Raw genomic sequence first — 72,089 nt, 5'->3', positions numbered from 1 at the left:
ACTCATTATCTGAACTTACAGAATGCAAGAATTTGTTGGATGTTTTATGAATTCATGCCTGGGGAGTAAAAATGTTCATGAAGTTTTTACATTTCTAGTCCTTCTATGTTATTCTCCTTTCTACCTAGGCGTATCTTTTCTGTCCTACCTCATTTTATCTTTACGATTTTAGTTTTTGCTATTGATCCTTAACAATTTAAATTTTATAGAATAATAAATTATATAAATATGTAATTCCTCCTTATGAAATTTTTAATTGTAGAAATTGATCCAAATATATTTAGCCTCTTTTCTTTAAATCATAGTTTAAATAGTTGATGCTTTAGTATTTTGACTTAAAAATGACTTAACCAGCTGGGCACAGTGGTGCACACCTGTAAACTCAGTGGCTTGGGGGTTGAGGCAGGAGGATCACAAGTTCAAAGCCAGCCTCAGCAAAAGTGAGGTGCTTAGCTACTCGGTGAGAACCTTTCTCTAAAAAATACTAAATAGGTTTTGGGATGTGGCTCAGTGGTTGAGTGCCCCTGAGTTCAATCCCCAGTACCACACCACCCACCAAAAAATGAGTTAACCATCTGTTGAATATACCTATACAATTCATAATATAACCTGTTCCAGTCAGTTTTTCAACTGATGTGACTAAAAGGATTCCACCAGAACAATTTTAGAGGAGGAAATATTTATTTGAGGACTCTTAATTTCAGGAGTCTCAGTCCTCAGACAACAGGTTCCATTACTGGGGGTTGTAGGTGAGGAAGAACATCATGGAGAAAGAGTGTGGCAAAGGGAAGCAGCTCACATGACTATCAGAAGCAGGGAGAAAGTCTCCTCTCACCAGATACAAATATATACCTCAAAGCCATGTCCCAATTCCCACCCCCTTCAGTCACACTCTACTACTTTAATTACCACTCGGTTAATCCCTATGAGGGGATTAATTCAAAAACTGAATTAAGACTCTTTATAACCCATTATTTCTCCTTCAAACCTTCTTGCATTATCTCACAAATGAGATTTGGGGGGATATCCAAGCCATAGCATTTTAAGTTATAAAATTTTTTTTGAAAACTACAGAGAATTCATTTATAAATATTTATTCCATTTACATTTGCCTAATTTGCTTGTTCTTAACTATTATATCTGAATTGCTCTTCAAAATTTTGAGGCATTAAGCACTGTTAGGAAGCTATCATTTAAAGTATTTTCCCCTATTAACCATTTTAACAGTATGTGGATGTTAGAAAAGTACAATAAAGTTAAATATACGGGTGTTTTCTTGATGAGAAGACGCATCAGCTTTTTAAAGAAATACTAGGTTTTATTTACTTATGATTATACCAAGTTATGTAAAATTTGAAAAGTATTTGGGTTTATGTTATTGGATTATGAGTACTCATTTATTTCTAAGGCAATTTGATACCACATACACAATACACAAACACATCTACAGAAAATCAACACACATGTAGTTATAATATAATCAAAATACAAACAGACAATAAAGTCTTCTTATAACATTTATATTTAGGTTCTTCATTTCCTTTTCCAAGTAGTTTTCCTCTCTCTTAAGGCTATCATTCTTCTCCATTACCCTAAGTAATCAATAACCCTAAATTGGCACTTCTGAAGTATCATTCTAAGGGAAACAAGGAGAAAATTTTCAACTTAAAGATATCAAACTTGGATAAAAAAAAATTTCTGATAAAGACCCAGTTAAGGAAAAAAAAAAGGTAAAAAATGAGTTTTTTCATGCAGACTTAAGTAGCTATCTTTCCTGTTATAGAAGTTAGTTCACAAATAGGGAAGTGCCCTTATAAATGGAGATTTCTTTATAGATGTAAGTTTTGTTTTAAAAAGTTTCAAAATATCAAAAACAAACAAACAAACAAACAAACAAATACCAGCCAAAACCTCAGAAAGTCATACTATGGAGAACTTTTTTCTTGGAAAGTCTTTCTAATCTACTTTATTTCCTAATTAAGATCACTGAATTTAGGGTGTTTAATGAATAGGTCAAAGATAATTTTACATGTCCATCCAACTTGATGAGTTGGTCTGCCTATGTCTTTCTAAATCATTCACTTTTTGCTCTACTTTATTATACGTTTTCATTATTTTAAAAAGATGAGCTACAGCTCATCATAGAAATCTAAATCTGGATGTTCTGGTGGTTGTAGTTGTTCTAATTGTTCTGCTTTCAAACTATTTTCTCTTTTAAGAAAAGGAAAGTTGTGCTGGACATGGGGGCACGTGTCTGTAATCCCACTGGCTTGAGAAAATAAGGCAGGAGGATCACAATTTCAAAGCCACCCTCAGCAAGTAAGTGAGGCCCTAAGCAACTTAGCAAAAGTGGAAAAAGTGGAAAAATGTTTCCAGGCTCCACATTACCAACCTGTAAATTAGACTGTCCTAATTATTTTTCTAAAAACACATTTAAATTTCCACCCCTATGTAATGAATAACATAATATTCATATATAATTTATTGATAACAGGTTATTTTTATCCAGTTACAAAAATTAACTGACAAAATTAAATCCTCATCTAAATTTCCTATATTTCTATAAGTATGAAAAAAGTTATCATTACTAAAAACTTTAGTTAAGGGGACATCACCTTCATAAAGTGCTCTCCTTAGCTTTATATTTATAAGGCTTTCACACTTGGAGAACATGAATAGTTTTGACACACAAGAAAGTCACTAACAATTAGCAGCAGAGTTACACAGATGTCTTCATGTTAGCTTAATTAAACCCTTGAAGCAAAACTCAGGATAACCAGAACTAGAGGTCTACATAGGTTAACAGTATTGATAAAAATAAACATATAGCTTTAGTATTGATAAAAATAAAAATATACAAGTTTAGGAAACAGTAATAATGACACACAAATGGACTTATTACACAATGTATAAGTGCATTTCTGATATACAATAAGCAAATGCTTATTCAGAAAGCAAACAAATGCAGACACATTAATTTATAGATGTCATCCATAAGTTTTATGGGGTATTTTATATGTTTAAGGTTCAGATACAATACATGCTGTATTAAAGGGAGCACTTATTATTTATCTTGTTGACATTAAACCTACATTGTATTAATTGTAAAAACTGCTGCATAACATTTAGATGAAGTTCAAACATACTAAATCCTTAGTTGTGTATGTACTTTGATTCATATATATGTTGTCAACCAAAATACATTAAATAACTTAAAATAACAGTTTTTTATTTAACCAGAGCTATGAAATTATAATTTAAAAGACTTTAAAACAGAAAGGCACACAAACAAATCCTAATTATTTTACGACTTGTTTCTAAGTTATAGCTGCTTTTTAAAATTGGAACTGGAAGAGGGATTAAATTCTAGTTTATGCCCTTCCTAGAGAGGGGGGAAGAACACTGAGATTGCACCCCTGTTCTGGTTGCCACCATTGTCAGTCATCATATTGAGTTTACTTCCCTCTAAAGTTTGGATAAATTCAGATCAGAGCTGCAAGTATGCTACCCTCTAGTGTCACAGGAAAGCAATTCATGAAAGATGGATCTCTCCAGCAGCATGCAGTCTTTACATAAATCTTTTTGAACTTTTCATTTAAAGTTTGATTGACTGAAAATAAAAAAGGGACAACTTCTCTAAGTGATAAAATGCTAACATAAATGAGATTATCTTAATAAATAAGTGTTTTAAGAAAATCTTGTCTTAAAGAATTAGATTTTGGTTTTATACAAGTACGCTACATTTTGACCTGAAAATTTACACCTAAAAATTTTACTTTCCCCCATCTCCAACTTACTTAGACAATCTACATCTTGTTTACATTCTTAGATTTTTCTCTCTTTTTCATCTAGGACGTTAGGGGGAAAAAATCACTCTATCATATAAAATACTTTCTCATCCCAAACCATTTTCTTTTTAAATTTTCCTTAAAAAATATATAACAAATTTCAAAAACTTTCTTATATCTCCTTCTCTTATTTGCTGACTCATTTCTCCGTAACTGTACATTTTAAAACAATTCTTAAAAATTTTCAATTTAGGTAAATTATTCCTTTTACCCCAATAATATGAAATAATTTATGATTTCAACAGTATTTAAATCAAAACACAGCTGAAACTCTTCATATATTTGCATATAGAATTACATCTATTAATTAGAATTTAAACTCTTGGTGATCTTGCTTTGTAGAGACCCAGAAATAAAGTGATCTTAAACAATTTTTGTCATATATCAAAAATTTATAAAAACTTTTTAAGAAGATTTACATTTACTAGAATAAAATATATATTTTTTTCTTATAGAACTTAGTGTTGAACTTGTGATGCAAAGAAAAGACCACCAACTCCAATTTTAAACCAAATTAAAGCAAGTTATACTGTGGACACAAGAGAGCTGGCCAGCAAATACCTCACTGTAAAACCTGGGACAGAGGACAACAACAGCTCTCAGGAAAGAAAGGTTTTTATAGCACAAAAAGTTACAAAGGGGCTTGGGTTGGGAACTTATAGCTAACAGGGTTCTAGCATTCATGATACAAAGGCAGATAGCAGTTTAATGATCTACATGGCTTGACATTTCAAGATAGGGAGTAAATTAAGATCCCAACATCAGAATTTATGAAGTGCTGCTGAGGTTTTAGGGAGGGTTTTTATCTGGTAAGGGAGAACCAGAATTTATGAGGAGGCACTAAAATTTTAGTGATGGTTGTCACCTGATCAAGGAGAGCCAGGCATGGGTGAGTTCAGAGCATGGGTATGAATTTCAAACAAGTTTTTAAAACATTAAATTATGGTCAAGACCAAATAGAAATCTTAACATTTTATAGTAAAACAGAAATGAACTTTTCATAATATTGAGGGATTCCAAGAGGGATTCCAATCTTAAAATTGAATTAAGCTGGGTTCATCACTTAGAAGACCAAGAGTAATTGTGTTTATATTTAGTAATTTCATTTTTAGCATTTTAACTTATAAATGACTCAGATGTTTTCTCTAATTGATACATTTATACATATTTAACCCATTATGTCAGAACTAATTTTTCAGTTTTAGGTTACTCATGAAAATCAAACTTTCAGACAAGTATAGTTAATTTTTTAAACTGTTTATTAAGGTTTTAAGGAAAACTTTAAAAGCAAGGGAGAATATACTTTCAACACCTTAACAGAGACAATGCAATTCCAGTTGGCTGGTAACTTAGGCAAAAAAAAAAAAAAAAAAAAAAAAAACAGTGTTAGCAATTTTAGAGATATCTTTACTGTTATCTTACCAACAAATTTAAATTAACTCACTTCACATGGGCTAAACATTTGGGTGTATGTTCTTTTGAAATATGTGATCAATCATTTATTTATAAGTCAATTTGATACATTGTAGATAGAACACATAATATATGCCTGTCCACAAACATACTAAAAATAGAAAAAAATATTTTATAGCTTTTATTTAGGTTCATCTTTTACCAGTCCTTTCAATAGATTATTAGTCTTAAGCAATTCATAATCTTAAATCTGCTCTTCCAAAGGTATAAATTCCTCAAAAACAAAGCAGAAATTTCATATCTCTATGACAGAATGGAGTCTAAACACCACTGAGAAGGACAAAGGCAAAGGACCAGACAAGCAGAGAGTTTAATGTTGAGGTTTGTTTTAGAGGCTTAAGTTAATAATTTATTTTTTAAGAGCTAATCAATAAAGAAATGAAAATATCTTGTTGAATAGATTAGAAAAATAATATTTTGGAGAATTTCTTAGTTAATAAGTCCTTCTGATTTACCTTATTTTCTAGTCATATGTAATTATTCAATGGGTAGGCCAAGGGTTCTCTTTATGCCCAACCAACCTGGAAACCCTAGTTTGAACTTCCAAAACCTTTTTTTTCTCTTTAATTTATCACAGGTTTCAGTAATCTTAAAAAAAGCTTGCCTTAAATTTTAAAATATTTCCTATTGTATCAGAATATAGAATGGCCAGTCAGAAATTTATAAATATTTTAAAATTTTTAACTTATTACCCAAGAACTCTAGAGCAGTGTGGTGGAAATTCAACTTAGGAATATTAAGTGCCCCACATTTCTTGAATACTTGCAAGTTGAGGCATCATGATCATCAAACATAAAACCAGGTAGAGTGCTATGTGAAGTTTTCTCCAGATAGTTTCTCCTCCCTTAAATTTGTTCCCGATTTTGGTAGAATTGCCCCTTCTTCCAAAATTGTTACCTTCTGAACTACCGGGGTACATGTGTTTTAAATTACAAGGTTCAAAGCTGCAATGATCAGGAGAAAAAAGAGACGAAGACAAAGATGCAAAGAGGCATATTTACATAATCAGGTGGCAGGAGAAAAAGATCAAATGCTAGCAAATAATGTTCTGCCAAAAGTTGTAAAGCAAAAGCTATCCAAATTCACTAGCTCAGAAGCAAAGAACTATCAAACAAGCAATAAATTTTCAGTAGGGACCATTGATACCACCAGTTACTGGTGAGAAGTTCTGTTCCCTCACATGTTGAACTATAACATTAGAGAAGCATGAGGAAGCAAGATACAAAGCAGGGTTTATCTAAAAAGGGGTAAAATAGAGTTCTCCCAGGAGGGAGAAGGGGGCCATAGCTGGTATCTCAAGAAGCACCATATTCTGCCTTTTTTATGTCTTGGGCTTCTTTTGTTTTCCTGATCCCTTTCCCTTATCTTTCTCCTTTCTGCATATGCTATTAGGCCCAGGAAATGCTCAGTGAGATGGCCAAAAGATGGGAAACAGGTGGGTTGAAGGGGAAGAGGAGGTTGGATCAGCCCAGGACTCACTAAATAACATCTTTATAGCTCCCTGTAGGAAGGGGTAATCCCTATGACAGGTTACATTAGCAACAAGTTGGAGCAGAGACAGGTTCTTTTTTTTTTTCTTTATTTTTTTTTATTGGTTGTTCACAACATTACAAAGCTCTTTACATATCATATTTTATACATTACATTGACGAGGGTTATGAACTCCCAATTTTACCCCAAATGCAGATTGCAGAGACAGGTTCTTGATAAAGGTGCAGGAAGATTTCTGAAGGAATTAACATTTCAGTCCCTCAGGGGGCAGTCTCCAAGTTCCCAGACTCACTCAAATTGGCATGTTTGATCTGACCTGACTCTATTTACCTATCTATATTGACTGACTGTCCAATTCTGGCTTCACCATCACCATCAGCCATTATTTACTTATTGATTTTTTGCCTTTACTGAGTCACTCATCACAAACACAGATTAACAGACAAAAGAGTGCATAAAACAATTACTTTAAATCAGTGTGTCCTTTCAGTTACATAAACCATGCTGTACTTTAATAATGAAATCTTTTCCTTAGTCATAGGTTTATTGCTATAAATAAATCAGACAGCCAAAATTCTCCCTCAGAGACACTGGCACAAAATCAGGACTTTCTGTTCTAATGCAAATAGGAATAGAGGTGTACCCCCAAAACAACATTACTTTTATTTTGTCCTTAAGTCCCTTCCCTGCTCACTGCACTACAAAGTTATGGAATGCAAACTTTCCTGTTAGGCAAATGGCAAAAGTCCAAACCGGTTCAAAAGAACACAAATTGGCTCAAAACAGTCTTGAATGACAAGGAAAAGGAAGGGTGAGGGCCAACATATACTGTCATGAAGTGTAATCCTTCCCTGTTGGAGGTTGTGTATGAATTATGGGTTTATTTGAGCCATCACAAGGTGGGAGGGTTGCTTTTTTAGGAATAATCCAGTGAAGAATGCCCAGATTATACTGACCCCCTGCCTTAACTCAGCCCTAGATTCAAATGCAGCTGTCTAGGGGTGGGCAGAACCTTTTCATCCCCAAACAACTTGTTTTCCCTATTTTCATCCTGTTTTCCTGAAGAAGCTTCTCACTGTATTCCATAGGGCTTCCTGAAGACTTGAGACTCTATTTTGGGGAGTTAGACACAATCTCCATCACAGCTAGTCCCCAATGGATCCTGCTTTTCACTTATTTTTATGTCTGGTCTTCCTTCTTCAATTTCTCATATCTTTAATATTTCTAATCAGACTAACCACCCTAGCTCAGGAAAACTGAGTAAATGTTATGTGGGTTCTGACACTTCCCATCATCTGGAGATGTTAGCAACCAGTTGATGGGAGTACAATCTACCCTTTTCCTTTTCTCTGATAACAAGCTGCCTGTCCTTTTCCCTGGTCCTATTGTCCCTCAAGGGAAACTTTAGTGCTATAAGGGGAAATGGGCAATGACTGATCTGGCTGCTTAGGCTGAGAGGAGTGACATGGGGCAAGCAGTTTGGGTTCCCATTTTAGGAATGTTTTGGGTTAGTTAAGGGGTCAGGGGCAAAAATCTGGTTTAGAAAGAACAGTTTGTAAGTCATTTGAGAGAGGGTGGGATCTCTGAGAGACACAGGAAAACATAAGTACTGGAATGAGATTAATGAAAAAATCAGTGAATACAATGATGAATGTAGAGGCCAGCAATTCTTTTTTTTTTTTTTTTTTTTCACCAGGAGATGCAAGAGCTAAGAAGTTGCTCCCATGACAATGGCAGTGAGGACATGACTTCTGGTTTGGAATGTAAATGTTTAATAATAATGTAGATGTTTAATTAATGACATTGTCAGAGTTATCAGGAACATAAACACACACTAAGTTTTATAAGGTCACAGATGCCTCCATAAGATATAAAGATATCTAAAATCATCTGATTTTTGTAAATTGGCATAAATATCTCTGTGTTTATCAGAGATATCTTTATTTCTGTCACTTAGGGCTAGATAATTGTACTAGCAAACAGATCAAGTCTGACCATGTAGGAGTTTAGGAAGATTTTAGGTCTTAAAACAAACAAACAAACAAACAAACAAACAAACAAACAAAAACCAGCTTTTGACTCTGATAGTCTCTTTTAATAGTTATTAGGCACTCCTAAGAATCTTTCTTTCATAGGCTTCAGCTTTACTTACTCTTTGTGGGGTTTTAACAAGTGTATGTCATAAGTCACATTAAAAGAACTATTATTTTTTCTTTTAAATGTGCTGTATTTATAACTTTCTTTGCTACGTGTTAAAGACCAAGCTGGTCAAATTGACCTTGTTCCTATCTATTACTAAGAGTCAACTGAGTTTCCACAGGGGGGTTCCTCCTGGGAAGTTTTGAAGACACTCTTGGCTTCTTTAGTGCATTATGCCAGGATGGGTCAGAGTCTTGTTGACCATGTGTGGCTTCCCTTGGAAGTATTAGGACATTTCCCTCTCCAGTGACCCTCCTATTTGCAGCATGTGCACTGTTTGGCTTTCTGGTCTCCATGTTCTCATTGATCCCCTGATAAAGAGGTCATGTGGCCCAGAGTTGCAAAGCCCTTGGAGAAGTTTCCTTATGCCCTGGGTTGAAGCTGACCTCAGAGGGCAACAGAATATTACTGGATATTTTCTTTTTGGCCCTTTTGTTTCCTTAGCTTTAGGCTCTAAGTTTTGGTCTTAAACATCTAGCAAGTCATTTTCACCAGTCTTGATATAGGAATATTGAATTTTATCTTTAATGTTTATTATTTTATAGTAATTTATTTTTCCATTTAATTGACGTCAGTATTAGTATTAGAAGTTAGCCTTACATCCTGTATGTGATATGGATGATGGCCTGTCATCTCAAATTAACTTTGGTTGTTGTATTAGAAGTTGTACTTTTGTAAGGCACTAACATAGGATAGTTATGAAGTTTACAAGAAAAGTACAAGAATGAAATTAACAAGAATAATTAGGTAACCTTTATAATGGAAAGCTATCTTATGAACTTAACTTTAAATGAACTTAAGTAGTTATCTTAACACAGACTAAGGTGAGAGGAAGAGTCCTAGCTCAGGTGAGGTGTCTCTTTGTACAATGTTTTATTTTTAAAGCTGATCTTTGTCACTTTTAGAATATCATTTTATAAAGCCTTTATGTATTGTTGCCTGAATTTATGAGAACATCAGTTAACATAATACACTATTGCATCAAAAACAAAATCAAAAAAGCTAAGAAAGCTTTTGTAAGGTCAGGCAGTGGTGACCAAAAGGAGGCAGATTTAAGTAGGCTACTGAATGAGGCTTTATTGTGATTTTATTGCTGGGTGGGACTCTCAGACCAACAGGGTAAGAAGAAAGTCTTAGGAAAAATGCATGGGGCACAACCAGAGTGGAAATTTATTGGGCTTAGGGCAGGAGGGAGGGCTTGGGACAGAAAAGGGGATTTTTAGAGTTTTTTGTCCTACTGGGCTTGGTCAGGGGAGCTGGCTAAGATTCAGAGTTGGTCAGGAGACCCCGCTGATTGACTAGCAGTTTCATCAGTGCCTAATTGGTGTTTTTTTTTGCACATGCAGGTTGCTTGGTGCTTTGTTCCTTAGCCACCTCAATCCACCAGTCTTTTTGATGAATTTCATTTGGCTACTTTCTGCTGGTTAGGGGTTTTGGGGGTAAAGGGGTGTATTGGGTGTCGGTTCAGCGAGGGAGGTGACTGTAGGGCTATAGGAGCATCTGGTTGTAGGTCACCCTGGCAATTACACCTACATGCTTTCAGGAATCAAGTTTCCTCAGTTTGGTCTGATATGAAGCATAAGATTACTGAACATAGGCAGGACTAGGTGGCCTGGTTGCATCCAGTAATATTAAGGGTGACCATCCCATTGCAGCCAGTGGAAAGGCAATTGCCTTGTTCCATAAACCGAGAGCACTTTGTGCCATCCTGCTTCCATGTTGCTTGGATGTAGAAGCATCATCTGTGGGTTGGGATAGAAGCTTGATAGAGATTAATGATTAGTAAAAGAAAAAGGTTGATAAAAATCTTGTGTTTGGTGGTCCCCAGCATGGTGGAAGTCCAGGACTGGACATTTGGACAGGCATTTTTTAAAGGTGGGAGTCATGGTACCAGAGGTAGTGGCCCAAAAGCTTGGTCGCTGTTGAGGTAGTAATTATGACTGTATGGGGTCCCATACAGTGAGGTTCCAATGATTGAGAATGTAGCTTTTGAAGTAAGACTGCCTCACCCAGTTGAAGAGGGCTGGATTCACTTCCTAGTTTGCTAAGATTAAGGCAATGAATGGTGGAGGAAGGCATTGGTCTGCATGTTCCCTTAGCAGTTTGTGTAGAAATGTGAGATAGGAAAGGTAGGACACAAGGGGAGGAGGAATAACTAGAAAGTCTTGGTTGATTAAGAAAGGGTGCCCATAGAGTAACTCAAATGAGCTAAGGCCTACTCTAGAAGCTGTCTGAATTTGGGTGATGGCCAAGGGCAGGAGATTGGGCCAGGACAGCCTGAGTTCTATAGCAAGTTTAGTAAGATGATCCTTGAGAATGCTGTTAGCTCTGTCAACCTTACCTAAGGATTGAGGTTGGTAGGAGATGTGGAGCCTCTAAGTGCTGTTAAGAACTTTGGAGACTAGTTGAACAACCTCAGAAGTGAAGGCTAGACCATTATCTGGTTGGATGGAAGTGGGAAGTCCAAACCTGGAAATGACTGCTCAATGAGAATTTAGGCAACAGTGTCAGCAGTTTCCCTGGAGGTAAGGAAGGTTTCTAACCAACTGTAGGAGAGTGCTATCCCCCAAGTCACAAGCAGTTAGATCCTGTGCCAAGACTTGCTCAAGGAGGTGGGAACTATTCCTGAAACCTTGGGGTAGGACTGTCCATATCAGCTGTTGAGACCTAAAGGATGGAGGGTCTTCCCATGTGACAGCAAAGAGGTAATGAGAGTCAGGATGGAGAGACACTGTAAAGAAGGCATCTTTAAGATTCAGGAAAGCTAAGTGAGTGGAAAAGGGGGATATGAGAAAGAAGAAAGTAAGGATTGGGAACCACCAGGAGGATGGGAATGATGGGAATGATATGGTGGAAGTCCTGGACCAAGTGATAGGCTCTTGAGAGTTTGCATACCAGCAATATGGGAGTATTGCATGGGAAGTCAGGAGGAATGAGGAGTCACTGGGCAAGTAAACAGTCAGTGATGAAATTAAGTCCCTCCCCATGGGATTTAGAGATGGGAAATTGGGGAGGAGAAGGAAATTTAGTTTGGGGTTTTATCCTGATACGGACTGGCTTGTGGTGGGAGACTATGTTGTACTTGGGGGTATCCTAGACCTGGGGATCAACTAGGTCAAGTGGCAATGGTACAGTAGTTACTGACAGGTTGCTAGAGTAAGAATTAGAGGCAGAAGAAGATGTGTAGTACTATACTTGGGGTGTAGTTGGAGGGTGGCCTAGTAATTGGAGAACATCTCTGCCTAAGAGAGGAACTGGACAGGATGAGATGACGAGAAAAGAGTGTGTGAAAGGGTGTCTCTCCAGGGCTTAGGCCACCTTAGCAGTTCAGTTTGGGGAGGAGGGTTGCCATCAATCCCCATCACCACTGAGACCTGGGATGGAAACAGAGGCCCAGAGTTGGCAGGCAAGACAGAATTAGTATCCCCCTGTCGACAAGGAAGGTTATAGACTTACACACTCCCTGGAGCATTACCCTGGCTCATCGAGTGTGGTGGGCATCCTCGAGTCTGGGATTCTTCAGTATTCTATCAAGACAAGGGACTGCCTGGCTGGTCATACCCCCATATGGAAGCACTGAGGAAGGGCCAGCCATGGGGCATGTAGTGCCATAGGTTTGGTCATTGATGAGCCAGTGACCTACACATCCACATTTGAAGCATGGCCCTGGCGAAAAGGGATGCTGGTTTCTGCTAGGAGCCACAGCCAATTAATATGATGCATGGCTCTTTTGGTTGTAAGGTGACAAGGTGATGCCAGCTAGCCATTGAGATGATATGATTATGTTAAGATTTACATTCATTTGGATATTGGACTCCTGCTGTTCACCTTGGCCTGCTACAGGACTACTGGAGAGTTCCTATTGGTTGGGGAAGGAGAGTAGGAGGGAATTCCGGGGGAGGTCCTGGTCCCTGGTTCTGGTAGACATGACCGCTTGTGTGGACTGGCTTGCTTCCCGGATGCGTATGGGGTATTGGCGGCATTTTCAAAGATAAAGTTTTGTTTCTTGCTTGAGTGGCTCCTGATTCTGTGCCCAGCCAGACTGTGGCAGGTTTCCATGTGAAGATTTTGCTGGAGCAGTAGGCCTCAGGACCACTGCCAAGCCCTGGGATTGGAGTGTTACCTTTTTCTTCAATTGAGCCTGCTTTAAAGGCCATTTCCACCGGATCTGGGATAGGGGTCTGAGGTTCTCCTCAACTTGTTTGAGCTTTGAGTTAGCAGTAAGAAGGCCTGGTGCCATTGAGTGTGAGCACTGATAGGAAAAGAGATGAGGGAGTAGGTGGAGAAATCCATTGCAGGGGGTGAGGGAAGGATTTATCAGTAGAAGAGGTGGGGGGAGGGATCATGGCTGCAGAAGAGGAGGATGGAGATTTCTAGGAGGATCCTGGATTGGGGGAGGATGTGCTGTGACCTCCATATGTAAGGAAATTCTGCCCACTTCCCTGTCTGGCAACAGAGATTGCCCAATTCAGTGAAAGTTTAAAATCAAAATTTCCTCATGGGGCCATTGTGACCCATTGTCTAAGTCACAGTAGGGCCAGGCCACAGTGGAGTAAAAGACCAGGAAGTTATGACATTGGTCTGAGTCCTAATTTGACAAATATTGAATATAGACATTCAAAAGACTTTTGGGGTCTAAGGAGGATTCAATGTTTCCAATGACCTTCTGGCACACTCAGGTGTAGGTGGGATCAGAAAAAGGCATCCCAAGTTCTGACTGCACTCACCTGAGGAATGAATAAGGACCAGGCAGGGGTTGAGGCATCCCTGCAACACACTGGGGGCACAAATGGATTGGAGTGGCTAGCCAGAGTACTGGGACATTTCCAAAGTTCCTGGGGCCTTAAACACAATGGTTGGGCTTCTATGGCACACACATGACTTATGGATAGATCCCCTGTGAGCTGAGAGGGGCTGGAAAGTCAGGGGAAACCAAGGAACTTACCCCACTCCTGGCAGCCCAGATGAAGGGAGAGGGAAAGAAGGAGCAACTTAGGAATTTCCTGGTTTGTTTGAAGGGGGAGAGGGTGGACCTCATTTCCCAGATGTAAGGTATGGAAGAGGCCTGAAAAGCTCTCCTGGGTTTCAGCACCAGATGTAAGGTCAGGCAGCACCAACCAAAGGAGGCAGATTTAAAAGGGCTGCTGAAAGAAGCTATATTGAGATTTTTCTCCTGGTCAAGACCTTCAGACCAACAGGGTAAGAAGAGGATCTGAGGAGAAATACATGGAGCTCAACTAGACTGGATTTTTTATTGATCTTTGGGCAGGAAGAGAGGGCTTGGGACAGGAAAAGGGGTTTTTAGAGTCCCATGTCCTACTGGGGTTGATTGGGGGAACTGGCTAAGATTCAGGATTGGCCAGGAGACCCCTTGATTGACAGTTGGTTCCATCAGTGCCTGATTGGTGGTTTTTTTTTTTTTCTCACACAGGTTGCTTGGTGCTTTGTACCTGAGCCACCTCAGTTGACCTGACAGATTTTAGCTCCCTTTGGTGAGAAAGTGACAAAATGTTTTTATGTTCCATATGTTTAACTTGTAAATAAACCATGCCTTCCTATTGACTTATAAAATACATTTAAATTGCCAGTCCAGAGTAAAGAGTCACATGAAATATTACACATAACTTATTGATAGCAGGTTATTTTTCTCTAATTACAAATTAAATAATATAAATAAGTCTCCAACTAAATTTGTTATTTATTATTATTATTATTATTATTATTTATTTATTTTTGTGTGTAGTGCTGAAGATTAAACCTAGGTCTTGTTCATTAAAGGCAAGCACTCAACCAACTGAGCTATAAACCCATCCCACAATCCATTATTTTTATATAAATCTGAAAGTGACCATTGTTATAGAAAAAATTAGTTTGAAGAACATGAACTCAGTAAATTGTTTTTCTATACTTTATATTTTAAAGATTTTTATACTTGGAAGATATGAATTTATCAAGTATACAAAAAAGCAAGTAACAGTGTCACAATTACACTGATGTTCTTATATTAACAAAGTTTAGATTTTAAAGGAAAATTCAGAATTTGTAGTGTATTACTCTAAAATAACAGCTGTTGTTTACCCAGAGTTGTACAAACCCTAATTCCTTTAAGACTAGTTTCTCTATAAACAATAAAATTAACTAGACATGAGATATTATCTTGTTGGATAAGAGCAATTTAATTTTTTAAGAAATCCTTTTTACTTTAATACATAGAGGATTAAACTTTGGTTTACATAAGTACATTAATATTTAGCCTTAGGAAAAAAACCTTGAATAACTTTAACTAATAGTGTTAAGGATCCAACTTAGTTACACAAAAACTTTTTGAATTTCATCCTCCACAAACCTTATGTAATTTACTTAGACATTCTACAACTTTTTATATTGTCACACAATTCTTTCTCATCCAGAAACATTTCTCTTTCCTTCTACTTTTTATATTATAAGGCACTTCCTTACTTACAACTTTCTTATATCTCTTTTGTTGTTGTTCACCCCTTTTTAAAAAATTATATTCTGGGGCTTAGGATTGTGGCTCAGTGGTAGAGTGCTTGGCTCACCTGTGTGAGGTACTGGGTTTGATTCTCAGCACCACATATAAATAAATGCATAAAATAAAGGTCCATTAACAACTAAAAAATAAAATTAAAAAACTAACATTCTGAAACATCCTTAAGAAATTTCTGAATTTAAACAAATTACTCCACTTTATTAAGATGAAATACTTCATATTTTATAGTTCTTTAATTTAAACCCAATAGAAAACTTTTGTACTCTTTTTACATAAAATTATACCTGATTGAATTTTAACTCTTTGTAACCTTTTTTTTTAATAAAGATACAGAAACAAAGAAATCTTAAACTTTTTTATTTACCAGTTTATGAAAATACACTTTATGTTTGAATATATTACATTATGGAATCTAAGAAATCAAGAGTTCTTGATTTTTATATTAGCAGTTAATGTTTTAGCATTTTAACTTTGCACATTAACTTTGCACATTTTAACTTTGCACAGGTGTCTCCTCTAGCAAGCACATTTATGATTAATCCCATTGAGATTAAATCTAATTTATTTTTTTGCTGTAAAATCTAAGATATCAGACAATTGTTGTTAATAGTAATAGTTATTAATTTGTCATTGAAGAAAAATCCTAGAAACAATGGATATTACATTTTATATATTTTAGAGAAACCAACACTCTATTAATTATCTGACCACCTAGAAAAACTTGTGGAGTTAGTAATTTTAAAGACATCTTTATTCTCATTTGTTTAACTAATTCAAAATGAAACTTCTTCAAAAGTCATGTGAACTAAATGCTATTTGGCATCCATTTCTCATTTAAATTTTTATTTATGAGTGCTCATTTATCTATGCCAATTTTGATACCATGTACATAATACATGTAGCGCATATGTAGACAGAATAGTACAATACACAGGTGTGCACATATACATAAAACAGACAGGAAAGAAAGATCTTGCAGCTATTTGTAGGTAGAATTCCACAGGTATCAGACAACACAAAAAAGTTTTTGTTTGTTTGTTTGTTTTTTTAAGAGAGAGAGAGAGAGAGAGAGAGAGAATTTTTTTTTAATATTTATTTTTTTTTTAGTTTTCAGCGGACACAACATCTTTGTTTGTATGTAGTGCTAAGGATCGAGCCACATCCCCAGCCCTACAAAAGTTTTTTAAAAACTCTAATTAATTTAATTTGATAGAAATTAAAATAGAGCCTATCACAACTTTACAGTATGACATAAATATAGGCAGGCCTATATATTTGGAAATATTAGGTGTGAAGTCTGATCGCCAATCTGGATACTGAAATCAAAGATCCAGCTCGCCTTGTTTCCTTGAAGACTATGAGATTTATTCCCTACATCACCATGTCTATATCTTCCTTAGGACTCTCTAAAAGGGGATTTTTTCCCAATGTACTTGAGAGCTAATCTTTAAAAAATTGGTCTTTGAATAAAGATAGTGTAAAAACCTGTACTTAGATAAAATGAGATAATTCAGAAATATATTTATTTAGATATGCAGGATCCATGAGTTCAAGAATATAGAAAGTTTTAATTAAATAGAAGTTCAGGCCATAATTACTCTAGTACAGGAAAATGCAGAACTTTTATCAGGTCAGATTGAACTTCTGGATCAAATGAGAGTCAGTTCAGATTTTCAAGAATGTGAGAGTCCTGAAATCCTTGGGTAAAATTTTAAGGTAAAGAAGTTTTATATATATGAGATGATTTCATTTTCCTTCCCTGTGCTGTAGCATTTAGGAAGGAATTTGTTAAGAAAGTAGGTGGTAGTATGTAGATAATCCAGTTGGCCATTTAGGCCCCACAGGGGCTTGAATTTAAAAGTTTTATATACCCTTTTTTCTTTTGTCTCAGATCAGTTTTGGATAATCATTTCTGCAAGCCTCCTAAGTCTTGCAAGTTCTGAAAGCTCTGTAAGTTTCTGAAATATACATTTCAAATTCAGGCCTTGGAGAGAGAGATCTGGCAGAAGTTTTGTAAGGGAAGATGCTATTTTGAGTTTAAGAGGCAAAAACTCTTTTATAGGGCATTTTAACCACTTTTTCTTTTGTAAAATCAACTCTTAAGATGCAATGCTGTAGTTTATTTTCCTCTGATGAGCCTTTTTTATTCCCCTCAGTTGGTACTCAGGATAGGTTTGGATGCAGAATAGTATAAAACATTTTGTTCTTTGTGCTGTGCCTAAGTCAATTCCCAGGCCTGGTAAAAGAGGAAAATGAGTATCTGTGGGTCAAACTTATTCCAATATTTAAGTATACAGGCTAGCGGTAAAACTGGCATAACTTTTGAGAAAGAAGCTCCCATTTGAGTACAAGAAAACAGAACTCAGGTGCCCTTGCCTGAGAAAAATCTATTTTTTCTTTTTTAAATGGACATGTTTCTATGAGTTTCTGATGTCCAGAAAACCCATTTTTCATCATGATTCTGTGAAATTAATTTCTGGTGTCAGTGGCCAAATAAACAAGGTCTCTGTTTTAAGCATGAGGATGACACTAAACATTTAGTCTCAGAGGCATGACTGACCTCTATAAACTTTCAAATGTGATGACCCACAAAAACAAAACAAAACAAAACAAAAACAAAACTACAACAAAAACAAAAAACCAAAGTACATCCCTCTGCTCTGTGGCTAAGGGAATCTCCAGAGTGTAACGAGGACATCTAGTGGTTGTTAAGACACTTAACACCCTTGTTTTGAAAGAGATTATGGAAGGGGTGAATGAAAATGTCTCCCATTTGCAGACAAAGAGACTCACAGACCACAGAAAAAAAACAACAGGAAAAACCCCTGGAGGCTTATAGCAGCTTAATGTGTGAACAAAGGGAATCCAGGCATTTCCTTATGAACCACTCTCAATGGCTAGAGACTTATTGGTGAAAGGAGGGGAGTGCTCTGGAGGAGTGGGCACAGGAAAGTGTCCTATGGGCTCATCCTGAAGTGTGTGTGATTAGGGCTTTCATTCAGTGCCTTGTGATCCACCAGTTGCCACAGGATACCCCTTAAAGGCAGTTGGGAGAGGAGGTCATGGGGAGAACTTTTGAGATTCACTAGGAGGTGGCCCTAGATAGAATCTTGCAGTTGTTACAAGTCTTTATCAATCTCTAAGCATTCAAAGGCAAACTGGATGCCAAATACCCTCTGAGCTTGGGTAGGATAGTGAAAAATGGCTTTGGCAGAACCCAACATGGCTGACCCATAGGACAGGTGATTAGGAGCCACCTAGGCTGTGAGTAAATCCTGTCACCTGAGGATTGTAAAATGGCAGTTTGTACCAACTGCATTTAATTAGGCAACAGGTTACCATTATGTGCTCTGGAAAGAAGAAAGAGGCAGAAAGATATACTTCAGAAAGATGTTGGGTGCACAGCAGCTTACACCAGTTATTATCCCTGATGAGCCCATATCTGAAACCAGTCTTGAAAACCAGGTTTGGGTTCTTGTTCTCCTGGTGTTGAAGATTATACACCCAAGAAACACTTTGGCAAGAAAAGTTTTATTTAAAGGATAGAACAGAGAGAAAGAAAAAGAGAGTCCTCTGGAGAGGAGTCCTGACCTGATGCCACAGGGAATGGTGGTGTTCTTCTCCTGCTTTTCCCTCCTCTTATCTTACCTAAGTGGTGACCAAAATGTGGGAATGAGCAGAGGCAGGAAAGAAGTCACCCAGGGGGTACTCAAAAAAATCCTTTGGGCTGGGGATGTGGCTCAAGAGGTAGTGAGCTCCTCTGGCATGAGTGTGGCCTGGGTTCAATCCTCAGCACCACATACAAACAAAGATGTTGTGTCCGCCAATTACTAAAAAATAAATATTAAAATTCTCTCTCTCTCTCTCTCTCTCTCTCTCTCTCTCTCTCTCTCTCTCTCTCCCTCTCTCTCACTGTTTCTCACTCTCTCTTAAAAAAAAAAAAAAAAAAAAAAACCTTTGCTGGGAAAATCCAAACTATGGAGACTAGATACCCTTGATAACAAGTGGGGAGGAGGGGGACTTTCTAAGTGTTGAGGAGGGGGACCACTTGCATTCCTGGGATGTTTCCTATGTTCTTTGAATGTAAAATATTTTATATACTTTTGGATTTAGTTCTCTACTCTTTCCTTGAAATTCACGTGCGTATATTAATAAATCATTTTGGTCTTGATATTCCTGTGTTGCAATGTCTCTGAAAGGTTTAAATAACAGCATCTTACTGCATGTGATGGTGTTTCTCCCCCCTTCCCCTCTTGTTTGGTTTTAGGAGGATATTTTTGAAATACCTGTTAATCCTTCTTTAAGTGAATCAATAAGGCTCTCCAGGGATTTTCTTTCTATGTCATTATTTATTACAAATCTAACCTCTTTTTGTATAGGTTTGTTTGTTCTTAGTATATGTCACAGAATTTTTTTTTTTTAGAGATTTGCCCATTTATCTTATCTTCAACCTTGATGGCATAAAACATTCATAGTATTTTCTTTTATTTAATTTTAATTTCTGTATGTCTCCACACTCAAATGTGTCTTTATGAATGTGAGTCTTTCTTTTTGTGGTAATTCCCTCTAAAGATCTTTTAATTTTGCTTTTATTTGAAAGAATTCTTTTTTTTTTTCACAAGGGATTTAATGATTTACAAACAATTTGTTTCTATTTCAATTATGAAGTTTTTAATGAATGTGTTCTGGCCTCCTTCATCCTTCCCTCCCTCCCTCAGCCCACCTGTTTTCCACCTTTTGGCCCTCCCACCTAGCTTTTCCTGGGCCTAGTCACAGACATACCCTGGAAGGAGAAAGATAAGGGGAAGAGAGGAGGAGAACAAAGGAAGCCTAATCATTTCCTTCCTGCTAGATTTGAATTCATTATTAAATATATGAATATACCTTTTTGATTTCAAATCTTTCTTCATTACTTCAATTTTTCTACTTGGAAATGATATAACCTTTCTTTTGTTTTTCCATTTTTGTTTTGTTTGTGGTTGCTAATTATGTGATGCACCCTTCTTTTGTATTAGGTATTTTGGGAAAATTCAAAAGCACAAGAAGGATTTTCCCAAAACATTAACAAATATTGGAAAGAAATAAAAAGCTGTAAAAGGAAACACAACTTTAAATTTGATGTAAATAGGTAGTTTGAATTTGTTGTACCCATAACAAAATTTGGAGTGATTGATAGGAATGAGGTCAGTGGGTAGATAATGGTGCACAGGGTTAGAACTTTAGCATTTCTAGGCCTTTATTGAAGTACTACATATGACCACAAGACTTGGGACTGTGCATTGGGCTGAAACCTGGATTAGCTAGTGAAGCAACCTAAATTGTGGCAAGAAGGGACTTAAGTAACACATATCTAGCCTTTTAAAAATAGATCTGATGTCCAAGGCCACAAAATGGAGAGACTTGTCTAATTCCAAAGAAGGAGATTTTGACTTTTCTTCCTTTAAATGTATGAATTTTAAGGTATAAGTTTCCCTTGAGGAAGAGGAATACCTTTTAATATAATCATTTAAAAGTATAGACTTCCTTCCAAATCATGAAACCAGAATTGGTCAGGCAGTCAGTATAGATAGGTAAATTGAGTCAGTTCAAATAAGGAGGCCAATTTGAGTGTGTCTGGGAAGTCAGAGACTATCCCCTTAAAAGTTAATTCCTTCAGAAACCTTCCTCCATTAATATTAAGAACCTGCTCCTGCTCCAACATGTTGCTAAGGTAACCTGTCCCATGTATTGCCCCTCCCTACAGGGAGTTATACAGTTGTTAATTAATGTGTTCTAGGCTCCTTCATCCTTCCCTTCCTCTTTCAGCCCACCTGTTTCCCACCTTTTGGCCATCCAACCTAGCCTTTCCTGGGCCTAATCACAGACATACCCAGGAAGGAGAAAGATAAGGGGAATAGAGCAGGAGAAAAAGGAAGCCTAAGACATACAAAAAAATATTTCAGCATTTGAGAAAGAAGAACTTGTCATCGGTATCCAGCAGTATCATAATAAACCCTGCCCATCTTAAGATTGGGAGCCATCTCATCAGAGTCATGAAAGGTAATTTCTGTTTTACTATAAATTACTGTGATTTCTAAACTTGCTTGAAATGCCTGCCTGTTTCTTGAACTCACCCATGCCTGACTTTCCTTGACCAGATAACAACCCTTTCTGAAACTTAGTGGTACCTCATAAATTCTGGTTTTCCCTGACCAGATAACAACCCTCTTTGAAACCTTAGGGGCACCTCATAAATTCTGGTGTTGGGATCTGAATTTGCTCCCTAACTTGAAATGTTGAGCCATTTAGATCATTAACCTACTGAAAGACCCCCAGATCCCCCAACCCGGAATGGACCACGCGAGACACTGGATGCAAACAGCAGGAGGGTTTATTCTCACACAGGCGCCTGCGGGTGCACAGCAAAACCTCAGCCGGAGCTTCGGTGACTGGCACACCCGGGCTCGGGGGTACAGAGTTTTTATAGGAAGCAGGGGGCAAGGTTTCAGCCTAGCACAGTAACAGTTATTCTATTGGTTTATCTAAGTTCCTCTAGGTTCAGCCCCTTAGGTCACCTGGGGGGTAAACTTGTTTTTTCCACTTTATGTTCTCAGAAAAAAAACCCATAAATTGCATCCTATTCTTTTAGTTCCTGTTTTTACTCTATTTGCTCAAGCTTGGCCTTCCCAGGATTATCTATATGGAACATCTGGTGGTGGCATTGTATAGAGCTTGGAGTGTTACGTGCAGCTGGGAAGTGCTACGTGCAGCTTGTGGGGTTTTAACATGGGGGTTGTACATGGGAACATCCTGTAGGGCACAGGGGTTAGAATTCCTAACGTTGGGTTTGGGGCCCTGTAGTCCTTCACTACTATCTGCCTTTGTATTATGCTTGTCAAAATCCTGTTATCTGTAAGTTCTCAAGACACCCCCCTTTTGCAACTTTTGTGTTATAAAACCATGCTCCTAGAGAGCTGGAGTACTGTCCTCTAACCTATGGATTTCAGAAGAGACAGTCCCGGCCAGTCGGAATTATAAGCTTGCTTTAATTTGATTTAAAATTGGAGCCAGTGTCGTTTTCTTTGCATTGTGGGTTAAAAATCAATAAGGTTTTCTATTAGTTGAAGTATGATCTAAAACTGTCCAATTATTTAATAATTTTAAATTATTTTTTAATCATCTTTTTGACTTATTTTTTGCCCATTTGCCATTCAGAGGTGTTTTTGTGGATTTTCTGATTTTGAATTTTTCAAATTTCTTTTCACATTGATTGTTAATTTTATTTTTTGCTTTGTATAATTTCAGTTCACTTACTTTAATAGATACTTTAATGGTACTTGTTGGGAGAGGTTACTATGCACTGAAAAATATCATAGATTTGTTTTTGTATGTAACATCATGGAAATACCTATTAGATATCAACTGGGGTGATGTTCTGGTCTTCTTTTTCCTTATAATACTCTTCTGAGAATCCTGTCATTTGAAACTGCACCAATGATGCAATTTCAAACTGCTATCATTATTATCTTGTTGCTTTAAAACTTTCTGTTTTATCTTTCAGCCTCTGATGTGGCTGTGTTTGGATCCTCCTTGGATTTGAGGAATTTCTGAGTTTTTCCCAGAGACTATAATTTGTCATTCCTTATCTTGTAAACATAAACCCTTCATATTTAAAAGATAATGTATTTTTATCATCAATATTTCAACCATGTTTCATTTAGAATATATTTTTTAGTTACATGAAGGTTAAAAAAATGGTGGAAATGCTCTAGTCACTTAATAGTGCAAGTTGATTTTGCTGTGCACAACAATTATTTTTAGGAGTATAGCAAGTTAACAAACAGATTCTTCACAATTCCATGACATAGGTTATACCATAATATTGACGTCTATTTCACTGGTGAGGAAACTGAGTCACAGATCATTTAAATAACCAGCTCAACCCCACATACCTTTGTAGTACTTGTAGGGACTAGTGTCAATGCTATCTGGAATCAGAGTATAAACTCTTTACCAAATGCTATACTGATTGTCCTTCCTGGATAATACCTATTTTCAAAATTTTATATTAAATCTCTCATTTATGTACATATATCTATATGTTAATATAAATAGAATCACACAATGTATGAAAAAATAAATAACATTATATATTTATCTGTCACTACACAAAAACTAACCCTCAAGTATAGGGGCTTAGAATATCCATGTTTGTTTTAATATTATCTTTTACTGTTCTGGGTGTTGGCTCACTGGAACATAGTGGTTCTTGAATGGAATTTTTCTAGTACTTACAGATCTGTGATGGTTGATGTTGAATCAGCTGAAGGTCATTCCCTCACATGTCTGGTGATTGGGAGTCCATCTACTTGATGCCTGAAACAATGGAGAATTCCTGTGCTTATCTTTGTATCCTCCCCAAAATTCTCATTTATCATGAAGACTACAATTCTGACTCAGGGCTCCAACATGAGTAGAGGAGAAAAGAGAAAAAGTCACAAAGAAAATCAAGAGGGAGGGAGAATTCAGTGCCTTGATTAACTAAGTCATGGAAGAAAACTGCATGACTTCCAGTGCAAGCTCCATAATGAGATTGTCAAAGTGCAATGAGAGGGGCCATGGCTCAAGGGAACCATTGTTCAAGTGTTTGTAGTCTTGTCTCAAATTGCTGTAGATGTAGACTTTTGAAGTAGCTATCAGAAAGTTCTGTGCTACTATGAAATGTATTAAAATGTTGGTATTAAATCCAAATTTACATCATAAAAATTGTGTGAATCTACAATGCACAGTGATGGAAATTTAATAACATAAGTCATATATTTCATCATAGATATTGAATTTTGCAGTGTTAATATTAATATTTCAGAAAAGGGAAACAAAGCAGATAACATTTAATTGTGATGAATATCACAGTTGTCACACAGGCCCCCAGGAACCCAACCACATCCAAAAATATGTACAGGAACCAGAAGAGGTTCTGGATGGGATAGGGGGAGAGTGAAAATTGAAAAACTGAGACTATATATATATATATATATATATGTATAATCAAAGCAGAAATGAAACTGAGACCATCTAGGTGAAATTTTTTAAAGGATCAAGAGCAAAAGTGAGTGATCTCATGAAACCAAATGTTTTCCAATTTAATAATAGAAAGCATGTAGACATCATTACATTTCTAAAGCCACTGACAAATGACTTTGCCTTCTTACATCTTTTAGGAAAAAAGGGATGCTGAGGCTGGATGTACAGCAAAAGGCAAATAACATTACCAGTCTCAAAAAAAAAAAAAAAAGAAATGGAAGGGCAAATCTTGTCACAACACTTTAATTAGTGTACGTTTTATTCAGAGAAGTTAAAGCTACAAAACTAAAATCATAAATAGCAATATAAACTTTCAGTTTAATTTTATTTTCTCTAATAGTTGTTCCTTTAGCTGAAATACTTCTGTATTTTACACAGGGAGTGAATTTTATGAAGACAAAATTTGACTTGACAAAGTGATGTGTGAAAAGTTGTTAGGATAGGTAGAAACCTGGCAATACAGCCTCCTCCTGTGGAAATTAACAGGAGGAGCCATCTATTAGGATTCCCAGCTTCAGGCCTAGGTTCAATTACTCCCTTTTTTTCTTCTTTTCAGATTTAAAAAACATCTGGAAACAAAACAGACAGCATTTACTGATGATGAATATCCCAGTTGCCACACAGGCCAGCAGGAACCCAATCACATCCAAAGAGTAGTACTGGAACCAGGAGAGGTCATGGGCAGCAACCCGGAGGTGTTTAGCTCCTTTGTGGCGCATGACAAACTCAATCCAGAAGACAGCTCTGTCCAGAGGCTTCACTGGCTGATCATGTTGAATTCTAGATAACTTCATAGCATTCTCTTTATATCTAAAGGTAAAATATAAAAGGATCAACATTGAAAATAAGTTAATCTGTCTCAGCACATGAAGTCAATGAAAGTTTTTCATAAGTGCCATATGGATGATTTCAAATAATTATCAGAGACTTGCCCTGTATATGGTATATTTTTGCTTTTATCACCATCCATATTATGTTTGGTTTAAATTGGAATGTTCTGATGTATAAATATCTCAAAAGTCCCTATGCAATTTCAGAGAGGTGAGGAAAATTCTTTCCATCAGAGGAAATAATTATAAGTAATTCTGAGACTAATAAGTGAGAGAGAAGGCATACATATGCTTTGTGAAAGATTACGTTGAAGCTTTAAAGAGGAATCATATCATGTTGCTCCAATGCTTCCTAACCATTCTCTGTTTCTCCTCTTCATTTCTACCTTCTATTGTCTCTTTTCCAACTGGTAGCTAGAATGATATTTTTAAAATATACACATCTAATTATGAAGTTGTCTGCTCAAAATTTTCATTTGCCTTCTTATCACAAGTGAAATAAAATCCAAGTCTGTTCTTGTACTAGTGGATTCTAATGGGTTAGACACTGGCCATGTTTTCTGATATAATTTTTGATTGCTTATTTTGTCTAGGTGTATGTGTCTTCTTTATTTTATTGTTAATGTTTTTTTTAAAAAATTATATATAACATTAGAATATATTTTTATATAATTGCAAAGAAATGAAATATAATTTGCTCTAATTCAGCTCCCAGAACACCCCCCTCCTCATACCCTCTCTTTACTTCACTCTTTCTATTCCACTGATCTTTCTTTAATTTAGTTTTTTTAATAAGTGTTTTTGTATATACTTGATATTGGGATTCATTGTATTATATTCAGGTATATACATATGAAAATTTGGTCAGATTCATTCCATTCTTCTTCCCTTTTCCTTTCCCTCATTCCTAGTCCTCAATCCCCTTTGTTTATTGATTGATTTTTCCTCTATTTTGATAAAATTCTCTCTTCACCTTTTTCTTTTATTCTTTTTTCCTCCCTGTCCCATTCCCTGGTATTTTGGATTAACTTGTGTTTATAAGGGAAAACTTTTGACCTTTGAGTTTTTGAGACTGACTCATTTCACTTGGCATGACAGTCTCCAGTTCCATCTCTTTACTAGCTAATGCCAAAATGTCATCCTTTATAACTAATACTCCATTATGAATATATATTACATTTTTTTTATCCATTCATTTGTTGAAGGGCACCTACATTGGTTTTATAAATTGTTTAATATGAACTGTGCTGCTATAAAGATTGATGTGGTTGAATTCCTATAGTATACTGATTTCAGATCTTTTGGATATATACTGAGGAGTGGGATAATCTATGGTGGTTCCATTTCTAGTTTTTAATAGTTTAGGCTCATGTGCATTCTTCCTCTTCCCCAGTGTCACCAAATGTGTTCTCCACTTGGCACATTCATACTTTTAATCTTGTCTGGCTTTTCCTTGAGCATCCTTTCCTACAACCCCACAAGGCCTGCTTATATTTCATGGTTGAGGTCTTGGCCCTCATGTCACCCCTCAGAGGTGCTTTTCCTGACCATATTAGCATAGCAGCACTAGGCATTTTTCTATTATTTTCATTGTTTTAAATACATTTCTCTTTTACAACACATTATGTTTTCTCTAATAAGCCCCCCAAAATACAAGATAAATACACATATCCTAAGTGACCACCTGGAAATATCATAATTAACTTGAAGGTATATGAAGTGAAGACACCAATGTACCCACTAGTTGGATCAATGACATAGGGTTTGCACATGATATGATCTGCCATTTAGAAGATCCTAAAGAATCCACTAGATGACTTAGATCTGATGATGAAATACAAATTCAGAAAAGAAATAGGATACAAATCACCACACAAAACTCAATAACTTGTCTAATACATAAACAGCAAACTCATTGAGAAAGAAATCAGAAAAGCTATTTCTTTAGCAATAGTTCCAAAGACAAATCACTAGGAATAAACCTAATATGGAGGTGAAAATCTTCTAAATAAAAATTATGGAATATGGATGAATGAAGATACTATAATATGAAAAGACTTCATTGATTCATGAATTAGCAGAACGAATACTGTTGAAATGGCCATCTGACTGAAACCAATCTAGTGATTTGATAAAATTCCTGTCAAAATGTAAATGGAAGTCTTCACAGAACTAAGAAAAACAATCATAAAATCCATATGGAAGTACAAAATACTCTGAATAGCCAAAAAATATTTTGAGCAAAAGGAAAAATTCTAGAAGTATAGAAATATCCAATTTCACATTACCTAGAGAGCCATAGTAATAAAAATAATATTGTAATTTTATAATTACAATATTGTAATTATAAAATTACAATATTACACCAATGGAATACAATAGAGACCCAAGAAATAAACCCATGGTGTTATAACCATCTGATTCTTGAGAAAGATGCCAAAAATGTATGCTGGAGAAATAATAGCCTTTTCTCAAAATGGTGCTGGTAAAACTGAAGAGCCACAGTTAGAAGGCTGGAAGTTGATCCCATACTCTGACCCTGTACAAGAATAAACACAAAATGGATCAATGACCTAAGTATGAGAACTAAAACACTGAAACTACATGAAGAAATACTTCATGATATAGACAGAGTCAATAACTTTACAAATAGAACTCCTACAATTCTGAAAGTTATAGGAAGCATCAACAAATGGGACTGCACCAAGTTAAAATGCTTCTACATAGTGAATAAAATAATCATCACAGTGTAGAAGCAGCCTACAGAATAGGATAAGTATTTGCCCTCTCCTCTTCAGATAGAATTAATATTCAAAATGTATAAGGAAATCAAAAGGCAGGAACTCAAAAGACTTAATACCATAATATTCTCCAAGCAAACCAATCAATAAATAGGCAAATGAGCTGAACAGACATGTTATGGTTTGAATATAGATACCCCCCCCCCATAGCTCATGTGACATCACAGGAATGTTCAAAGTGAGATAATTAGATGATGAGAGGTATAGTCTCATCAGTGGACTAACACATTTGAATGGAAGTGAATGTATTACTTAGTGATAACTGTGGCCAGTATGTAGCTGGAAGAAGTAGATCACTAGGAGTTTGAACTTGGGAATTATATTTTGTCCCTGAATCCCTGTCACTCCCTCTCTCTGATTCCTGATTGCCATGAGCTGAGCAGCTTTCCTCTGCCATGCTGTTCTGCTGTGATTTTCAACCTCATCTCAGGCCTACAGTAATGAAGTTGGCTGATTGTGGACTGAACTTCTAAAACCATGATCCAAAATAAAGTTTTCCTTGTCTAAGTTAGGTTCTTCCTGTCATGTATTTTTGTCACAGCAACAAAATCTGACTAATACAATATATTTTTTAAAATGTTCAACATCTTTAACCAATGCAAAATAATACTACACTTAGATTCCATCTCAGCCCAGTCAGAATGACTATCATCAGGAAGCCAAGTAACAATAATTGGTGGCAAAGGATGCAGGGAGATTGGGTTTAGGGTCAAGTCTCGTCCCCTGGCCGGTTTTGGAGCAACTCAAACATGGCTTTCAAGGCCACCTGTTCATTTTCAACTGAACTTAGCCCGAAAGGTTCCGATTGGGAGGCAAGAAGTGGGAAGCGTCCGAGTCTGACCGCTGCCTCGTGGGGCTCTGCTTTGCAGGGGTGATCCAAGGTCTCACAGATGCCAATGACTTCCAGTTCTAGGTGCTCACTGTGTGCGAACACCGGGCTCTACCGCGCCCCTTGGTGCCCACAATGATCCCAAGAGAAAGGCATGATTTTTTTTTTTCTTTTTATCCTTGTTATACAACTGGGGAAAGAGTCTCAAAAGAATTAAGGAACCTGCAAGGAGGCAGAGAAAACGAGGTTACCTTGTTTCGAACTTAGACTTGCTCTGGCTCTAAGGCCTCATTTTTGAGGTAGAGCAACTTCACTACAGGACCTTCACCCCCTAATTCCTGGGTGACCTGAAGCTCAGTGAGAAATACCTGGGCTTTGGGTCCTCACAGACTGGGTGCATACGAAAATCCAGATAAGTCTTTTGCTCTGTGACCTTGGACAACTTTTTTAACCTTTCTGAGACTCATTCTTTAGCCAATAGACGGGATAATAATAACACATCATAGAATTATTGTGAAGATTAAATGTATATTCAGATCTACTCCATAATAAACTCCCCGTAATTGGAAAAAAAAAGGATGCAGGGAAAAAGGAACATTTATACACTATTGTTGCAAATGGAAAGTAATGTATTCAATGAGGGTGGAATTTCCTCAAAAAACTAAACATAGAACTACCATACAATGAAGGTATACTATGTTGGGTATATGCTGAAAAGAATTAAAGTTATCATACTAGAGTGATGCCTGCATACTTAAACTCTTCATGGCACAATTCAAAGTGGCCAAATTATAGAATCAGCCCAGGTTTCCATCAACAAATGAGTGGAAAAAGAAAATGTGATATATATCACACACACACACACACACACACACACACGCACACAGTATTATTGAGCCATAAAGAATGAAATTAGGTCATTTGTAGAAAAATAGATAAAAATAGAAATTCTAATATTAAATGAGATAAATAAAAAAATCAGAAAAATATTGCATGTTTTCCCTGATATGTGGAATCTGACAGAGTGATGTAATATAAAAGTAACAGGAAGACTATTATATAAGAGGAAGAGGATCAAGAGAGGAGAAGAGATTGTTAGGGTACTGTAAAGTTTTCTAGGACATATGTATCAAATTCTTATTAAATTAAATTCATATTAAATTAATTAAATTCATATTTAATTATGGCTTTTTATCTGTATTTTCTTTTCTATGTGTACATTCTGTTTTACATCTCTTTTTCTATTCTTTCTTAACTTCTTTCAGAGTATTTTTATTATTCATTGTCCTACTATTTTCTTTTTGGAAATGTAATTTTGAACTTGTTCTTTAAGTGATACCTTCCTAAACAATTATACTATGATAGGAAAAATGAGAGCTGAATTAAAGATAGTCATTCTACAGAGATACAACTTCCCATGATTTTTCCTTGCAGTATGGAAAAGGCTGATTATTGAAGTTTAGTTTTATCAAATTGTGCTTCAAAAGTTACCACATATTAAAAAACAATCAACCACATGGAATGTTAGAAAAGTATTTGCAACTCATATATCTGATGAGTTTTATATCCATAAATATGGTGAAATATTATCATCAATAATTAAAATATAAATAACCTGATTTAAAATGAGCAAAGAATTGGAACTGACAGTTCTCTCAAGAAGATAAGTGAATGACCAATAAGCACATAAAGCAATATTCTTTAGCTATAATGGGAATGCAAATCATGACCACAGTGAGCTACAATCCTATTCACTAGGATGGCTATAATAAAAGAAACAGGTGATAATAAATTCTGATAAGGATATGGAGAGATGGAACTCTTATGTTGCTTGGATGCTGCAAAAAAATTTTGCAACTAGTTTGTAAAACAGTTTTGAAGGTCTTAATACATATAAAATTACCATATGACCCAGCAGTTCTACCAGTAATTACCAGAAGAAATGAATACTTATGTTCATACAAAATTGTACACATTGTTCATAATAATCAAAATTGAAAACAACAAAAATGTCCATAAACTGATGAATTGATAAATTACTGTGAATATTACATACTTATATATGAAGTTGTCTACAAATCTGAAATGGTACTGATTAAACTGGTTGGAAATAAATGAGATTTAACATGGGTTAAATCTTTTAAATTCTTTCAAAAATACCATCCTCGAAATGGGATAAAACTTATACTCATTGATGAGAAGACAATCCTTCTATGAATACTACCCACCCAATGTCAAAGTTGTACTTACAAAGGGTCATTAATAACCATCCTCAAGGCCTTGAGAAGATCAGCACTTGACAGTGTTCTGTAGTCCAACCTAATAGCTGCTCCCTTGGCCTTCACATGAGCAATGTTGTCAGCTTGATCCGCAAACAAGGGAATGCCCACCATAGGGATCCCATGGTAGATTGCCTCATAGATGCCATTGGTTCCACCATGAGTTATAAAAGCTTTTGTTTTTGGATGACCTAGGATTGAGTCAATGTCAGAAAAAATATTAATTAAAAATCTTAGAAATGAAATGAGAAATGTGTATTATAAGACATTAGAGGGAGCAGTGTATTTTAGATAACAGATTATTGTAATCATGAATTATTAACCTGCACTGAACTATTTTTTTCATATCTTAGAGGAACAAGCACCTATGTCTACTGGAGTACTAAATGAAAACTACAGGAAAGAGGGAATATATGACTTGAGACTTGATAATTGAACACAAGATTATAGGTGGTAAAAAAATAGAACTTGTTTTGAGTAAAGGAATCAACATGTACTAATGAAAAATATAGTCATGAAGGACATGTTAGCACATTTTCTCATTAAAAAAAAAAAAAAACAAAAAACTGAAGTCACTAAGTTTGCTATGTAACATGTCCAAAGCAGCAGGAAGTAGAATGATGATGGTACTGAAATCAGAGAAAAGAGAGACTACACTTCATTATGAAATGTGTCATTACTTCATAATGAAGATTATGCTTTCATTTCTATAGAGAATGAAAGAATAGCTGTTAAAAAAAAAACTAAAACAACAACAACAACAACAACAACAAAAACAACCTGGTGGTATTTGACATATTCCTGCAAGAATGGAAAGAATGAGCGAACGTTATAAAATAAGGGGCTGGGGTTGTGACTCAGTGGTAGAGTGCTCACCTTGTAAATGTGAACCACTGGGTTCAATCCTCAGCATAAAAAAATAAAGGTATTTTGTTTATCTACAACTAAAAAATATTTTAAAAACAGATATAAAACAAGACAGAGAGACAATCCAGAAACTGAAAAATTCTTGCAAAGGTAATTGCATCATAAATAAAGATAACTTGGATTCTGTATATAATGACTGTGTATAATAAAACTACATCTTTTTTACTTTGCTTTTCCAAACCATCCCTGGGTCTGGAAAATAATTTTTTTAAAAAAAGTTGAGGGGCTGGGGATGTGGCTTAAGCAGAAACGCACTCGCCTGCCAAGTTCAGGGCACTAGGTTCGATCCTCAGCACCACATAAAAATAAAATAAAGATGTTGTGTCCACCGAAAATTGAAAAATAAATATTAAAAATTTTTCTCTCTCTCTCTTTTAAAAAAAAATGTTGAACATTTTGTTCGTTTTTTTTTTTTTTTACAGAAACAAGTATTCAATAAATGTTTTCTGTTGAACTGTGAGCATCCATATTGACTGTACTTATGTTTTCAGGAGTTATCTCAGAGTCTTACCAAGAAGGTCATTCTGGGGGATCCATTCGTATATCTGAGTGTTGGGTCCTAATTTATCTGGCTTCTTGCCATTAAATCTCCATATGACCTGTTTGGTAAACAAAGTACCTTATTCTATGATTTAAAGATTAGAGTATGTTTAAATTCTAAAAATTTAAGAGATCATCTGGTTCAATATTTTACACATAACAAAATGAATACAAACAATTTTAAACAATGAGAATTCCTAAAATCTAAATTTAAATTCCATATTTTTTTGTTTAATGTATTCTACCCTAGCTTTCATTTTTCAAAATTAATATCATCATGTTTATATCTTTTGAGTGACATAGATTGTATATTATATATATTCATTAGTTCTTTAAGGTACTTATTTCAGTTTGGCATTTTGTCTTTTTAATACACAAAAGCAAAACAATACAGTCAGCTACCTGTGAGAAATAAATGAATTCTAACTAGGAATTACAGCTAAATTGTTTTAAATGGCATTTTACTAAACACTAACTACAAGAATCATTTCAGTGGCACATGTGAACTGTAACCCACACTTTATCAATTTAACCTATGCTTTTATCAATATTGGTGGATTTGAAAATTCTTTAAGTTTTAAAAGGAAGAGTTTATTAGCAACTTGTAAATAATTACATGGGTTTTGAAATAAAACGCAAAATTTTGGTGTCACTAGATTTTTAAAAACTGTTTGTTATTTAATGATGTACTACAAAGTCTTGGTGGTAATCTCATACAGATTCAAGATATTTTTATGCCTAGAACCAAAACAAGGAGCTGACTTTGGAAATTGAAAGCAGACTTCATGAACTGGAGTATAATTTCTACGTGTTTAACTTCTATATGCAATGTGAATAGCAAAGTAACTTTAGTTCTGCAGAAAAGAAAAACACTTGAGTGATTAGGAGAAGACTATATCAGATAGAAAACTACAAACTATATGGCAAACACACAAAGACCACAAGAGTATTCTGTATGTAGGAAATGTGGTATTAAAGCATTTTATGGAGCTGCATCTCCTGAATTCCAGCCCTTGCTAGGCTTGCTTCTGCTTGACACTTCCTGATACTGTCTTCTTTCTCCTTTGAATGTGTTAATCTAATATTTTAGAAGCAAAATCCTTTGGGGCTCATTTCATAAGGGTCCACTTTGAGGGAAGGAACAAATTTCTACACTTTCTTTAATATTTTCCTTCTTCAGAAATTATCAGGATCTTGTCCGTTAGTGCAACCTGTTTTTTTTTTTTTTTCTACAAATAATGTGACTCATTGTGAATATGGAGTCAGGCTTGTTCAACTCTGGTTAGCCTTTCTCTTCAAAACTCAGTTCATTAAAGAATATGCTTTTTTATGGGGGTATTTTGAACTCATAGTTTCAGAGGTTCAGCACATGTTTGGCAGATTCCAATGCTCTGAGCCAGAGAAGAGGTAGAATATGATTCCAAGAAGCTTCTTTTTAAATAAGGGTAAGCAAGGAACAAGGTATTGCATAGGATATCTAGAATCATGATAAAATTTAGCCTTTTTCAATACCTGCTTAATATTAATATTGGTGGTCCAGTTATGAGTTAATTTTTTATAGCTTTCTGATAACATTTGCTATGTATATGGTGCCCTCAGGAATCCTGCAAGGAAAAGGAAGAAGTGGCAGGGAAGAATGTGGTATCTGTGTAAATGGTGTGATACCCTTACAATGAAAATTTCATAATAGACTTTTAAAATATATTCTTTATGATCATAATGTTAATGTTAACATGAATTAAACACTTTCTACTGTTTAAAATTACCACACATATTTTTGTTTAAAACATGGTTTCTGAGATGAATTATATGTATTATGATAGGTTATGTTTCACAAAGGATGCTTCATTAATCAAACAGACTTTAACATACTTGTTTCACTAAGAGGGCACCTTTTTCTTACCTTTTGTGGAATCTGTGCAAGGGCAAATGCAATTATATTAGCTTTCTCTTCTGGCATGTTAGAAACCATTGACCCCAGAGAAAATACCACGATACCATTTTCTCCAGAACTCTGTACAAATTCTTCCATTTCCTATGAATAAAACATTTGCTCCATCAAAAAAGTTCAAAAGGGAGGGGATTTAAGAGGGCAGATTAGAGAAAGGCTGTATTCCTAAGTCCTTCAAGGATCAAAATAAAAACAGGGAGAATACTGCTTCTTAGTGAGATGGGTGAAAGGAGGATTTCACTAAAATTCAAGATTGTATAATCAGAGTATCTCAGAGACTCAGAAGTTTGTATTCATTAATCAAAGAAGACTATATTGGAACCAAAGTGTTTGTGGAAGTGGCTGTAGTAGTAATAATGGTGCTTGCTCTTGGTAGAAAGAAAAACACAGAGAGAAATACAGTGGACATATTTGATATAAAAAAAACCTGAGGTCAGAAAAGCAACCTGAACTTAGCTGATCCAGAGGCTGCACTGTGCACTGATAATTGAAAAATTACGTTTCTTTACTCGCTGGGGAGAGATGAGGTGCAGTGATCTTGAAATGGCCATACTTCAGCTGCTTCTAGAACTGGGAGATCAGAGCAAACACTGGTGCAATGCCTACTGTGTGTGGCCTAGTGTGTACCTAGCTAAATGGGAGTAAAACAAGCACAGAGAAGATTTTACTCCAGGGGAATCAAGTCACAAAAGCAAAATGGGAGCATAACTTACTTTTCCTTTGAGACTGGTGGTTCATGTGACCAGGTGAAGTGGGTAGAGAATCTGAAAATGCAGGTGTGGAAACACTCAGGGACTAAGCCCAGGAAAGCTGTGCTGGGGCCCTCAGAATGTGTGGAGGATCACCTCGCCTTCTGTTATGGGCTAATTTGAAAATTAAATCAGGCTGAGTACATTTTGCTCAGACATCTCACCCTGTGCAGAATTGGTCCCCCTTTCTTCATGAGCCTACTCACACAGAGCTGAAATCTCTATTCTCACCCACTTGCACACTGACTACAATGTATTTCAACTCTGGAACTAATGCAAGCTTGCTTCCTGATTATGTATAAAAAGGTGCCGATTCTGAGAACTTGGTGCTTTCCACTTTATGAACTGTGTCCTATTACTTGCCTCTCCCACCCCCATTCTTTGTGGTTTTCTGTTTTTAAGCTGTCCCCTCTCCACCAGTGTTCAGTGTCTTGGGATGTAGGACTATCTGCTTTCTTCTCTCTTGGCCCTGACCAGAATAAATCCTGTGTCTTTTCTTCAAAGACACAAAGGGTTTCATTTGGGATTTTGAAATAGCACCTTAACATGGCCAAATGAATAGAATTCTTGGGAGGCTACTGAGACAGATTTCTTACAGAGATCAGCAAGTGCCAGGCCCTCGGTGTGTGTCCATCTACTCTTTTCAGAACAGACACCCAACAAAGGTGATTAGACCTAAGCCTCGTTCATCAGAATTCCCCTCATAGAACACTGAAGCAACCAATCCTGGTATGTATAGATCTGTCTGTGCAGGCAAAGCTCCAACTGATAGTTCTTCCCATTTTATCCTATGTCATACCGGTAAGAAGGGAAGCTGAGACTTATTTAAAACAGCTTTAGTCTTAGGCCACTCCAACTGGTAGCTCAGAGAGAAACAAAGGAGAAAGGGGATAACAAAACCCATTCTTTGCTCTGGCTCTCCTTACATAGCTTAAGAAGAAATGAAAGAAAGACAGTTGGGCCTAGTTGGTGATCATCCATTTTGCTGACTGTTTTGACCACTTCAGTGGAAACGATTCTTTATCATTAATAGTATTTTTGCATTTTTTTATTCTCTCTCTCTCTCTCTCTCTCTCTCTCTCTCTCTCTCTCTCTGTGTGTGTGTGTGTGTGTGTTCTTTCAGTGCTCTTTGGTTCATGGACATATATTTATATACATTTTTTTCTTAGTATTTTTTTAAATGTAGTTATTTTTCCTTGCCTTGTCTTTTGAGGGTTAGGATTTTTTGATCTGTATACATTTGTTTCATTTGTATTGTTTTTATTTGTTTGTTTCTCTTTCTCTCTTTTATTCTCCTGCTGATAGCCAGAGTCTATTTTCTCTTTCTCTCTTCCTTTACTTTTTTCCTCCTATTTTCTTCTCCATCCTCATAACTGTCATCTTCGACATTTCTACAGCATTCTCTCTATTCACTTTTGAAAATTGCAAACCCTTTTTCTTCCTTCCTATCACACTTCATTTCCTTTTAATTAACTGCATTTTTACCATCTTTCAGAACCAACTGGTTTATATATTTCCTGCTCCCACCATTAACACTCTTGAAATTATTCCTTATGTGAATGACATTGTTGATATCTGTTTCTTGATTTAATGCCAGATCTAGTATGGTTATACACTTTGTTGTTGTTGTTGTTACTGGCAATTGATGATCTCACCATTTATTTATTTTTTATTTTTTTAAGCAATTAATGTTATAGAAGCCATAATAGGATCCAAATATTTATTTTAATGCTGTATATTGCTTGTTTTGTTCCTATTGTTTGTTTCCCCCTATTCTGTGAGTAACTGGAAATCTATAGTGTTACTACAAGTTTGCAGGGTGGAGAAGTCTCCAGCTAAAATAAATTCAACCAAAAAATAGTTCACCTTGTTCCACATACAAATTAATGGCACTCAGTCTCTTCTTATACTTTAATGCAGAGATTAAAATACACACTATTGATAAGACCTTAATTAGAAACAGCTGGGGGTGGGCTCATATCTTCTACCTATGGAAATCCATTGCCACAGCAAAAACAGAGAGAATTAATGCAAAGGCTGTGAATACCACACCTACGAGTGGTTCGCAATCAAAATCATTCTAGGATACTTTGGAACGTAAAGACAATGCTCTATATAGAGTGGAAGAGATATTTCCCCCAATAGATGTATAAAACCCAACACAAGTCTATATGAAATACATAAAATATATAAAAAAAGAAATATGTAAAAACAAGATTAAACCACATAAAGTTCATAATTTACCAACAACTGACCCCAAAGTTATTGTAATATATAAAATATCAGATGAAGAGTTAAAAAACTCATTATAAAAATAATGAATTCCCAAAGAACATAGAAAAACAATTGATTAAACTAAGGAAGTTACTACAGAATATAAATAAAAAATTCAATGAGATAGAAATATTGAAAGAGAATCAAACATGAATCATGGAAATGAAAGACAAAATAAATCAAAGTAAATGTTCAGTTGAAAATCTGTATAAAACAGTAGACAATACTGAGAACAGAATCTCAGATATAAAAGAAAAAATTGTCATCCTTGAACATTCAGTTTTAAAGTAAAGAAAATAAGAAACCATGATCAGAATATATAGGAATGTTAGGACAACATTAAGAGATTAAATGTAAGAACCATTGGAATTGAGGAGGGCTGTGAGAGGAAGGCTAAGAGAAATTGATAGCCTGTAAGGGAAATAATAATAAATAATTTTCCAAACCTTGAGAATGAGACAGATATCCAGATACAGAGGGATATATCCAGATATGGACCCCAAATACACAGGATCAAAAAAGAGCACATTATAATTAAAATGCCTAACATACAGAACAAAAATAGAATTTTAAAATCCTAAAGAGAAAATTGTCAGGTCACGTTTAGAGGCAAGACAATCAGAATCACTTCTCATATCTTATCACAAACTCTAAAAACCAAGAGATCTTGGAACAATAAGTTTAAAGTCCTAAAAGAAAATAACTGTGAACCAAGACTGCTATATATAACAAAGCTATTCTTCAAAATCAAATTGAAATATAAACTTTCCTAGATAAAAAAGATAAAAAGTAAAAGAATTCAAAACAACTAAACCAGCAATACAGAACGTATTTAATAAAATGATTCTTATGGAAGAAATAAAAAACAAACCTCAGAGTTCAAAAATAAACAAATCTGATTTGAAAAGTAAGTAATCAAATGAGAACAGGACCAAATTAAACATAAATAAATCAAAATGACACAAATTAATAAATATCCCTTTGTTATTAAATTGAATATAAATGGTCTCAATTCTCCAATTTAAACATACAGTCTGTCAGAATGGATTATAGTAAAAGATCCAATGATTTGTTGTTTGTAAAATATGCACCTTACAGATAAAAGCAGACACAGGCTGAAGCAAAAGGATAAAAATGATACATAAGGCAAAGGGAAACACAGAATAATCAGGATTAACTAATCTCATATCTGACAAAAAAGACTTCAAATCAAAATTAATCAGAAGCAATGGATATGGTCACTTCCTATTGGTAAAGGAAATAATTTAACAAGGAGATATAGCAACTATAAATATTTAAGTCACAAACATGGGTCTAACTAATTACATAAAGGAGACACTACTCAAGTTGTAGCCTCTGATAGACATAAATACTGGGTGATTTTCAATACAGTTTGTTTATCAAGGTCATTCAAATGTAAAATCAGTAAAGACTCTTTACTGAAAAATATTATGAGTCAAATGGACTTAAAGATATCTATAGAATGTTTTATTCAACATCATATTAATAATACACTTTCTTCTTAGCATCTCATGGAATCATCTCTAAAACAGGCCATATTTAAGATGACAAAGCAACTCTCCTCAAATGCAGAACAATTGATATAATTCATGATATCCTATCAGAACATAATGAATGAAATGGAAAATCAACATGACAGACTCATACTAAAACTATGTAAATATATGGAGATTAAAACTACTGTCTTGAATGAAACAAACAACCAACACAATTAGATTATAGAAGAAATCAAGAAAGAAATTTAAATATTCTTAGACTCAAATGAGAGTAGTAATACAACATATTAGAACCTCTGGATTAGTACGAAGGGTGTTTAAAGAGGAAAGTTATAGCTGAGTGCCTGTATAAAAAAAATCATAATGATTCCACATAAAAAAGGTATTCATTTCAAGGTTCTTGGAAAAGAAGAACAAACCAATTCCAAAATCAATAGAAGAGCAATTAGGAAAGAGAAATAAATATGAGAGAGAAAAGTAGGAAATAAATAAGTGAATTAATAAATATCCCTTTGTAATTATATTGAATAGTTATATGAATATAACTATAATTATATTGAATAATTTGTAATTGATATAATTCTATACATATAATATTTAATGGACTCCACCAAAAGACTGCTAGAGCTAATAAACAAATCTGACTAAAATAGGTGATTACAAATCAACATACAAAAATCAATAGCTTTTCTATAAACCAACAATGAATCTTCAGAGAAAAAATTCAGGAGAATAATTCCATTTACAATATCCTCAATACAAAACAAACACACTAAAAACCCCTGAGAATAAATCTAACAAAAGAGTTGAAAGACATCTACAAATAAAGAAATTTAAGAAGACACACAAGAATATGTAAAGGTCTCCCATGTTCATGGATACGTAGAATTGATATTGTTAAAATTGCCAACTATTCAAAGCTATATACAGATTCAATGAAAATACCAATGATGTCCTTCACAGAATTAGAATAAACACTCCTAAAATTCATTTGGAAAACTGAAATCCCAGAATAGTGAATGCAAATCTAAATTCAAAAAACAATCCTAGAGGCCTCAGAACATTGTCTTCAAATTATAGTATAGAGCATGGAGCCATCATATCACCCAGGCATACCACTTTTATACTAACAAAAACTGCTTGTTACTGGCATAAAACCAGACACATTGATTTGTAGTACAGAATAGAAGACAGAGAAAATCCCATACATGTACAGTCATCTGATCCTTGACAATGGTGCCAAAAACATACATTGAAGTAAAGATTGCCTTTTTAATAAATGATGATGGAAAAACTGCAAAACTGCAGAAGAATTAATCTAGTCCCTTATCTCTCATCCTGCACAAAAACCAACTTAAAATTAATCAAAGACCTAGAAATACAATTAGAGTAAATACAATACAACTCCTAGAAGAAAACATAGGGTCAACTTTCCAGCATATAGGCACATACAATGACTTTATCAAATAAGACCCCTAAAGGTCAGAAAACAATGCCAAGAGTTAATAAGTGGGAAGGCATCAAATTAAATAGTTTCTGCACACCAAAGGAAACAATAAGATTTGTGAAGAGAGAACTTATGGAATAAAAGAAAATATTTGCTATCTACCATTTACAAAGGATTAATATCTAGAATATATAAAGAATTAAAAAAAAACTTTACACTAAAAAATCAAACAACCCAATTAATAAGTGGGAAAATAAATTAAACAGATGCTTTGCAGAAGATTAAATATAAATAGTCAACAACAATATGATAAAATGTTTAATATCATTAGCAATTAGAAAAATCAAAACTATACTGAGATTTCATCATATACTAGTCAAAATAGTTGTCATCAAGGATAAAAAGAATAATAAATGCTGGAGAGGATATGGAGAAAAAGGAGTAGTTTTTCACAGTTGGAGAAGGCCTTGTAAATTACTACAAACACTATGGAAATCAAAATGGAGAGATTCATCAAAAGAGTAAGCATGGAACCATCATATCACCCAGGTATACCACTTCTCAGTATTTATCCTAAAGAATTAAAGTCATCTTATTACAGTGATACATGCATACCCATTTTCTAACAGTGTAATTCATAATGGGCAAACTATGGAACTAGTCTAAGTGTCTGCCAATGGATGACTGAATAAAGAAAATGCGGTATATATACACAATGCAGTTTTATTTAGCAAAAGGAGTTAAACTCCTAAGTTCAAAGTTGTATGTTTTTTCTCATATGTGAAAGCTAGAGAGGAAAAAAGAAAAGAAAGATGGGATGGATCTCATGAAAATCAAAGAGAGATCTGTTGAGAAAGGGACCAATGGGGGGAGGTAAAATGGGAATTTCTGGGAAGTTATGTTGGCCAAATTGTATTGTTATAATGTGTAAATATATGAATATGTAACATAAAATCCAATCATTAAGAACAATTATAATGCACCAACAAAAATGTTGGAAAAAAGACAAACAGAAAACATTAGAAATGATTGATATGTAAACTAAGAGGAGAAAAATCATGTATTATTAGAAATTTAGTGTCAATGGCCATTCTTAAATTGACCCAAACACTTATTTTCTTTGGAAAGAGATGTGCATTATGACCTAAAAGTTTTACTAGGCTTACTTTATAATATGTCTCACTGCTTGTGTCTGTGTGTCATGAAGAATGACCTAGAGCCATTAAACAGTAATTTGAAAGGTGATGTTCGAAATTATTATATGTTGACTCTTAATTCATAACTTAACTCATTACTAAGGTCAATTTTTTGGTTAGACACTATAGCTAGAACTTTACTTGTCTTCAATTCTCATTGTTACATTTCTAGTAAATAACTTGTTTATTTTAGGCAGGTTATCTGGATAATTTTTTAATTTGAAATTATTAGTACTTATTTCTCTCCTAGTGAGCACTGAACAAAAGTTACCTATAACTGGGATTGTTTTACATGTTTATATTTATTATGTCTATAATACTTCATTTCTCACTTTATAATTTGTGAGAGTTTCCCAATGCTTTCCTCTGTAACATTCCATAAAAACTGAAGGTTAAAAATCACTGACATTCAGAAGATAAATAGTGTGGTTTGGAGTTTTTTCTACATAATCCTAAGAATCCTAACAGTTCTCTACTTGTTCATTTCAGAACTATATTGATCCACAATCAGCATTTTCACTGCATTAGAATGATACATATATCTGAGTGATCATATATTTGGGTTGTTTATCATGTTTTGCCCTGAAATTTGTTAATGATATTGAAGTTTCACAAGAATGAACTGTGTATAAGTAGTTGTGAAGAATCCTTATCACCACCTCATATGACCAATGGGAATTGTTGCTGGTGGGTGTTCCTCTGGACCTTTTATTGAACTGGCCAAGTTGTTGAGTAGTTCACTCACATTATGGAAAATGTGTAGGAAATATATGTTTTCTAGAATGTTTAAGAAGTATAGTTTTAGTGGTTCCTACTCCATAACAAGTTATGCAATTAATTTCTTTATATATAGGAATACTGTCCCATCAAAAGTTTTTTGAATATCTTGTTCAAACCATAATCATAAACTCATCCTTTTTCATCCCATTTTAAATATATTATTTTCATGATTCTCTCTGTAAAAGAATGACCAAATTCTTCCAAACTAAAAAGCACACGTTCTATTCCTAATCTTGTTTTGCACCAACTCTTCTGGAAAAAAGGAAAAAATAAAAGACATTTTCCAAAGCACTGATATAGATAAATTGATAAAATGAGTGTTAATGTAGCAGTCACTGCACTACTCCTTGGACCTTGTGACATATCCAGTTATTTTGTGATTGCAATAAGATAGAACAACATGTTAAGCAATATATTCAATATATTTTCTCACAGCTCAAATGTTCTTCATATGTGTGCTGTACAAAAATTTTCTACTACTATTTTATAAATATACCCTATAAAAATTAATCCCTGAAATAGTCAAATGACTGTCATTTTGCAACATTATTTTTAAAGAAAAAATGTTTATCATATAAAAATTCAGAAAAACATGAAAATATATGTAAAAAGATTCTCCTAGATGATCTTGGTTCATGCACAGATTTCCTTGGTTTAAAATTTGAATACTTTCATTGTGCTCTCTCTCTCTTTTTAAATTTTTTTTTCAATGCTAGAGATTGAACCCAGTGCTTTCTTCATCATTGTGGTCTTTTTTGTCTGTTCATGTAACTACATGAACAGATACATACACATATAAAATATAAGTGAAAAATTGAATTTTTTTTTGTATTTTTTCTTCTCACAAAATAGTGATATTATTATATTCAATATTCAATAGTTTGCCTTTTGATTTCCAGCTAAACTTATGTTGTGAATTAATGTAGTTAAGCATTTATTTGCACAGTAATTGTGGCAGGTGAGGTGGTGCATGCCTATAATCTCAGCAGCTCAGGAGGCTGAGGCAGGAGGATCACAAGTTCAAAGCCAGCCTCAATATTGGCAAGGCTCTAAGTAACTCCACAAGACCCTGTCTCTCAATAAAATACAAAATAGCTGGGGATGTGGTTCAATGGTTGAGTTCCCCTGAGTTCACTCCTTGGTACCAAAAAGAAGAAATAAATTAAAATGTAATAAATAAATAAAATAATTGTAATGATGTGGTATATACTGGAATAAGTTTTAAAATCTTTCCTTAATGTGTGACATTCAACTTTTTTCCAATATGTATTCTATAACTATAAGTAACTGTGATGAACACACATTACATTCCTTGGACTTTTTCTGTTTGAATAATTTCCATTGATATACTGTGAGGTGCATGACTATTTGCATTTTTAAAAGTATGATATATTTGGCTTTTTGTCATTTGACAAAAGTGTTATGCTTGCTTAAACAATACAGAAATTGTCTGAGAATCTAATCATTACTGGAAAAGCAAGTCATTTGAGGGAGCATTGTTTTATATAATAAAGAAGACAGTGTTTCTGATATTGATCTGTGTTCAAATCTTTTTTATGTAATTAATAAAACCTGCTACTATTACTACTTATCATAATCACATTGCTATCTCTCTTCTCATTGCCCTCTGCTTTCTTCTGCTCTCTTTCTCTTGTTATTGACACAGTCACTCTCTCTTATTCTGAATGGGGGAATCTTTCATGATCAACACTTCATTAACACTTACAGTAACCCTGTCTCAGTGTTTAGTCACTAACTTTGATTTTCTGTTTGAACTGTGTGGAACTTACTATAAGAAACACTGTAATTCTACTAAATATAAGGCTTGAGTAAGGTCTCAATATATTGATGCCTTTAAGAATTTAGGGAGGGGGCTGCAATTGTGACTCAGCTGTAGAGTGCTTGCCTAGTACGTGGAAGGCCCTGGGTCTGATCTTCAGCACCACATAAAAATAAATAAATAAAATAAAGATATTGTGTCCAGTTACAACCAAAAGAAATATTTAAAAAAAGAATGTAGGGAAAAAGCCACTCTTGATAGATCACATAACAGTATGACAAGTGATGTTTGCTTTCTAAGCTTGGTATTTATTTAATGCATTTCAGACTACTCTATTCCTTCCTATGAATTTTTGTCCTATTTGTGGACAGAATTTTTTTTTTAATTTGCTAATTGTAAACTAAAAGGCTGTACTCAGAAATAAATGACAAGAAAACGTAGGTCATCATTATATGTGCAGTACGTATTTTGTGTGCTTATTCTATTAGGAAGGTATAATGAAGACCCAAGTTTCCCAAGGGAGTTTTCCTGAGGTGTCCCTAAGATTGGCATATGGCAGAAAGCTCTCTTAAGCTAAACATCCCTATCATGGTCTAGGATACAATAGTCTGAGTTCTCAGTGGAGTAATTGTTCAAGTGCTGGAGTGAAGACAACTAAGGGCCAGTTATTTATATCACTGAGAAAAGCAATTTCTTTTAAGCAAGATGGTTGTGAAGATCTTAAACCCTTAAAATACAATTTTAGTAATTCCACTTGCTCATATGATCGCCAAAACTCATTAATATGCCTTTAAGCCAATTGACAGAATATCTGTTCTCTAGGACTTTGGTTGAGAATAATATGTTGATCTTTCAGAAAATGAGTTTCTGGAGAGGGCATCCAAGATGGCCGGCCAGAGGGAGGCAGCATTCTGTGTTGCTCCATGACCTGGGACTCAAGTAGTTGGAGTACTGCTTCTCTGCATGAGATAGAACCCCTCCACATACAGTTGCTCACATGCAGAAATAAGAGCTGCTGTGCCCACTCAGGGATCCAGGCCTCAGCATCAGAGCAGAAACTCTGACTACTCACCCACGCAGGACTTCTAAGTGCCAGAACAGGACGACTGGTATTAGCACCCATGCAGAACTCTGGGCCACCCACTCATGCAGAATTCCAGGATGCCATTTCCAGCAGGACACCAGCTGCTACCCACACTCAGGAACTCTGGCAGCCACTCCCTTGTGGACCCTCATCTACCAATGCACGGCTCCCCAGTCACCTCCATCTTGGGACTCTGCAGCCACTGCCTTAGCCCCTCACATGTGGCAGCCTGCCTGGACCTGAGGACATTACACAGGTTCTGAAGACAGTTGACAGTCACAACACTGCAAGCTACAGAGCTCTTCTCTGAACACATTGCCCAACACCATTGCCTGGCTCCTGACACCTAACCCAACACCCCATTGCTGAAGGAAACCACCTCAATCTTGGGTCAACTTCATCACTATCTTTGGTTAGGAAAACTCTCAGTTCAGAACATGGGCTAGCCAAGTATCCATAGTTTCTAATACCAACACCACCCTATCCTGGCAGCCACTAACCTGGCACAGTGACTGCCCAGTACAAAATAACTCTCTGTGACAGGTATGCATCCCACTGAGCACAACATACAAAAGGTCGCTGATTAGGAAATAGTAAGGGAGAGGGTGTGTGAGATACAGTTTAGAGACTGATTTAGAGACCAGGAACTTTGAGGTCTACAAGTGAGATAAGGAGGTAAGACCAGGTGCCCACATCACACAGGTGGGCCCCAAAGGAGATCCTTGAAGTGCAGTTTCCCATCAGGGACAGGCAGGTACTATATGCAACTTCCAGGTGGCCTGTACCCAAGAACAACCCTCCCACCCTGATAACCTTCACCATCATGAGGGCAGAGATACTAGCTAACAACAGACAACCCCATCTATTGGATGAGAAGTGAAGAGGAAATATACTAATCTCCAACTAAAACAATCCCTATTTGTTATTTTAAGATTTTTTTCTTTTCTCCTTCTCTATCCTCCCACCCACACATCCCCAACATTTGTGAAACCAAGTATTTTGAATGAATTAGAATACTGAGGACTAGGATGTCTGAATAGTATATCACAGTTGTGTCATGTATCATTTTTTCTCCTATTTTTATAATTTTTGCCTTTTTTATTTTTCTTAATATTCATATGTGGTTTTTTTATGTACTCCTTTGTGTTCCCACTCACCCAAATTACTTCCTCTTTGTTCTCCTGTTACTAACATTTTCCTTTAGATCCCTCTGATACTTCCTATGATATAATAACTCTGTAGCCTCACCTCCTTTCTCCTCAGCATATCATCCTACACCTCACCCCTGGTTCTTTGTCTATAATCAGAAAATCCTTTTGCAAACCTGCTGTTTATATTGTAGATAATAATTGAATTCACCATTTCTGTATATTGTAACCAAACTGTAAACATCTTAATAGCAACTATTTGGTGTAAGGTTGTATGTATATTGTATATATTGGGACCTTTTAACATTGTTCTTCCCCTCAAAGAAGAGGTATTTGAATCCTGCAGGGGCACTATAAGCCTATAGAATAAAATACTAATGCCTCAGATACAACATGAAAAAACAAGGGAAGAAAATGCCCAAAACAAATCAGGATACTACATTATTAGAATCCATGGCCAGCATAGCAGAAGAAATTACAAAGAAGGAGTCAGGATATACATAATGAAAATGTTCTGTAAAATGAAGAATAATATAAGAGAGGAAATACAGGCAGAAAAATATCATTTAGATAAAGAGCTGCATAAGCAAGTACAAGAAGCAAATGATTATTTCAATAGGGAGATAGAGGATATATATATACATACACACACACACACACACACACACACACACACACACACACCACAGTGAAGATGGTAAGAAATAATTGCAGAACATTCAAGAAATACAGGATAGCTTAAAATGACCAAAATTTAAGAATTATTGGGATAGAGGAAAGCAGAGAGTTCAAAATCAAAGGCATGAACAATCTGTTCAATGAAATAATATCAGAAAATTTTCCAAACATGAAGAATGAATTGGAAAACCAAATACAAGAGGCTTACAGAATGCCAAATGTTCAAAATCACAACAAATCCACACCAAGTCACATTATAATAAAAATGCTTAGCACAGAGAATGAGGAGAGAATTTTAAGAGCCACAAGAGAAAGGAATCAGATTATTTATAGGGGGAAATGGATTAGGATATTGCACAGCTTTCAACCCAGAAAGCTAGAAGATCCTGGAACAGCATAAACCCAGCTTTGGGGAAAAAAAAGATGCCAATCAAGAATCTTGTATCCAAAAAAAATAATAAGCTTTAGATTCACAACTTCCATGATAAATAAAAGTTAAAATAATTTACAAGTAGAAAGTCTGCACTACAGAACATCCTTGGCAAAATATTCCATGAAGAGGAAATGAAAATCAGCAGAGGAAGGTATTACACTAAAGGAAAAAACTAATCAAAGGAGAAACCAAGTTAAATATCAAAAATAAACAAAAATGGCTGGAAATGCAAATAATCTGAAATAATAACCCTGAATGTTAACGACCTAAACTCACCAATCCAAAGACATAGACTGGCATATTGGATTTTTTAAAAAGAGCCAACCATATACTGCCTCCAAGAGACTTATATCATAGGAAAAGACATCCACAGACTTAAGGTGGAAGGCTGGAAAAAATCATACACCTCACAGGGACTGTGGAAGCAAGCAAGGGATTTCATCCTTATATTAAATAAAATAGACTTCAAGCTAAAGTTAATCAAAAGGGACAAGGGAGGACATTTCATGCTGCTCAACAGAACAATACACCAACAAGACATAAAAATTATAAGTATATATGCCCCATACAACAAAGCACCCATGTTCATTAAACAAACTCTTCTTAAGTTCAAGAGTCAAATAGATTACAACACAATAATTCTGGGTGACTTTAACATACCTCTTTCACCACTGGATAGATCTTCCAAATAAAAGCTGAACAAAGTAACTCTAGAACTCAATAATACAATCAATAACTTAGACTTAACTAACATATATAGAATATTTCATCCTTCAACAAGTGTATACACTTTCTTCTCAGCAGTACATGGATTCTTTTCTAAAATAGACCTTGTATTATGCCACAAAGCAACTCTTAGCAAATACAAAGAAGTAGAGATACTAACCCGAATTCTATGAGCTCATAATGGAATGAAAGCACAAATCAATGCTAAAATAAAAAATTAATAGCTACTCCAAGACTTGGAGACTGAATAATATACTCCTGAATGAATAACAGGTTGCAAAAGATATCAAGAAGGAGAATAAAACTTCTTAGAGGCAGATGAGATAACAGATACAACATATCAAAATCTCTGGGACCCTATGAACCCAGTACTAAGAGGAAAATTCATTGCATGGAGTTCATTCCTTAAAAGAAGAAAAAGTCAACAAATAAAGACTTAACATTACATCCCAAAGCCCTAGAAAAAGAAGAAATCATCACCAAAAGCAGTAGAAGTCAAGACATAATTAAAATCTGAGCTGAAATCAATGAAATTGAGACAAAATAAAATTGACATAACAAAAAGTTGGTTCTTTGAAGAAATAAATAAAATTGACAAATCCTTAGCCATAATAACAAAGAGAAGGAGAGAGAAAACTCAAATAACTAACATATGTGATAAAAATAAAATATCACAACAGACACTACAGAAAAACAGAAGATAATTAGAAATTATTTTGAAAACTTTTATTTCAATAAAATAGAAAATATCAAAGGCATCCACAAATTACTTGAGTTCTATGATTTGTCCAAATTAAATCAGAATGCTACATACAATTTAAACAGATCAGTTTCAAGCAATGAAATAGAAGACACCATCAGAAGCCTATCAACCAAGAAAACCCCAGGACCAGATAGATATGTAACTGAGTTCTACAAAACCTTCAGAGAAGAAGTAATATCAATACTCTTCAAGTTATTTCATGAAATAGCAAAAAAGAAAAGCATTTCCAAACTCATTCTATGAGGCCAATATCATCCTGATTCCAAAACCAGGCAAAGACACATCAAAGAAAGAAAACTTTAGACCAATATCTTAAATGAAAAGATGTGCAAAAATTCTCAATAAAATTCTGGCAAATCGAATTAAAAATTTAATCAAAAAGATACTGCACAATGATCAACTGGGGTTCATTCTAGGGATGCAAGGTTGATTCAACATATGGAAATCAATAAATGTAATTCATCAAATCAATATACTTTAATATAAGAACCATATGATCATCTCAATAGATTCAGAAAAAGCATTTAACAAACTACAGCACCCCTTCATGTTCAAAACATTAGAAAAACTAGGAATAACAGGAACATATCTCAATGTTGTAAAAGCTATCTATGCTAAGCCCAAAGTCAACATCATTCCAAATGGAGAAAAATTGAAATTATTTTCTCTAAAAACTGGAACAAGACAGGTATGCCCTCTTTCACCACTTCTGTTTAACATAGTTCTTGAAACACTGGCCAGAGCAATTAGACATATAAAAGAAATTAAAGGGATAGAGATAAGAAAATAACTCAAATTAGCACTATTTGCGAACAATATGATTCTATACTTAGAAGTCCCAAAAAATTGCACCAGAAAACTTCTAGAACTAGTAAATGAAATCAGCAAAGTAGCAGTATATAAAATCAACACCCATAAATCAAATGCATTTCTGTATATCAGTGACAAAACCTCTAAAAGGGAAACAAGGAAAAGCATCCCATTTCCAATAGCTTAAAAAAATAAAATAAAATACTTGGGAATCAATTTAGTGAAAGACATGAAAGAACTCTACAACAAAAACTATAGAACACTAAAGAAAGAAATGAAAGAAGACCTTAGAAGCTGGAAAGATCTCCCCTGTTCTTGGATAGGCAGAATTAATATTGTCAAAATGACCATACTACCAAAGCACTACACCCATTTAATGCAATTTCAATCAAAATCCCAATGACATCTCTCATAGAAATAGAACAAGCTGTCATCAAATTCATCTGGAAAAATAAGAGACCCCGAATAGGTAATGCAATCCTTAGCAAGTAGAGTGAAGCAGGTGGCATCATTATAACAGATCTTACACTAGACAACAGAGCAATAGTAACAAAAACAGCATGGTATTGGCACCAAAATAGACTTGTAGACCAATGGTATAGAATAGATAACACAGATTCAAACCCACAGAATTACAGTTTCCTATATTAGACAAAGGTGCCAAGGACATACGTTGGAGGAACCATACCTCTTCAACAAGTGATGCTGGGAAAACTGGAAATTCATATGCAACAAAAATGTAATGAAACCCGTATCTCTCACCAGGCACAAAATTCAACTCAAAGTGGATTAGGGACCTTGGAATTAAACCACAGAGAGTGCACCTAATAGAAGAAAAATAGGCCAAATCTCCATCATGTTGGATTAGACCCCACTTCCTTAATAAGACTCCTATAGCACAAGAATTAAAATCAAGAATCAATAAATGCAATGAATTCAAATGAAAAAGCTTCTTCTCAGCAAAAGAAGCAACCAGTAAGGTAAACAGAGGGCCTACATTTTGGGAGCAAATTTTTACCACATGCACATCAGAATGAGCACTAATCTCTATGATATATAAAGAACTCAAAAATCACACACACAAAAAAATCAATAACTGGGCCAAGGAACAGAACACACACTTCTCAGAACATTATACACAATCAGTCAACAAATATGTGAAAAACTGTTTGACATCTCTAGCAATTAGAGAAATGCAAATCAAAACTACTCTAAGGTTTCATCTCATTCCAGTCAGAATGACAGCTACTTAAACTACAAACAACAATAACTGTTGGTGAGCATGTGGGGAAAAAGGCACACTCATACATTGCTGATGGAATTGCAGATTGGTGCAGCTAATATGGAAGGTAATTTCCAAGGAGATTCCTTGGAAAACAGGGAATGGAATCACCATTTAACCCAACTATCCCACTCCTCTGTCTATAACGAAAGGACTTAAAAACAGCATATTGCAGGCACTCAGCCACATCAGTGTTTATGGTAGCACAATTCAAAATAGCTAAAGTGTGGAACCAACCTAGATGTTTCTCAATAGATGAATGGATGAAAAAATGTGGCATATATGCACAATGGAATATTACTCAGCAATAGAAGAGAATAAAATCATGGCATTTGCAGGTAAATGGATGGCATTGGAGAAGATAATGGTAAGTGAAAAAACAAATGCTGAATCTTTTCTCTGATATAAGGGGGCTGATTCATAATGGAAATTGTGGGGGCCATGAGAGGAATAGATCAACTGTAGATAGGGCAAAGGTGTGGGAGGGCAAGGGCTTGTGTAGAAAGACAGTGGAACAAGATGGCCATCATTATTCTAACTACAAGTATGAAGACATGAGGGGCTGGGGATATAGCTCAGTCTGTAGAATGCTTGCTTTACATGCACAAAGCCCTGGTTTCAATCCACATCACCACAAAAAAAATTATATATATATATATATAGAGAGAGAGAGAGACATGAATGGTGTGACTCTACTTCGTGTACAACCAGGTATATGAAAAATTGTGTTCTATCTGTGAAATATGTATTGTAATGCATTCTGCTTATATAACAAATTAGAATAATAAAACTAGTTTATATTGTGTGTAATTATATCCACTGTGCTTGTCACATATTAGCTAATTGATATTATTAGTAATAGAGTTACCATACGAGATCTGAACTGGATACATTTACAAGAGAAAATCTGTGGTAATTTGTTTAAGCCATATTGTGAGTTTCTATCTCTCAATTTGAATATAATCCAAACTCATATACATAGCAGTGTTTAGGGTATGCTAAAATGAATTAAATGTAGAAAAACCCAAATATTACTATTTCTAAGTATTAATCCTACCTTTTTGGTATAATTAGGGTCTTTAAAAGTAGATAACAAAGTTCAGTCATTCAGAAAGAAAAATTGTTTCATAGAAACAAAAAAGGAATAATTACAATAGTGAATATTGCTATGGATCCTATGTTTGTACCAAGGACATTGTGTATCATTAGTATTATCTACTTTTTCCATGTATACAATATGAAATTGAACTATTAACAGATAAGTAAGCATCCTCACATGTAAGAACCACCTCATCCATGTTTACATCATTTGTTATCTGCAGTCTTGCAACAACTTCCTGAGTGGTTCCTCTGCATTGTCTTTCCCTCTAAAATCCAACTTGGTGACTGCATTTTGAGATTTTTCAAAACAGAAACTTTATTCACATTTCTCTTATGCTTAACTCTTTTCAATGGCTACCCAATGTGCTTCACAGATATTTTAAACTCCTACTAATTATCCAGCTTTCACTTAACTCTCTAGCATCATCTGCACTTTGCTGAGCCTTCTCCTGTTGAACTATTCTTGAAGTTCTTGGGAGTTTTCCTTACTATTGTATGTGCTTTTCCTTTTGAGTCTCCCTCTGTCCCTCAACCCCTTTTCCTATCCTGTGGATTCTTTAGAATTCACTTTAGTTATTAAGGATTTTAGGATTTTTTTATGATCTCCGCTGGAGGTTTCATTAGTATTATACAAATTTACTACTTGTTACAGTCTCAGTACCCAGATGGAATATAAGGTCTGGTTGATTCATAAACTGTGTCAACTTTATATGTCTGTATATCCAGCACTTATCTCTGGTATATGACAGTCACTTAATAAATATTCTTTGTACTTATTAGAGTAAATGATTCTTTGTTATGTATTACATAATGAAGGCCTTAATTTTCCTGACTACTCTCAAAGGATACCCAATATTCTACTTTCTTCTGTGACAATATGAAATGCCATTACATGTGATGACATAGAAATGCCTGGGTCTATAATTGGCAGAACTCTTTATCTTGCTTTTTCATATCTCTGAGTTAAACACTCTGATTAAGAATGCAGAGTCATTTCTACCAAAAATGTTAATCAAACAGAACAAAACAAACAGGAGAAGATTTACCTTAGGGAGGGGTTTGGCAGGTTTACAGTGGAGTCCTCCAACAAAGTCAAAATTTGGTAAGAATGGACGAGGAAATTCTAAGTCCCAATAGGTTCGAATGAGCCAAAAATCAGCTTTTCCCATTGTCTCATATATTGTAGTGGGTCTCCCTGAATGGAGAAAAGAAAAAAAGAAAGCAAAAGAAGAAAAGATAATGAGAGACGTGTATCTTGAAGGCTTCATATAATATTCATAAAAAGAAATGGATTAGTGTAGGCAAGATGCTTAAAATGCATGTGTGTACATGTATGTGTGTTTGCATCCTTCAATTGATATGTTTTATAGTGTGTGTTTTGTACTATGATTGATATGTTTTAGATGTTAATATGTACATAAACTAATTGTGTTGGTACTTTCTAATGTTCCATCAGTATATATACAATCACAAATAATTACTAACAGAAGCCAGCACAGAAGTCAAGATGAAGTTCATTCTGTCTCTAAAACTGCAAAAGTAACCTAAATTTTCAAAATTTGTGTGAGCTCCATAACCAATCAGTGTTCCCATAACTGTAAAGACATCTTTTCTAGGAGTACTCAGTCTAATTCTCACAATTGAACAAACCATTCCCTTGATTCTTGATTCTACAAGTGAACTGTAATGGTCAGTGAGTATGCCTGGATTCCTAGTGACCACTACTGTAATTGCCTCATATTAAGAGGTTAGTAATATTAACTTGGTAAAATTTATATATTTGAAAATAACAGCCAGAAAGTTTTACAAATCATTACAATCGAGATTTGTTCTCATGCTTACTTTAGTTCATATTGTCTTAAATGGTAAATATTATGCTTTACAAATATAGACTAATAAGGTGTGGTTCCACTCTGCATAAAAGTTTTAGGCCTTAAGACATGATTTGTTTTTATTAAAGGAATGTGAAATATGAAATAGCTCAATTTATAGCTCTCTGTATCTGAGATAGGCACAGTATTAACTGTGAAGGAATATTTAAGGTAATTCAGATAAATATTTTAATTTCTAAGGAGAAAACAAAGCTACTCAAAAATAAAAAATTTCCTCCATGGTTCATACATATGGTTCTGCTAGTAATACATATGTATGTTATTAATTTCATGTCTATCATCATTAAAACATTTAGTGAAATTAGTAATGACTGTCATTAAAGATGAAAAGAGTTGTTAAATGCAGAGAAATCTTTCATGAATCAATTTGCAAGTTATGGCTTCCTAGAGCATTCTGTGCAAGTGATTGCCACTGGTTTCTAATTGGTCCTACAATGTAAAAGCCCTTTTTTATTGGTGAGACTCTTTGTTCATCTTTTATTTTCATCCTATACTTTTATTTACAGAAAATAAAATTTTTCTGATTTTATATTTATGAAAACTCAGCTTCAAAGTCACAGAAAAATTAGGATTTCAAGTAATAATTAAAGAATCAACTTACCTAGAGCTTCACTGTAAAACTGATTCCATTTCTTGACATCAAATGTCTGGATCCAAAAATCAAAAAAAAGCATAAGCACTGTATTTTTAACCCTCTCCGTGAATGTCATTTGATCACTTAATTCTGACATAGTAATGGGCACATAGGAGGGAGGGACTGTAAGTCCCCCACTGTACTTTTCATATGTGTAGCCAAATGTGAAGCGGAGAGTGTATACAAATGGTATTTTAAGTAGCTCAGCCAGCAGCTCACCACAGGGACCAATAGCATCCGCAAGAACGACATCAAATTTTGATTTGTGTAGTTTCATCATAATTTTCTTGTTTAAAACTACATTTCTGCAGAGTTGTTCAATTGTATCAGAATATTCCTTGAAAACTTTTTGCAATAATGAATACAATTTCCAAAAGTCATTTTTTGGAGTATCATAAATTAATTCATGGATCCATTTGGAGAAATGTTCTTCCAAATGTTGTTCACTTGAAGGTGCAGGATAAACCTCAAAATTAATAGCAGATGTTGTGTTGGGATTAATAAGAATGGAAGCTGTTGATGTCAGAACAGTCACCTCATGACCTCTCTGGAGAAGTTCATCCAGGATTGTCTTTATGTTGATCCAATGGCTGTATTCTGTGGGCCACACCAGCACTTTTCCACAGCTTCCAGAACTAAAATAACACATGAGTTGTATCAGCAGAAGAACCGAGTTCCATTTCACAGACATCTTGGTACAATGTAATTCTTCTTTTACATTAGCAGCTCTTCTTTTCTTCAATTTCTCAGACTTATATCTCAGGACAAAGCAATCCAAAGTTAAAGTATAACTCCTGCACTTCAAAGTACAATCATAGTGTTAACAGGTTGATGGATAGGAGAACAAACACAAGATAGAGTACCTAAAGGTTGTAAAAACTTTTTTTTAAACTTCTTTATTTTTCTAAGTGCTATTTTCCAGCTAAGATTTAATGATCTCTCATATATTCAATACCTGTCTTATGTCTTGTGTTTTAGAGTGATATCAAAAACAGTGGCAACTGACAGGATCTCTCATAATAATACAAGTGACACAGCATTTCTTTGATTACCTGATTCAAAGGTAATTTTTAAATATTCTCAATATTTATGGATACTCTATAATTCACCAATTTTAAAATGTATAATTCAATGTTTCCTAATATATGCATAGAATTGTGAAATCTTATTATTTATGAATTTAAATCCAATTTTTCTTCTGGGTTTATTCCATTTTATATTCCTATAACAAAATACCTAAATCAGGGGTATATTATAAATAAAAGATTCATTTTGACCATGATTCTATTGCCTGGATTGGTATCTGATTAGGACACTGTTTAGCACACTCTGGCTATGTCACAACATGGCAGAAAAATAAAATGGGAATTGGGTATGTACCCAAAAAGTCAAGCAATTGGAGTGACCCCGTTTTATACCAACTGTCTTTTGCAGCAAGTAATCCAGTCCTTCCATAGACATATTAATCCTTATTAAAGTCTTAATCATTGCTATGGTCTGAAAATAAGGTTTTCCTCCAGAACTTCTGTTGATGCAGGACTATTCAAAGGTAAAATCATTATTAGATTATGAGAACTAAAACCTAATTAGTCCAAACTAGAGTACACTGAGTGGGTGTAACTCTACGCAGGTGGAGCTTGGCTGCTGGAGGTGGGTTGTTGGGGGTGCATTTGGCCTGTGGAGTCTCAGTGTCTGTCTGTCTGTCTGTCTGTCTGTCTGTCTGTCTGTCTGTCTCTCTCTCTCTCTCTCTCTCTCTCTCTCTCTCTCTCCTTTCACTCCTTAACATGAGCTGAACATCTTTTCTTTGCTAGGCAAGTGCTCTACTACAATGCCACATCTCAAGCCCTCCTTTAATTAATTTTTTTACTGAATAATTTATTATTTTCCCATTGTATAATGATGACAAACTTTGGAATATAAAATATATATTTTGTAATATATAAAGCATATATTTAAAATAATTTTTAAACAAGAGATAAACAAGATAAAAATTTTCTAAATATTGACCATGCAAACTGTACATTGTCCAGAGCACTCTTTAAAATTATAATTTTTAACTGGATGATACTGGTTTCTGTAGAGAGAGTCTGTAGGTTTCTGTAGGGAGAGTTATCTCTGTGATTCACATGGGGCATCAAGGTACTCTGTGTATCCAATAATTGTAAACTAATGTTCAATCTTTGTCTCACTAGTTTGTAGTCCAAAGCTATCCATGCTGTAGATAATATTACATGATAAAGGTAGAGTAGTATAACCTATGTTGGTGATCTAATTATCAACATGTGTTTTCTCTAATTCTGTGACATCCTTATGAAAATAGTACAAACTCAATTTGAGGAAATTCAGAAAATTGTGAAAAAGTATAAAAAATAAAATGGGATTCATTTATACTCCCCATCCTACTTTGAAATTTGTATATTTTAATCCTAGTTTTTATTCTATGGAGTGCCTCATATGTCATGAAGCATTTTTCTCTTGCTACTTCACAATTTTCTTTTAAGGAATAGAATAACTATCACTATTTGTATCTTCAATGTTAGATATTAGATTCTTATTACAACTTCTTTTATTCTTGGGAGCTAGTCCAGGGAGCTCCTCCTCATGCTGCCACAAGAAAAAACTGGCTGGTGAAAAGTTTCCTCTAAAATATCTCTAATTCCTATAGATATTGATGGACAAAATAAAACAATTAGGGAGTTAAGAGGAAAATTTTATATATCAGGAAGTTGCAATTTAAGAAAAAAAGAGGACATGTGAAAATTAAAAAAGAAATCCATTTGAAGTTATAGATTTCTATATCTGATTTTGGAGGATTTTGTTTGTTTAATTACTTAATAAGCAGTAGAATGACTCCAGTTAGTAATCCATGGCTGGAAGCTGGGGAATGGGAAAGTTCTGATAGACATCTTTGTGGTGATTCAAATGCTTTTGATACAGAATGTAGTAATAGTTGCACAACACTGTGAATTTTAAATACACTTATTAATTTAAAATGCTTAAAATTTAAAATGTTATTTTTTACTTCATTATTAAAAAATAAATTACTGGCCATATTTGGCCCAGAGGCCCTAATTTATTATTTATAGCTTGTACCATAAATTAATTCCTACATATTAAAAATAGCAAATACTTTTATTTTTATTATTTACACCTTAAACATCTTATCTTTATTACTATTGCTATTACTATTATTAATATAATAATAATTATTATTATTAGGTACTCTGGATTGAACCCAGGGGTACTAAACCACTGAGTCATATACCATTTTTTTTTTTTTTTTTTACATTTTGCTGAGAGATAGGGTCTCATTGAGTTACTTAGGACTTGCTAATCAGCTGAGGCTGGGTTTGAACTCATGATCCCTCTGCCTCATCCTTCAAGCCACTGGGGTTACAGATGTGCAGCACTGCAACTAGATTAAACATGTTATTTTTCACAACATTTTAAGTAAATTAGGTGAGAACTACAATCATTTTGGAAATTTTTCTATCCACTTAATACTGATTACAGTTAATGAATATTTAATTTGCTATGTTGAAGGACTGTTCTTAAGGTGTTACCAAGTTAAGATATCTGTCACTCATTTTCTTAAACCATTGAGATAGGCAATGATGTTTCCTCATCTCCATTTCACTGGTGGAAAAGCTGACACACAGAGGATAGGTTGCTGAACCTCACATGATTCTGTAGTGTAATTGCAAGGATGTGAATCCAAGGTATGTGCTCCAGGCTTAACCACCATACTTTCTAGGTTCCAGTATTTTCAAAATATAGTATATATAGTCTCCATTTTTATAGCTCTCTATCCATTTTATATTATCACAAATGCATACTTTAAAAAGCTTGAAAATATTGTTCTAGTTACCCATCACTTTATAACAAGCTGTCTTCAACTATGCTTAAGACATCAATAATCATTTAATCATAACTCTTGAAATCCAGGTGTGGGCTGGGGTCAGTGATGTGGTTTTTGTATAGGATTTTTTTAAGTGATTTCAGTCCTATGGTTGCTGGGACTGTTATCACCTGAGAGTCATTCACTCATATACCTGGTGAATGGCATCTACTGGCTGAATAACCATGACTTTTCAGGCATATTTTTTTTTTAACTCTCCATCAACTCATCATTGATCAGCAAGACTTTGAGTATGGCACAAGGCTCCAGAATGTCTCAAGAGAGAGTGAGAGAGACAGGGGCAGATTTAAACAAAGAGGAATAGAAAATAGCTTTTTCTTATTGAGTTTTGGAAGTTAAGCTATGTTATAATCAGATGTTGTGTTGATTAAGACAGCCACACAACTCTACCAAGTGGAAGAGGAGAGAACACGCATGATGGAAAGACTGTGAATAAATGTATATTCCCATCTCAAGACCCCTCACAAATAGGAAGCTCATTTAGATTTTATAACATGAAGTCAATAATGTTGTTTCTTGATCCAAATGTGGGTACATAAAAGGATTTACTTAATGAAAATGTCATCAGTTGTACACTTAATGTTGTGTACATTTTATATGTATGTTATATTGCAATAGAAAGTTTCCATTTAAAAAAAATCCACAAATATTAATGTGGGGTGGCCAGCACCTTGCCAGGGAATTCTTGTCTGCTTAGAGGGATAATCCTCCTAAGAAATTAAAGTTTATAATAATTAGTGAATAACAAAAGACAAAGTTGGAAAGATAGTTTCAAAATGTTGGAGCCCCAGATAGGTCCAGGCTACAGAGGAGCTGGAACTAGACAAGTAGAAAATAGCTACTGTGGTTTATTTAAGAGGGTACACTAAAGCAGGAATAAGGTTACATTGACGGAGTCTTGCTCTGTGATGTTTTTCAGTCAGCAGGTTGATTGGCATCTTGGCAGGTCACACTCAACTCAGAGAGTCTGTGCAGCTACAGCAGGTCACACCATCTCCAATGCTGTGTGGGACCTGGGAAGAGCTGAATAGGGCTCACAGTGTGTCTGGGCAGTCAACCAGAGAAAGTTCCCAAACACCTGATTCTTCTATTCATTAGGTTTCCAGGAGGGACACTCCACACACAGCCCATGGATAGCTCTCAACAAAATATAATTGTTGAATTATTCAGTGGGAGTCATTAAGCAGCTGTAAACATTGACATTAAAGCAATAAAATCAATAAAGTTATTTGAACTCAGAATTTCATAAATATCATAATTTTTAATAAACATTGTAAAGAATTTATTCATATATATTTTAAATATGAAATGAGTGTGTTAAAAACAAGCCCTTAATAGATCAAATATTTATGTGCCAGATTCTTGGCCAATTGAAATATTCTAAATGACACTAAAGAATTGACAATATATCAATTCTTGGAACCTGCTATCATGAATCAATTTGCTTATTTCACCAATTAATTTTTCAACTCACATCATATGTAAAACATTATTGTGAAAAGTTTAGCACTGTAAAAGTACATAGGGTAATATTTAAAATTCCAGTCCTTGAAATTTTGTGTATTCATCAAGACTGACTCCCCTGTTTTTTCCACAGTTTTCATATATTCTATTTATTTCTAAAGATATACATACTGGGGATTTAACCAGGAGTACTTTACTACTGAGACTTTTATACTCTTTTTCTTCTAAGTTTTTAGGGCATTGAACTTGCAATCCTCCTGTCTCCTGAGCCTCTGTGATTACAGAAATTCATCACAGCTTATTTTTATTTTTCTGGAAGTTGAAATGTTGGTACTAATATGACAAGAAGAACTTTCAATGATATTGCCTCTAATCTATTAATTCCTGATAATTGCTGTATTTTCTGTATTCCTTCACATAGGTATAAGTTCATTGACTTGAAGCCATTTGTGCAGTTGGAAATGTTCATACATTCAAATGCTCATGCTCAAGTATTTTTTCCAACACAGATGTTTAGATGTAGAATTCTAGGATGACACAGAATATTTAAATTTTACATAACAAGATTTTATCACATCACAGGGCCTCAGAAATAACTCTCATAGACTTCTAAAGTTTGAAAGTCTTCTCTGGGGAAACAATTTATTGACATAATTTCTATTTCTCAAAGTATCAATGACTTTTTTCATCTTATATGATATGGAATATTTTTAGTTCTGAACTGCCTCCTTATATCCTGCATATATTTTCACATTGAACTGCTTATCTTTTTGACTGATGATTTGCATTCATGCTCATCACACAATGAACACTATTCCTTTGATACATTTGTTACAGTATAAGTTTGATGAAAATTAGTTCATATGTATGTCCATGATTTAATGTTACTATCTTCAATTGTACTATATTGACCCAATTTTTCTTTAAAACTGTGTTAATTATCTAAACAAGTTGCTTGGAAAAATCTGTTAAAAACTATTCCTGTACTATCCCTACCATTGAAGTTTTATTTTTATAACAAAAACATGCCTTAGGCTGGAGAATATATATATATATATTGCCTTAGATAATGTTCTCTTTGCCCATAAAGACTAATAGATTGTTCCTAAGCTAGACTACTTTAATTTTAAAGAGCTTCCATGATGTGCAGTATTCAGGAGGATCTTCAGAATCTCTTTCATTTTATCTGTCAAGTTTTCATAGATTTTTGATAGTTTTTTGTTGTTGTTTTATGGTTGTTACTGATTATGGTAAACCAGAATATGTCCAGGTCTAAAATGAAATGGCCATTATAATTATTTTCAGCCATGAAGAATATTTAATATTTCTATTTTGGGGTTATGAGAAAATGAAGCAAGAGTCTCATGAGGAAAAAGAAGTAATGAGGAGGAATGGTAACTAAAGCATGGCCATATAGAACAACTTTCATTCTGGTAAACACTCCTCTCCAAACACATTTAACATCACAGAATATCTGTAAGGTAGTTGCATGGTACTGTGTTGTCTCCTGAAAGAAATGAACATATATGTTTACTTGTCAATGTGGAAGAATGAAAATTGACTATGTCCTATTACACTACAGGTTATATGTTATCAAAACCTACAATTCAAGACATTCTATTTACTTTCGATATTTAAATATGAGAATGAAATCAACCAGGTAAATCTTTATAAAGTCTCACAGGGGAAAAAAAATAGTGGAACCAAGACTTTTCCAGATAGCTCAAAGCTATAGAAAGCTGATTGAGGTACTTCTAATTCTATGAGTATTCCATTGAGAAATGAAGTGAGCTGGTAATTTTGCCATGTCCATTAACAGAAAATGTAGAAGAGCAGGCAGATGAGTATTAAAGTCAACATAATTTGTCTTGCAAAGTTGAAGAGAATTTCTTGAAATTACATATACTATTTTCAAGTGCACATGAAACTTTTATAAAGGAGTTCTCAGGTAAGGTCACAGATTAAAATCTGAAAAAATTTGAAGTTTTTATATGAGATAAATCTGATTATAATTGAATAAAACTAAAAAATCAGTGGAAGTAAAAGGGAATGTACCCCATCTACTCTTAAATACTTACATTTGGGGTTCCATTTATTGCAGTGGACTAAATTGTTCATAAATGACTCAATACTTTCTCACTATTTCTGCTCCCAAAACACATATCCTAAAGAAAAAGCAGTATACAACAGCGAAATATGTAATCAAGAAATATATTCACTGATGATTAGTGTGTTCTTGGAATCCAAATAAAACATAGGCCTTAACTGTAGGGAAAATATTTTACTCTATATGGGGTGCAGTGACTTTCTGCTTAAAAATGTAGAACACATTTTGGAACTGAAGATCTCTGTAGGCTAAAGCAGAAGCAATCCACTGTTCTGAAGGATTGTTCACTAAAATAGAGCACACATTCACAAACATGAAACAAAAATGAACATATGAAATAAAATGGATTAGCATGGATGAACACAAGAATGAGCAAGATCAGCAGTGAAGAGAGTTAGTGAGTTTTTTGTTTTTCCGTGTGTAACTTGACTGTTAGAACCTCCAATAGGAGTCTTGTATGTGCTTTAGGAATTGTAAATTAACTGATTGAAAGTGTGATTATTTTAAGCACCCTCTATTATGGCCAATTGCATTCCTGATTTAGGTCTAAAATTGTCTTGTTTCTAATTTTCTTTTCCCAAACCATCCATCTTATATGTTATTGAAGTACTTGTTAACTTATTCAATGTGTTCATCTCGATTTTGATTTCATTTTAGCTTAACTCTTGCAATGTGTATATACTTATTAGATGCGTGCACATCACATCTTCTCTGACCTATAATTTCTGGTTAATTTTTTCCAGCTTATCTAATCTATATAGATTTCAATTTTAGTCACACACCTGACTGCCCCCACTGCCCTGTCATCATGACTGAGGATTTCAACTCTTTTCCTAGTTACTCTATCTAACTCTTCTTTACCAAGGAAAGCCAGTAGAAAAACTTCACAAGATAACTACATAATGCTAACAAAAACAACGACAACAACAACAAACCAGAATGAATTATAAACTTAAAAAAAATGGCCAAGCAGACTTTTCCAAGAAAATTAATGATATATTTACATATACTTTGTACTGGGAATTATATTTGTCCACCATAGTGAGGCACCAAATAACTGGATACTCCAGGGATGGTATGATGGTGGTACAGATGCAGTGGTTCTGTTTGAAGGGTATAAATGTGCACAACAGCATAGACTCTCTCTAACCAAGGTTTAGCTAGTTACTACAGAAACCACAAATCCAATGCAGATAATCTGTCCATTATCATATGTTTGGACATCAGGAATTGACCACCAGTGTGGCTGAAGATTCAATGGGCCAACTCTAATCTCATCTTTGTCAGAACCCCTATGTGCTCCCTCATTTGAGAACTTCATTTTCAGAAGAATGTTATGTCTCTCATGGGAATTTCACCATGATGCAGTCAGTTCTTACTCAAATACTAACAAATGAAAAATTTGAAATTTTGTTATTTGCTGTATCATTTCATTTCATTCAAATAGAGCTTGAATCTATGTGCTGCAAATGTTTCTCTTTTACCAGATGACTGAATGCTGAGCTCTGTCAATAGAAGAAAAATGGAATTACTCAGGATGGTTGTATAGCAGCAGCAAAACAGATCACTCCAATGTCCACTATTTTTTTTAAGAGAGAGAGAGGCAGGGAGAGAGAGAGGTAGGGGGGGAGAGGAAATTTTAATATTTCTTTTTAGTTTTTGGTGGATACAACATCTTTATTTGTATGTGGTGCTGAGGATAGAACCAAGCGCCTCGTGCATGGCATGTGAGCGTGCTACTGCTTGAGCCACATCCCCAGCCCCCAATGTCCACTTTTCTTAACCATTATTCAGTAATATTTGTGGTCATTGTTGGGTTTTAGAAATATGTTTGTTATAGGATATATTTTAGAATTATAGGTTATACTTGAGAAATGTAGGAAGAAAACTTTTAGCTGGTCTATTTGTATTACTTTTCTTTTAATAAGCATTGCATTTTGACATGGAAATTAATTCAGAAAAATCCTAACCAGTTAGACCCTGGGAAAGGTAACTCTGCTTCTTATGTTATTTTCAAAAAAAAGAAACCTCATGATTATTTGGTGCTTGTCTCCAATCTCTGTCATGTTTGTAAAAGCCCTATACTGAATGTTATCATTAAAATAAATAAGACTATCCCAGATATTTTAAAGATGAAGCATTTCAAATTCTGTCTTTATAAGTGACCACTCAGAATTTTTGTACTTATATTTTTGATTACTGAGAGATTTAGAATCTGTAAGATTCAATATTGAAGAAACAATCACATGGATAACATTGGATTTATATGACTCTGTTAAGTCGGACTTCATGTTTGCATATTTCCCTAGCGTGTAAATATTGCTTTATGTGAAAAAAAGAGCCTCATTTGCCTTAGAATAATATATATACATGGTTTCCCATTTTTGAAAGTACATTACTGTATTTTTGCAATGCATTAATATAATGCATTACTTTTCCCTTTTTTGTTTTTTATCATTTATTTGACTTTTCCTTTTTATTAATATGATGGTATATTTAATAAGAAAATAATTACTTGCCTACTTGTCTGGATATGATTATGATAATTAGCTTCATTAACAATTATTCCAAAATTTTGGACAAAAAAAATAGTGCCTTAAAAATCTTTTTCATTTGTCAAAAGTGATAATTCTGCCTCTCTTTCATCCAACTATTTAAACTTATCTGTTGTCATGCAGAAGAACTGCTCTTAACTTAATTGCTTTTGTCTCTGTTGTTTATTTTGCAAACTGAATATATATATTTCTTTTTAAATTTCTTTTATTTGTTCAGTTTTAGATGGACACAATAACTTTATTTTATTTGTTTTTATTTTTATGTGGTGCTGGGACTGAATCCAATGACTCAAGAATGCTAGATAAGCACTCTACCATTGAGCCACAACACGGGCACCTGCAAACTGACTTTAAAGACAATATTTGCATATATTCAAAGGCAAGATTTGAAGTCTTGCAAAGGCTTTAAAAATTGTTTCACACAATATTGGTTTTTTACTGAATTCAAATTTAATCAAATTTCAATTTATCTTGGTTCTGTATTCAATTTTTGATTTATTTTTCTATGCATTGTTGGAGAAAAATAAATAAAAAGAAAATACAAATTTCTGTTTTTTCACATCCTCACTACTCTGGATATTAAAGTAGCTAAAAGAATCTAATTAGAGAAGTAAGGCAAGAAATGGGAGATCTTATTCTAGGAGGAGGGAAAACTACATTATAATCTGAAACTTAACTAAACATGTAAATCTTCAACTCTCATTCTTTTTTAAAAAAACATTTATTTTTTTAAATTTATTTTTTAGTTTTAGGTGGACACAATATCTTTATTTTATTTTTATGTGGTGTTGAAGATTAAACCCAGTGCCTCCTGCATGCCAAGAGAGCCCGAGACCACTTGAGCCACATCCCCAGCCCAATTCTCATTCATAACAAAAGGGAATAGTAAATCCTTTTATTTTCTGTCTTGTGACTAAATGGTATAGGATCAACAACAAAGTAAAAATAGCAATTTAAGAATATTCAAGGTCTTGTGTGGAAATAACATTATGTCTTTCTAACCAAAGAGTTTACCAAGTTGCATAGTTTCAAGTAAGAAGCTTGTTAAGATCATCCAGAAAGCTGGGGACATAGCTCAATTGGTAGAGTGCATGCCTCACATGCATAAGGCCCTGGTTCAATCCTCAGAATTACCAAAAAAAAAAAAAATCACCCAAAATTTTTGAGGCAAAGAAAAGTTCCATATTGAAATTTTTTTATGTCATGAGGATATATAATGTAAATTCTCATGTAGCACAGAGGGCTATCTTTAACAATGTGTTAAGAGACTTGACCAAAATTAGCTTGGATTCCATCTGCAGTAATTCATGGGTTGTGTCCTTACAGGTGACCTCAACCTCCATGATATGTCTTTGCTCATGAAAATGCAGTTCTCTCAAGCCTCAAAGTACATATTGCTTAATCCTCTCTGCTAGGCCATTTTAAGCAATTTTCCACTTCTTCTTCTGTAATTTTCCATTTACATGTGGCTTAATAGTCCTCTTTGGTCCTTCTACTCATAACAGGTTCCTCCCCAGATTCCCTTCTTATTCCTATGAAAACACAGTCATCTTTGCCTTACTAGGAGTTGAGCTCAGTTTATACTGTAATCTTTTTCCCTTATGCCAGTAGTCTAAATAATTAGGTCTGTCCACCTTTAGCAAAGATGTGGCTCTGGTTTGTTGTGACAGACACACAAATGGTACATTTGACTGCATTTTATTCAAACAAAAGATGTTCCTAAAAATGCATAATAAAAAATAATCCAGTTTCCCATTATTCTTAAATCAATAAGCTAAGGTTTCCATGGTCTCATTTCCTTTCAGTTATGATGATATGCAAGATAGTAATAAGGTAGAATTTTTAAGGAGTTTTGAAACTAGAATTATATAATCATTAATGTTTAATGAGGAAGAAAATATATAGGTAAATCAGGTAGGCAAAAATCTTGTGGAACATGGAGCATAATCTTGTCACACCTTAATTCAAAGTGGCTGAATTAAATGGGAGAGTCTGCCTATCATGCACACTGACCTTAGGTCTCAATAATTCTACTCTATCTTTTTCTTTTACCTGTCTTCATAAACTTTTGATAACAGAAATTTTATGACAAGAAAGTAGCAGTAGCCACACAGGGCTTTTAGGACTTAGTGACTGATCCAGAGAGTAGTACTGGAACCAGGTGATGTGATGAGCAGGTGGCCACAGGTATTTGACTCCTTTGTGGGTCATGTCAAACATGATCAGTCCAAGGTTTTCATAGACTGGTTGCTGTGAATGGTTGATAAACATATAGCATTCTCTTTATAGCTAAAGGAAAATCAGTAGAGATAGATTCATAAAATATCAAAGATAGACATGAAATTTTTGTGTATGTGGGAAAACAAGTGCAAAAAACATGGAAGGGAAATAAATTATTTTTTTCAATTATAATTCCAAAGATTGTAGTATATATGCTGGAAATTCTTCAACACATAGGATTTAGAAATGAAGAGAAAAGATGGGAGAGCTGAAGTACTTTCTAAAGTACAGATTGGATTAGTTAAATTTCAAAGTCAAAAGGAACCTGAACAACAAATCTATCATTTGAACATGCAGAGCTCAGATTATCTGGTAAACAACTATTAATGGACTATGTACAGGGTCCAAAGAGCATCACAATTTGTAGCTAGGAGGCAACTCCATGGCTACTTTCAGATATGTGTCTGAAAGATAATAAAGAGATGGTATTGATCTGAAACTGGTATTGAAATTTTGTGCATGGATTAGTGATTAAAACAAGGAAAGCAGATTCAATCCTGACTCTGACACTTACTTCTTGTCCTTTTATAAAATTGTTTCTAGTTGTTCATTGTTTAATGCAATGTCTAGGAAGAGTGGCTTTCTTTGCTGATCATCATGAAAAATATTATATTAATCCTTAGAATATTTTGAATTGTTTATAATATTTGGTAGCCTCTCAATAAATGTTAGCTATCGCCTCTCAATAAACGTTTGCTATCCTTGTTGCTGTTTTCCTACTCAATATCATAATATTAGATTCTGAGAGAGCTCGATATCTTAAAACAGCATATGAAAGATATATTATTTTTCAAAATAAAATAAAATAAACAGAATATATTCTTGACACAATATTCTTTAGGATGAACAATAGTTGTACTAAAATTAAAACAGCATTACTTTTAAAACATAATTTTCTCCTGTGTTATTACTATCAATATACTCCTGCTATATTTTGAATAAGCATTCCCCAAAAACACATTGATAAAAATTTGGACACCAACCACTGTGAAATGGAGGAGCCTTTAAGAAGGGAGAGGAAGTTAGATTATTGTGGGGATTCCCTTGAAGCAGACTTTGGGACCCCCACCTATTTCTCTCTTTCTTTTTCTTGTCCATCGTGATGTGAGCAGCTTTGGCCCATCTGCCATGATGTACCACCTTGCCATTGACCCAAATGCAATGGAGCCAAACACTATATACTGTAAACTTCTTAATCCATGAACCAATTAAAAACTTTCATTCTTACAAGTTATTTGTCTCAGATATTTTATTACAGTAAGAGAAAACTGAAGAACAGAAAAATACTGTTAGAAAGTTTGAACATTGCTGTGACAATTCCTAAGATGATTTGGATAAGTCTTTGTACTTGGTATGCAGAAGGAGTTTGGAGAGGCAGGCTAGTAAAACCCTAAAATACTACAAGTGTAGTATAATGTAATGGGTGATTCTGGTGAGAACCCATAAGACCAAAATGCTGATAGACATGCGGACAGTAAAGGATATGGCCACGAGTTTCAGATGGAATTAATGGATTCATTTTGAAATGGACTACAGGATTTCCATTTTCTATATCATGAAAGAAACAAACAAAATAAAACAAAACTTTGATTTGTCCTTAACCTGAGACAGTGAGAGCCTTTCTAAAGTTGATAGAATAGTTAATCTGGTAGAGAAAATTTCAAGGAAGCAAAGCATTTAGGCTCTGACATGAAATTTCCAGATGTGTTAAGCCATATTTAAGGTGAGAATCAGTAGCAGGAAAAGAAAACAGAAAGATTTTAAAAATTCACATTTTGGTGAGAAAAGAAGAGCTTCTAAGGGTTTTGCCAAGGAGGATTAAGATGCTAATGAGACAAACTCCATTAAAAATTAACAAACAACAACAACAACAAAAACACCAAACAAATACTTTTAACTGGGAAAATAGGAAAGATGTGCTTTGAGGGCATCTCAGGAATCAGCAAGACCCCACTCATCACAGGATTCACAGAAAGTATTACTTTTCATTTCTAAGACTTTCACTTGAGAACAGATCCCTGGGATGCCTGCTTGCACAGGGTCACTTTTTTTCTTGCAGGATTTCCTTCTCTGGTGTTTAGCTCATCAAAGAATTCTGAGGCCACTACAATCATAGTTCAACCAGGCTTGATACAACTCATACATGTGGTAGATCTTATCATCATCCACATGATGTTGGTTGTGTGTACACAGAATTTAAGAGTTGTATGCTCATGGAGGTTTTCACAGAGACTTCAGTGAAAATCCTGGAAGGCTAGGTTGTAAGTGGCAGTACTGAAGGTCCTGCAAGCATCCATTTATATGAAATACATGAAGCTGTCAGAATGAAACTGATGCTGCAATGGAGCCTCCAGGAAGCTGGAGATGCCAGGAACCTGGAACATTTGCCAAGGGAAACTGCAGGGTAGAAGCAGAGCCATAAAAGTGTCACCATGTGGGTTGCATCCAGCAAGGCCACAGAAACAGGGCTGCCCATGATCTTAGAATCTCACATTCTGTCACCATGTGTCCCAGATAATGTATATGATGATTAAGGATTTTATGTTTGCCTTGCTGAATTTTTGTCTTGCTTTTTTCCTCATGCATTTTATTTTCTATAAAAACAAAAAAAAGATTCGTTTTTGGTGGGAAGGTTTACCCTGTGCCATGGTATCTTGAAAGTGTGTAAATAATTTATTTATTTATGTTTTTAAGTTTTATAAGGGCTCACAGATAAATTTGCTTTGAATCTTAGAAGAAAAATTGGAATTGGACTTTTGTGCAATTGTGAAATAATTAATTGTTTGGGGACTCTTTATTAACATTAGATACATCATTCATAATGAGATAAAAATGAGCCTTTGGGGACCTAGAAAAGAATTCTATGGTTTGACTAAATGTCCCCCAAGGTCCAGGTGTTAAAAGACTCTAGTTGTCAGACTGTGGTACATTTGGGAGGTGGTACAGACTTTAAGTAAAGCCTAATGAAAGAAACCTAGGTCACTTCAGGTGACACCTTCTGGTGAATAGTGGGATCTTACATTTTTTTCTTCTTTCTTTTTGCTTCTTGGCTACCATAGGGTGAATAACTTTTTTTTTTTTTGTCTATGATATAAACCCTGTCAAAATGTGCTGCATTGCCACAGGTCCAAAATCATCAGGAACAATTGGCCATCAGCTAGACCTCTGAAATTGTAAGCTAAAATAAAACTGTCCTTCTTAAACCTTGTTTATTTCAGATATGTTACAGTAATGAAAAGCACTCTAACACTACTTCCCCCCAAAAAGCTTTATTTTCATTTAAAGACATTATGATAGGGGGAAATATATGCAGAATATTAATAATACTAAGATTGTAATGATTGTAACATAGCAAATTAATATTTTACTATGGACTATACCTCTGAAATTGTGACCTAAAATAAGATTTCCTTCTTTACCTTTTTTATTTTGGGTATTTTGTTACAATAATGGAAAGCAAACTAACACTACACCCCCCCCCAAAAGTTTTATTTTCATTGACAGTCATTATGAAAGGAGAAAATGTATACACAATATTAATAATATTAAGTTATAATGATAATAGCATAACAAATTAATATACCGCTAAAATAATTTGGGGACCAAATCTTTCTCACTCGGAAGTTTTGTCTATTATAAAGATTCCAACCTATCTCATACATAGCAATTATTTTTTGACTTTACAATTCTTTGAAATGAAACAAAAACAACCACAATCATAAGCACTAAAAATATACCCACATATATAAATAGTAGCCTCTTTTTCTCCAAAGGTTTTAACTAAGCAAATTTGAAAATAAGAATCATTTACCATTTATCACTGCTAGTCTGAAAATATGAGCATAACAAATTTGGGAAGATTTAAATGTCAAGATAACTGGAGATTGACTATATCTTAATGATTTAATGAAATTAAACCATTTTAGAAAAGTATTAAAATTGAACACATTTAAATGAGATTATAAATATGTTAATTTACTTCACTACAGTAAGTTTTTACTTTCTCTATATATTCCACAGCTTCGTGTTATATACCTTAAATGTACACAATAAAATTTACAAAAAATGATGAGTTCTCATGCTGAAAGTTATAACCAAACTGAACATTAGTACTTTTACAACATTCATGTTTTTGTGTTTCAAAGTTTTCCTAATGCTTCATTGTAATCATTCTGTTAACACTTTCAATGATTCCTCTTAATTCCCTTTATTAGTTATTAAAAAAATTTTCAATGTACTTAAACCTCTGACAAACCACTGAAAAAGACATGTAACACAATACTGATGGTTTTCATCTACTATTAAGTAAATATGTTCTCATTGTTAGGTTCACATTTAAATTCACTACAGCCCCCTTGGCCTTCAGGTGAGAATTAATCTATAAATACAAGGTAGTTAAAAAACACAGTTACACCCATGAAGGTTTGATTGTTCATGACTCCATCTTGAGTGCACTCAACAAATCTGTGCTTAGGTTAATTTTATTCTCTTTCATTTAAATAATTCTTAGACATAAAATGAGAATTGCATAATATGAGACACTAAAAGGGGCAGTATTGTCTAGATAAATAATATTGCATCCATGAAACTGCATTTAAATATTTTTAATATCTCAGTGCAAACAGCACCAACTCCAATGGAGATGGACATGAAGGCCATATATCTCACAGTGTATGACTGGAGATTTGACAATGAACCTATGATTAATAGGGGAACAAATAGAAAGAG

General features: G+C 34.6%; 1 protein-coding gene across 1 annotated transcript; it reads right to left on the bottom strand.

The window, feature by feature from the left end:
- Positions 1-24,571: 24,571 nt before the first annotated feature.
- Positions 24,572-55,748, bottom strand: LOC101974021 (UDP-glucuronosyltransferase 2B17). Its single transcript, XM_078021375.1, has 6 exons — positions 55,004-55,748; positions 53,557-53,705; positions 34,695-34,826; positions 32,763-32,850; positions 31,296-31,515; positions 24,572-25,395 (listed from the first exon to the last, which is right to left on the bottom strand). The coding sequence occupies exons 1-6, from the start codon at positions 55,725-55,727 to the stop codon at positions 25,116-25,118; spliced, it is 1,593 nt and encodes a 530-aa protein (XP_077877501.1). The 5' UTR covers positions 55,728-55,748; the 3' UTR covers positions 24,572-25,115.
- Positions 55,749-72,089: the final 16,341 nt, after the last annotated feature.

Source organism: Ictidomys tridecemlineatus, chromosome 9 (genome assembly GCF_052094955.1).
Source record: "Ictidomys tridecemlineatus isolate mIctTri1 chromosome 9, mIctTri1.hap1, whole genome shotgun sequence".
Lineage (NCBI taxonomy): Eukaryota > Metazoa > Chordata > Mammalia > Rodentia > Sciuridae > Ictidomys > Ictidomys tridecemlineatus.
The sequence above is the reverse complement of the archived record's forward strand: the minus strand, read 5'-3'. Positions and strand labels throughout refer to the sequence as shown.

Coding starts and splice junctions, on each gene's coding strand:
- LOC101974021 (XM_078021375.1), bottom strand. CDS start 55,727: ATGTCTGTGAAATGGAACTCGGTTCTTCTGCTGATACAACTCATGTGT. Junction 34,827..53,556: donor CTGCCAAACCCCTCCCTAAG/GTAAATCTTCTC, acceptor TTTTATTCATAG/GAAATGGAAGAATTTGTACA. Junction 25,396..31,295: donor ATGGTTATTAATGACCCTTT/GTAAGTACAACT, acceptor TTTTACCTTTAG/ATATAAAGAGAATGCTATGA.